This window comes from Manihot esculenta, chromosome 6 (assembly GCF_001659605.2).
Source record: "Manihot esculenta cultivar AM560-2 chromosome 6, M.esculenta_v8, whole genome shotgun sequence".
NCBI classification, from domain to species: domain Eukaryota; kingdom Viridiplantae; phylum Streptophyta; class Magnoliopsida; order Malpighiales; family Euphorbiaceae; genus Manihot; species Manihot esculenta.
This window is the reverse complement of record NC_035166.2, coordinates 28,029,172-28,088,771: the sequence shown is the minus strand read 5'-3', so window position 1 is coordinate 28,088,771 and position 59,600 is coordinate 28,029,172. Positions and strand designations below refer to the sequence as shown.

The window sequence follows — 59,600 nt, the reverse complement described above, 5'->3', positions numbered from 1 at the left end:
TTTTTTAATATAGATAGTGTACTTTATTCTCCTATTGGAACCAATAATTTCACGAAAATTTAATTGATTTGATTTTTTTCCTTTCTTTCTTATTTGGGTAGAATAATTTCACAAAAAATCAATTAATTTGATCACTGGACCATAATTTAAATTTACATCATCACACACTGAATTATATATATATAACCAGTTAAAAAAAAAAAAGAAAGCGTGTGAATGAGATTTGCTTAGCAATAAACATCACCCATGTTTTGAATGCAGATATAGTTTCCACTTGCATTTTATAAAGCCAGAGCATCACTGTCAGTTACCAAGCAAGAATTTCTTGAAAAGCATACAAAATTAGAGCTAATTAAAATATATATTAAGTTGGCATTAAAAGTTTTAAGGGTTTTGGAAACAGAAATGAAAGAGCAAAGACCAATTAAGTCTGCATCAAGTCGCATTTGCTTCATTATAAATTATATTGTACAATTTTAAGATAAGATGGGGCATAACAACTTGCATCACTATTTTAACATCATTAGATTCCCCAACTACCTCATCCATCATGGCCCAATTTTTATTTTTATTTTTTATTTTTTTTTAAAATATCTCATTAAAAATGAAAATGTATTTGACTGACTCTAATATCTTAGAATAAAAAATATTTGACCAGGAAGAGTGATGCCTGGCTTGGCTTCAAGTGTGAACGGACAAAACGAGGATCTTTTGTTTGTCTCGTGATGGAACACTGAACCGGAGTCGGTGTCACTGTTTAGTCTCCACCCTTTCACACGCGGATCAGACAACTTCCTTCATCCAGTTGCCTTACCTATTTCTTATTTATCACAATTATATTTTATTTAAAAATATTAATTTTCATTTTTCAGAATAAGAACCCAAAAATATAATTTTAAAATTAGTATAAATATATCAGTTGAATTAAGTGACATGATATGATGTTAATTAGTATCTGTTTTGACATGACATCCACTAAGTTAATATAATTACATAATAATAAAAACCCAAAAATAATTAAACAAATACGTAATAAATCATGAAATCATGCATTATAATTATTAAAAATAAATTCATATAAAAATTACCAAATAAATTATTCAGAAAGCAAGGTAATAAGAAGATTCCTTTATCCAGGGGTAGATAATTATTAGAGGTGGTTTCATCCTCTCCCAAAATCAAAAGGTCAAAAAAAAGAAAAATCAAATTATAATTAAACTCATCATTTCTATGCGTGCATTACAATCATAGTGTAACCGGGAGTATATATTACCTGTTGGTTGGACTTTTTTTTTTTAAATGTAATGTTAAAATTCTCATTTTTAATTTAATTAATTAATTAATTATATTTATATTTATTAAATATATTAAATAATTTTCAACCGTTTATATTTGTAATTAAATAAATAAAATGGTTAACTAATAATTATATATATTTCCTTTTTTTTTTATTAAAAAGAGCAGTATTTTCTCTTTATCCATATCATATTAGGCAATAAAAACGCGCTTTTGCATAACGTTTCTTTTAATTTATTTTTATGATTATGAAATCTTAATTTTAAAAAAATAAAAATCATATATAATTTTTAAATTTTCTTAATGTGAATAAGTATTTTCAAACGGATTTAACGAGATGTGTAACCTTATTACGTATTTGAGATTATGGACAGCGGAAAATATTTTAAAAAATTTTGCAGTTAAAATATATTATATTTAAATACTTTTATTATTGATATATAAAATATATTTTTTAGAATAACATAAAAAAAAGCAGTAATTGGCATTTGGCTGGTATTAATATCTTTATTTGAAACTTTTTACACATGTTTTTCTTCTGGGAAAAAGAAAATTCAGAGTTCAAATGAAACCAAGCATTTCTAAATGGCGAAAAAACCAAAATACATAAATAAGAAAAAGTGGCAAAGAAAAAAGTTAAAGGGATAAACAGAAGCATAGTTTGGAGAAGGAAAAGATTCGTTTTATCACTTTGTACATGATCTATACCGGTCCAGATTCGACAAACCAAATTTACGCAAAATTCTATAGTTTCTATGATTGTCTGTTGCATTTGTCTGCAAAAATCTCTCTCTGTATATATAAATTAATAATAATGATAGTACTAACAAACGACTGGAGCTGTAAACTTTTTTTTTGTTAAAAATATGAGCTTTCTGAGAGATTTATCAGTCACCGCCACCGCCGGCTGAGCTACCGACGGACCAAGAGAAGAAGTTGTCACCAAAATCCGGAGTTTGACCTAAGCCGCCACTGCTGTTGCTGCCAATACCAAAAGAACCATCGCCAACGGTACCCAGTTCTTGCAAATCTTTAATTAGATCTTCGTTGAAGGTCATATTAGGAATAAGAATATCATCGTCGTCCTCATAATACTCACCGTCGCTGTCCATTCCATGGCTCTCCAAGTCAGCTCCATCCATCTTCGCAGCCTCTGTGTTGATGTTCTCATTCGCTGTCTCGTGGTCCATGGGAGCTGACAGTGGGGTTGTTGGAGAGAGACTTGTCGCCGAAAGCGGAGACGAACACGGAGCCTTTTCTGCACTTGGCTCCTCGGATTCCTTATTGGCAGGCTTTTGTATGGCCGAAAATTTGTTTCTGGTGCTTCCGGCGAGTGAATTTCGGTGGGTGGGACGAGGGTGGGTATGCTCACCTGTGTAGCTCACGATGAACATATTTGGATCTGTATTGCTCCTCTCTACTTGCTTTCTCGCTGCACACCCTTTCGAGCTGCTGCATCTGTAGTAGTTCCTAAATAATCCAAAATTAAAATCCGACTTTTAGTCTTTAGACATACACTCAAAGTTAAAATCATTCGAGAATATGAATGCGCAAAGGCCAAACCTCGGATATGGGGAGCCCTTGATGGGTTTCTGTCCGTACTTTCGCCAAGCCCACACATCGTTGGAGAGATTCTCTGCTGTTACATGCATCACCTGCCTCTTCTGATGACTCTTTCTGTAGAACAATGAAATTCAAAAGACATTATGGGAAATCTTTCCATGAAAAGCCCGAAACCAAAAGTTAACCCACTTACTTCTTCCTTGATCTCGAGGCCGATGATTGAGTGGCTCGTAAAGGAAGAAAAGACGGACTGGTCTCAGGCCTTTGAGAACCCAACTGGTGCAACTGTTGCCGTTGATTTGGCTGTTGCCGTGCATGTTGGGGTTGTGGTTGTCTATGATTGAAACGGAGGCCGAAGGGTATATTGCCGTGTGGTGGAGGATGATGCAGTTGCTGCTGCTGTTGTGCAAGTTGTGACTGATTTTGGCCAATAAATCCTCCAAAATCAGAAATGGAGGAGGTAGGAATATTACCTTGAACAGTGGTGATAGGTAGAAAGGCCTTGTAAGAATCTTGCAATTCTTGCAATCCATCGTTTCTAGGTTTTTCAAGATCAGGAAAAGAAAATGGTTCATCAGCTTCGAAAGTCAAAGAGGCCAGGCAACACAAATGGTTCTCAAAGTTGGCATTTTGACCAGATACTTCGGCGTTTGCGGTGGCTGCAGTGTTGGTGGCAGAGGTCGTGCAACTCCTCACTACAGCGTATAGATCCCAGTCCTCAGCCATAGAGAGCATCCAATCTACCTAGAAATTACAACCAATCAATCTAGTTTCGTGCTGCTCTTTGAGCAAATGGGGCAACGAAAGAGATCAGTAGTGAACACGAAGGACGGCGCTGACTTTTGGGGAATGGGTGGGACAAAAAATATAGAGAGAAGAAGATGCATAGGAAACAGAAAGCGAGTAAGGAGAGAGGAAATGATGGTGGAGCACTGACTTGGGTAATTGTTAATTATTTATACAGAGCTCTCTGTATATGGAGAAGTGTGGTTCTGTTTTAGAGAGAGACAGAGAAAGAAACCACCTTTTGCTTTTTCTTTGACTTTGTAAAAATGTCAAAAGCAGGCCCCGCCAGTGTAAGGAAGGAAAGAGGGTGCCTATGCTTGTAGAATTGCCTACATGCTTCACTATATTCTTCTTCTACTCGATGTTTGATTGGATGCCGTGTAATTGCTGTGAGTGAAACATGAGTTCCCACGCGCTCTCCACATCGTGAGCTCACTCTTTTATTTTCTCTTTTTTTTTTTTTTTGTTTTATAAAAAAAATGGCTTCGTTGCAATGGCGTGTCCTACAACTTGCATTAGAGTGGGGCTATGGCCACTTAATATTTGGAATAAAGTAGAGGAGGAAAAGCCCAGGAGTTGTTCAATGAAATCTTAACCCCACTACACTCTTAGGATGGTGCAAATCTCACCCAACTAAGCCAAATTACCATTAATTGATAAATAACCATAAACGTTTTGGTGTTAAGTTAGATAAGATAATCTATAATTTTTATGATTTAAACAGAAAATATATAGCTTATAGTTTTTATGGTTTAGAAAGTTGAGATATTAATTTGGATATAACCTGATATATTTTATAGTATATGATTTAACAGTTGAAATGTTAGGGCTGCTCATCAATAAAAAACCAACTTATTTCTATAATTCATTAAATATATTCGAAATATCCATGCCCACAGTCAATTACAATAATATCGTTTAATATGTAAGAGAGTAGCTAAAGTAAAAAATTTATTAATTACGTATTTTTATCATTTTCAATATGTAGTTTCATAATTATATTGTCACGCATGTATAGAATTCACTCACAAATCTCCCTTTCAAGAAGTTAAATTCAAATTCAAGCTTGTTAATAGTTTCTTATGAAACGAGATCTATCGAGGTGTCCAATTGTGAATACTTAGCGGCAATTCGATTAAATGAGTCGATTATGGATATTTGGCGGTAATTCAATTAAATAGATTGATTATTGATCCATGTCTAATTTTTAAGATTTCTCCATATTTAATTTTAAAAAAAGAAACTTATGAGATAAAATGTGACAGTTAGGAATCTCGTTAGGAATGTTTTGATAGAGACTCTCCAATGCTCAAGATAAATAATGATTATTTAAAATTTATTAACACAAAGAAAATAAGAAAAAGTAAATGATAAACCTTTTTTGAGGAAATCTTAAGCCAATCTCCATTTTGAGGGTTTTTTTATGAGTATATAAGAGAGAGATTAATTTCTTAGAACCTTAATTCTTGGTAGAATAAGAGTCTCACTTTTGGAGAGCTTTTTTTTTAAGAGGCATGAAAAGTTGATTCTTAGATATTTATATCATGATTTCCTATTTTACATCTCATCAAATTGGATGGTGGCGTGATGCAGCATGTATGTTAAGTGGCTAACAGTTGACTAATTAATACAAAGCCAATTTTTTTATGCCCTTTGTCAGATGTGCTAGACAGCTGGACAGTCTTTTTGCATGCGTATTTAATATTTCAGAAAAGACTAAAAAGGTCGACCATTGCGTGAGGAGTCGATGTCTCGCCTTGATTTCACTAGGTTTATGTCTGACTTATCCGACCTATATAAAGGTAGGTTCCTTAGTATCATTGAGATCAGTTGTTCATGTATTCAAGTATCTTATTGATAATACAAATTTTGAAGGAATTGATCCGATCGATCCGAGCATTAATGAAATCTAAAGAATTGGAGATCTGATCTTTATATTATATTAGTCGGATTTTTTTTTTATCTGATCAAACGGTTTGACTCGTGGAATCTCTTCATATTCCATATCCATTGAATATGATTCAATCGATTTTAATATTATCAATTTCATATGTAATTAATTAAATATTTTAAATTAATCTTATATAAATATAGATCGGTAATTATGTACGTAGGATAATATAATGTAAAGTATTGAAAATTTAAATTCGCTCAATTTTTTTTAATATAATCGGTTTCAACTCAAAATTATATAATTTCAAAGACCATTTTAATACCAGCAAGCAGTATTTCAAACAGGTTGGAGCGTGACCTTTGTTTTTTCCCCTCAATAAAACGAGCAGTATAGCCTCAAAGGAGGACGCCCTTGGGTACAAAATATTTAAAAAAAAAAAAAAAAAATCCTCTGCTCGCTCTAAATTCAGTGCTGGAGAAGCTGTGGGTGACACGCAGCACCAACAGGGCTCAGGGCTTCCCACGTTTGATCGCATGATGTGTTGGATGATTTGAACCGCTGGATTAAAGCCACGTGGACGAATACTCATGTTCTGTTAGGCACCAAAGAGACAAATGATAAAAAAAAAGGAGATGTTCCTACACTGGTTGCCCCCATATAGGCGTCTTTTGGTAAAGAATCTTGGCCGTTAAAAATGGGTTCGTTATTCAATTGATGCTTTTTATGTGGGAATCTTGCATTTTAAACGGTGACTAAATAAAATGAGAAAATATTTAGTTTTAATTTAAATTAATTTATTTTCAAACTATATTGAAAATTAATTAAATCAAATTCCAACCCATTAAAAATTCATCAATTTGATATTGAAAAATTCAATTAAAAAAATAAAATAAAATAAAAATGTAAAGTACTGAGATTGATCAAATTATTTTCGCAAATGTAAAATATACTTTAAGTTAGACCAATTATAATATTATTAAAAAAATCAAAATTTCGATTTCTTTAAAAATCACTTCAAATCAGATCAAATAGGATTATTGGTGCAAATAGCCTAAAGTCAATAACCAACATTAATTAGATTGAAAAAATGATAAAATTGATTAATTTGACATAAATGCATCATAAATGATATAGTAATTTTCATCTAAAAATATATTTTCCTTATTTTATTTGTTTCAAATTACAGATTTTTTTATATTTTATTTTAAAAATAATAGTTTAATTATTTACTTTTTAATACATACTTATATGTAGCATGGATTTCTTGATACGTAATATATATTTTTTTAATTTTAATAATTATTTTTTTCCCTTTTATCTTTTCAAGAATAATATACATTCTTTTAGGCATTCATGCCAAATTAATCAAATTTTCACTTTGGCATCAACCACTAATCTCGTCTACTCATTTTGAAAGTTAAATTTAATTTTAAAAAAGGTCATTTATCCTCCAGCGCAGAAATGCTAATTTAGTCTTGCTGCCACATAGGCGACAACGTGGTGCACTCATTTATTTTCGTGGCCTATAGTTTCTGACAAGGAAATTAGAATTAGTGACGAAGAATTTCGTAGCAAAAGGGTCGTTGCTCTTACATGAACTATTAATACAGAAAAAATTCAATTGCCATCAAATGTTTTAATTAATTGAATCCTATCTTCCTAATTTAAACATGGAGGTAATTCTTTAACAAGTTTGTTAATAATCCAACAAGCTAATTTCTTTTTTTTCTCATTCTTATTATTGAAATGATTCTATTTGAGATTAATTTTTATTTTATCATATTTAACTTCACAGTATAACCATAAATATATTATTAATGTCAAAATTAATTAATGTAAAAGTGAGACAGGTTAAGTTATTAGTCAATAAAACTATAATATAGCAGGAGATTATTCATAAATCTTTCGTTTAGAATAAAAAATTTTATAATAAAATTCTTATTTGAAATAAAAGGATTTAAAATTTTTTAACTTGAAAATTTAGAGATGAAATTAGAAATGATTTTGCAAGAATTTATTTAATTTTTTTTTTATAAAATCATTTATACCAAAAGAAGGAAAACGTTTAAGGTATAATATACTCTAACCAATTGATTAAAGAAAAAAAAAGTTAGATTTATCAATCATTTGGCAATATATATAATATATTTTGTGAAAGAAAAGCAAAGAGGGATCAGCATTACTTTTTTTAGATTTAAAGAGGATTTTTTTTTTTCTTTTAAAAAAGAAATATATGCTTCTAGAAACAAAGGGAAGTATCCGTACAAAAATACTCTTTTTGGGGTTCTTACTTTGAGAGGGAAAAGGAAAGAAACGGAAAGAAAATCTTGAAGGGCAGAGATGGGGAAGGTTTTTGTCTACCCAAAAGTGAACACTGTAATTACAAAGAGAGCTTTAATTATTTTAGGGTTAAAAATGAAGAAATGAATTGGGGAATTTGGGATTGACATTTTGGAAATTGATTACATTGTAAGAGAAAGGTTTCGGTTGAGGCTGCTTATCGGAATAATTTGAAAACATGCATAGATATTCTATGCTGATGATGTTGGAATGAGCAAAGTTTGCTGCTTTATATTTAAAATCATAATAAGGGACCACCACTTCTACCATCTCTGATGCTAACTCCTTTCTTTTTAACAAGTCAAGGGAATTATGAGATCATCCATCCATGCACAGTTGCTCTCTCTCTCTCACGTATGCACAGAGTCTATTTCTCCTTTTGCTCGTGAATCCCATTTGCAATTATTTCAAGTTTAATGCAATAATTTCTTCCTTCAACCACACCAAACTCATCAACTCTATAACCTGCTTTAAGGGTTTTTATATTTTTATGTTGTTCAATCATTTTGAAGTTCTTCTGCTGCAAGAAAAAAACATTTTTATATTTTTTAACCATCTAATATTTTCAGAAAAAAAAAGAGAGTTTTGAGCCATTGTTGTGGTCGTCTTCTTGGGTTAGATAAGATCCTCAAGGCATAGCTTAGTGGCATTTACAGAGGCCTAAAAGATAGATAAGAGGAATGAAGTGATTGTTATGGTGATGGTGGGATTGACCATTCAAGAAATGGATTTGATATCTTTGTTTTCTTTTTTCCTGGAGACATATATATGGGTTAATTGGGTTTGGCATTTATATGAAAGCGGAATGAGAGGAAGAGAAGAGGGGATGTGAAAGGGGGGCGAAGAAGAAAATGTTGATGGATCTGGCTTATAGTGATAATGATAGTGAAATATAGCCATTGTCGTTATCAAAAAATTTAAAGCAAATCCATGAGCAATTTCATTCCACTACCACTTTTTCCTTTTTTAATCTTCAGTTCATAGTTAGAGAGGAAGAGTGTGTCTGAGAGAGAGGGGGGAGGGAGGAGATGAGAGGGTGGGTGGGGGGTTCACCACCCACCACCACTTTGGAGCGTGTGGGGAGAGTAAAGTGCCGCACACTAGGATTAGGAACAACCAACTTCGCAGCTCTTCCTAACAAGCGCCCACCACTCGATGGATAATTAATGACTCCAACGAAACAAATTAACGGTAAACGTTTGAGATGTTTACAATATTCGTTAGCCTATTGAAAAAAATTCCAAACTATTTAGGATGATTCATATTTATATATAATATTTTAAATTTTAAATAATAAAATTGAATTTTTTAAATTTATCACAGTTATAATTAAATTTTAAACAATAATCTCTCAAAAGAAAAAAAAAAAAGGAACATGTACAGTGAAGTCCAAACTTGAGGAGAAAGCCTAAGGCCCATAAGGAATCCTAATCTAAGAATCACCAACAAGAAGGCCCGTCCAGATAGAACCACTGATTTCGATGAGTCAGAGATATGCTTGCTTGCAAAACGAATGCGTCTTACTAACTGCTCTCCCAAACTCAAAGAAGGCCATATGATCAAGGTGGTGGTAAGAACGTCGAGATGATGGAAGTTAGAATCAGATTTTCTAGGAATCAGCAAAGGCCAAAGGCAATATAAGTTCCTCATTGTCTAACTCGCGACTTACAAGTTCATCTTGCTCAGCGAGCTACCACCAGCATATGCTTTCTCCGCCAGTCATCGGATATGGGCAAGAGAAGCTTACATCTAAAGTCTCCTTTTAACTCGCAAAAGGAAAATCCTACAAACAAAGCAAGAATGCATAGAAAAAAGAGAGCAACAACAAATGCTCAACACGTCAAATCCAGCTATGTAAAGTTTCCTTGGCAAATATTCCACTGGATCCATACAAACCCGTGAGGATGGAGAACCCACTCTCCTCATAGAGCGAAGAGAATGTTCCTCCCTGCCTGTCCGGATAGGATAGAGGAAAGCTGCTTAAACTGTAAGGAGAAAGTATACACTCCCAAAAACAAATGACAATAGAGAAGTTCTCCCTATATCTAGCTAGAGAGAGTATATTAGAGAGCATCAGGACATTTTCAATATTTCTTGGGGCTTCAGTCAATAGGATCAATATCCTTACGTTACACTCCAGTCTTCCAACTGCTTCACAAGCTCAAGCTCATTTAACATATAACTTCATTAGCTTACCTGGGTTTCATAGTCTTTATATATGTATGTGCGTGTGTGTATATATATATACACACACATCAGATCATTTGGACTTCCAAGTGAAACTCAAATTGTAAGAAGGGCAGAAGGGTGCAAAATAATAATTCATCAGTTATACAGCGTTATTATTTGATAAAAACTGCAAGCCCTATTGACACCACCGGCTCAACTCACAGACCTCAATAACAAAATAAGTTGCATGTTACAATACTGAGAACGGACAACTTGAATGCACAAATTATGCATCCAAATCAACTGACCTGCAAAAAATTGGTGACATAGCCAAGAACATACGAACCTATTAAACATTACACTATCAACTTTACATTTCCCTCTCTATTGTTAAATGAAATTAGGCAACATATTTCTAAGAAGCTTTCTTTTCTCAAGGAGACTTCATCTACTTCCTCCACGGACCCATCGAGATGAATTTGTCCTTGACATACCAGAATAGTAATCACCCACATTTGCAACAAATAGTGGATCCCGATATTCATTTTCTAACTCATTACTATTACTGCTACTACCAGTGGCATTTTCCCGATCTGTCTGCTCCAACTCTCTAGTTAGATCCTCCATTGTCTTTTTTAAACTAGCTTTGCTCATTTGTCCTGCCTCTCCAGTTGAGATACCAACCATTGTAATCTTTGGAAGAAAAGAATTACGCTCTAACTTTTGCTTTGTGCATTCACTTAATGACTCGTGTGATCTACAAGAAAGGAGAAAGTGAGAAAAGGGAAAGACCATGAGGAACTGTGTGATGGTATGATCAGCAATTTATGGCACCTTATTTCTGGTAGCTTTTCAGGTTTCCATTTTTGCTTCAACCACGGATGCCTAAACCAATCTCCAAATGGAATCCGCAGGTCTGTTTTCTGTTCATGATCGGCTTGAGCATTGTCTTTGAACGTGCAATTCGAAGTACTGTCTGTTTTAGGGTTTGCAAGATAGCTGGTTGACTCGGAGGCTCTTTGAAACGAAGAAGCACTCCTACATCAACAAAGTGAACAAATCACCACATTGCACCGTCATGCACAAACTTAAAAGACAGCCTTCTCCGTACCATAAAAATGGTCATGTGCATAATCAAGTATATCAACTACCAAGGCAGCCTATATCCCAGCTTAACTAAAAATGCTTAATCCAGAAGATATCTGATGCAACTACTCTAAGAAATATTCCATCCCTGATATATAAGAAATTATGCTCATCGGCCCTAGACCTCTAGCAAGGTCTTACAATGTCCGGTTACATGCACTCAAAGATATAATCCACTGCCTATCAGACAGGAAAAAAGGGGTGAAAATAAAAAGTACGATGTTATTAAGTCCCATAAAGTATAAGCAATGCCAGAAAACTCCATTCATATCTAACCATGCTGAATAATTGACACACTAAGGTTCAGCAAATCAGCTTCATATACATGTATAAATGTTCTCTAAAGCAGGGCATATTGACTAGTTGATTCTCTACATTCCCATTGCATCCACTTATAATGGCTATGGTTTTCAAGAGCAGGAAAATGGGATATAATGCACCAGTAAACACACATTTTAAAACAAATAAACAATATCAAAGATGCCATAGGATGTACCTTTTCTCAAATGAGTCGACCATATACGGAAACTTGGGCTGGATGCCAGTTGCTTTTCTCAACCATCTATTACCCAAGAGCACTCTGTCAACAGCATGGAGAAGCTGGATTTCAGCAGCCTTAGAAATGACGCTCAAAGGTATTCCAGGATGACCCATCTCATCCAGCATTTCCTGAACCTATCAGCAAAACACATCCACTGTCAACAAAATTTTCACCAGATATGGGCATTCAACCCATATAATGCCCTCAAACATCTATTACAACCTTTAATACATCATTATCCTTGGTATCATCAGGCCTGGATATAATATAATTTATTAATACCAATCTAAAATTGCATGCGACCCTCTTTGCAAGCCACAAAAAGTAAGAAAACAAGAAGTACACACAATGGCCAATGGGATTCTCAAATTCCCACATGTAAACTGTGTTGTTTTCACTGGCTTTACAACTTCATATACTATGCAAAGATACCATGTCAGACTAACACAAGTTACCTCCGGAGGCTCCAACATGTTATCACCCATTTCTTCAATGACTTCTGCTGCCAAGTTGTCATCTACCACATCACGTCGGCGCTGCATGTGCCGAGTTTGAATTAAAGAGTGGAAATGCTGATCAACAGATTCTTCAAGAATGTTATCTAGCATATTTTTATCGAAGAAGTATGGCGTATACCTAATGAAAGGAAAGCAACAGTGTAAGAAATATATGATGATATACAACTTAGAAATAATGTGTACAAGCCTAGCATATTCAAGTGCAACTGTAAAAGCCTACAAGGGAAACATCTGAAGACTTAGAAATAATGCTGTAACAAGGACGGCTGTCGTCCTCCGATAAAGGACAAGTTTCTTTTTCCTTCTATTTCTTTGTTTCTCTAAAGCAATCTTTCATTAAAATGAAGAAGAGTATCTTCCTGCTTTGCTTCTAATTTTAACAATTAGAAGACGAACAAAAAAGTTATAGATACAAAAACCCCAATTATCAACATTGCAATTCTAAACAACGAGGCACCAATCTATCTTATATTGTCTATTCAATGATAAAAACCCTTAATAAGAAACCTAAATCCACAATTATGCAAACCTCACTGTCCATGGGAAATGAATAGCCTAAATACAGAGAAAAATCATTTCAATTTACACACTCAAAATTTTTCTCATACAGTGGCATTATAACACACCATTTGATCCCATCTGCAGTAGCTATGGCAATATCTAAATTTTGGGCAGTGAATACAGGAACCCCATCAACCTTCCTCCTTCCATTACCCTGAGGAATTTTCTTGAGAAGTTGATTTGCTGCCTTGACCTGTGAGAGTAGAATATAAATTATAAATATATAATCATACAAGTACAAAATTCCATAGCTTCCATAAATATCACACAAACTGGGTATCTGGTACCTGTTTCTCATTTGGAACAAACTGAAATAAGTGAGGTTTCTCCTGCAGAAAATAAAGCAAAAACGATTGGTATTGACCCAGATAGGTAGAAAGAAATTTACAATGACACAAAACAAAATAGAATATATCTTGAAAATAGTAGATACATGCTAAACCGTGTTGACTGTTTTGATATGAAACCTTGATATGCATGCTTTCAAACAGAAATTAAACATATCACAAAACCACAGAACGACGAATTTGTTCAGCTGACGATGATTATATTCCACTATTTCACTCTCTTCAAAGCCATATTATCTATTGCAGGATCTAACCTTCAGCCTGCATCACTCTTCAACCATCCAGTAACATGGTTCATCAACAAAATATTAAAAGTCAAGTTCAATGATATTTATTCAACATATTGAATGGTTGATATTTTTATGGTTAATGTGTTCTACTATTTCTTGAATCTGCCTCAGGAATTCCATGTAGGCAACATGTTTAGATAACAATGGTCTCAGGATGGTTTCAATCTGATCATACAATCAGCCCCCACTCCTTTCTTAATTGCTTTCCTTCCTTTGGTTTGCAATCCGCATGCGCATGCACATGACTGTATTATCTATTCTAATCTTGGCTGCCACTTTTATGTAAGTTATGATGTTTAATGCCAAAAGTTGCTGGAGTAAATTCCATCATCCACATATATACTCTCCCACCCTCCTCCCATTATCAATTGCTTTTGAACACCTAGCTAATCACAGATCTAGTGCCTCTTGCTCCTATAAATGCCAAGCAAACAAAGGGAATAAATTTGTAACTGGTCCAAACTCCACAGCAGTAGGTTTTAGAGTCAGTCTGAAGCCAACCCCAGCAATGGATGGTTTGCACATTCATCAACATTTATCAAGAAATAGCTACAGATGGGCAGTGTTATAGGTTATAGGAAGTAAATATGTTAATATAGGAAATAAATATTGATAGATGGGTCAGTTGCTTAATCTTAGGGATTGTATAATCATACACTTGATTTTTCTTTCTATTTAGATACCGTCTCTCATATATGAATAAGTTGTAATCTCTATTATGAAATAAAACAAATATTATCCTTCTACATGGTATCAAAACCTCACTCATAGAGATTTAAATTTATTTTTTTTAGATTTAGGGCTCTCTTTATTTGGGTTACCCATAAAGGGTAACATTTGGAGACTTAGAGCTCGTTCATTTGGGTTACCCATAAAGGGTAACATTTGGAAACTTAAGACTCTGTTCATCGGATACTGTTCACGGGTACTGTTCACGTATACTGTTCTTCTGATCCTTTGTGTCCTTATGGCTGAAGTTAAACCACTGTAACTGATGTGATTCTTGTAATGACTAAAATCACAGAATACAAATTAAATAGATCTAATTTTTTGGATTGGAATAAGACTATCCATATTTATTTACGAAGTATTGAAATGGATAATCATCTTATCAAGGATCCTCCAACTAATGAAACTCGTAGAGATTGGATGATGGATGGTACTCGTTTGTTTTTGCAGATTCGAAAGTCTATTCATAGTGAGGTGATTAGTCTAGTTAATCACTGTGAATTTGTTAAAGAATTAATGGAGTATTTAGAATTTCTATATTATGGCAAAAGAAATATTTTCCGTATTTATGATATGTGTAAGGCGTTTTACCGAGCTGAGAAAATGTGGTCTCCCGTTCTAGTGTTGAATCTGAACATCGAGATTGATTGTCATTTTATTCGTGAAAAGGTCCAACAAAAGATAATATCAACAGGACATATCCGAACTGGAGAACAATTAGGAGACATCTTCACTAAAACTCTAAATGGGACTCGAGTTGATTATATATGTAACAAGTTGGGCACGATTAACATTTATACTCCAACTTAAGGGGGAGTGTTATGGGTTACAGGAAGTAAATACGTTAATATAAGAAGTAAATATTGATAGATGGGTCAGTTGCTTAATCTTAGGGATTGTATAATCATAGACTTAATTGTTCTTCCTGTTTAGATACCGTCTCTCATATATAAATAGGTTATAATCTCTACTATGAAATACAATAAATATTATCCTTCTACAGGCAGCACATTAACAACAGAAATTCTCTGAGAGCATGTGGGATATAACCATAGTGAAATAAGCACAACACTAGGTTAGCTCCTTTATGACTGAAAGGTCAAAAGCTCAAGTTATAGAAACAGCCTCTCAGAAAAGAAGGAAACAAATTGTCAGTTAGACCAACTCATAAGTTAAACATAGAATTATAAGAAATATAGTGTTTGGTTTGGCTTACAAGTTAATAAAAAAACTAATTAAAATATGTCAAAAGTTATAAGGGATAACACTACCTTCATTTTAATAGTCATTGCACTTAAATCGATATACTTTTTTTTTAATTGTTCTTGCAAATTAAATTACTTTTGAGACATGTTAACTAAAAACTTAACTTAAAACTAACTTTTAACGAGTTTTATCAAACCCTTAGCTACTTATTTTCAAGTTATAAGTTTAAAAAATATATTTAATAAAAAACTAAAAGTAAGTAGCCAAACCGAACACCAAACTCATAGTATACAGTATCCAAACATGCACAGGAGCAGCAACTGCATGCAGACATAAAACCTTTCTCCTCCCTTTTTATTTAAGTCTGAAAGCTCCTTCAAGCAAAAGGATGGTATTTGCTGACATCATGAGCTCATCATGACAGAGAGTAAGAGAAATCGAAGAAAAAAGATAAACTGGTACTAGGATTGAATTCAATATTCTAACCAAGGACCATATGCTACATAACATAAAAAATGAACATGCATTCAAGTCGGTGATACCTTGAAATGTTCATATGCCAAATCAAGACGACAAGCGCCCACCACACCACTTGGAATATTTAGCCGTTTAACATATGCAACTAAGAAAATACATCAAATCAGAATGGAAGTTATTTCCTTTGCAGGAAAGAAACTTGATCAGACTGAATAATTGCAATTAAATGAAGAATGATTAAAAAGGGACGTGGTAACTTAAAACTAAGAGATGATGTCAAAACTGCACCATACCTGCATCACCTAAATCGATGAAGAAACGGAAAACAGGACCATTCCTCTCACTCTTGGTGACTGTTGCAAATATCTTCTTAAGCCATTCAGGTGTTCTATAGATGAAAGGTTCTTATGAGTCAAATATAATCTAGAAATCAAAATGCAAGAACTTTTTTTCTAATAAAAAAAAAAAAGGAGAGAAATTCAAGCTTCCTCTTTGTGATCATGTAATCCAAAGTTTTTATGATTATAGAGACGATTCTCATTTCCATTCCAGGATTAACCAAAAGTCCCTACGCCTTTCAGACCACTTAATGAGAGTATTAATTCCACAAATTTTTATTCAAATTGGAATCTAAAATGTACAATAATCACAAAAAAGCCCAAATTTTAGTGGTGTCAATTTTGTCAACAACCCAAAATTCTTGCCCCATTCTATAACAGAAGGTAGAACCATGTTGAATCCTTGTTTCGAAACAATAAGCTCTCATCCTTATTTGTTGTTTGATAAGATTATCCACAACAACAAAAAAATACAATAATTTGATAGAAACATGCTGTATCCTAGTGAAACTTAAGCGTGAGACCTCTGACTGAATAACTGAAAATTATGTATATGCTTGAATCTCAAGCTAATCAGATTCTCCGTGGAATAGGAAAACTTCTTTTTTGAAAACTCGAATAGAATACTAATTCTGCTAAAATAATAAATACCTTTTGGAAATGAAAGGAATATCAAAATGGGTAGAAACAGCCATGAGCCCAGTCCCTGAAAGGTCGCACATGCTGAAAACCTGACCGACGAAAGCGGGCCCACCACTTTTGCCATTTGATTTGAGACCCGCAATCCTGACTGTCGATGGGAAGCCCGAGTTCGACTCGGCAGAGGACAAGCCCTTGACGGCGGCAGATTTTGGAGAGACCGATTCTGGCTGATTAGAGTCGAAGGGGGAGCGGATGGATTGGATGAGAGGATAAGACGAATCAGCAAACTGGAAAGGAATGCAAATTTTAGGAGGACATAACGGGATTGTTGACAACGGTGACGCTTTAGGAGAGGAGACGAGAGAGATAAGAGCAGTGGTGGCGGAGTGGAAAAGGTTAGAGTGGTGGCGATTAGGCGCTGGCTGGGTTGATGAGGCCATGGAAGGTTGAGGTTGGGTTGTAGATGTAGTCGATAGGGGTTTTATTTTCTGATGGTTTTGAACCTTTTTGATGCTGGAGGCTGCGAGTGCAGAGAACTGAGAAAAGAATTGGATATTCACATCCGGAATCTAATTTTCTGTTATCCGTGTAAAAGGTGAAGTTGCTGAATAGTGATGAATAATTAAATTCATATTTATAAAATTATATTAATTTAATTTATATCTTATAAAATAAATTAATAAAAAATTATTTCTAAATATAAAAAATTAATTAATTAAAATTTTAAAATTTTAAAAATTAAATAGTAAAATATTTAATAATAATTAATTAGTATATTTTTTAGTTGAATATTAGAATGCATTTATCTATTGAATTAAAACATGTTAGAAGTTATTAAATAATTTTTAATCCTTTTAAAAGCTTGGTTTATTACTTGCGGACGACTGATTCAAAATCTATAATAGTCTTCTTCATAAAGAAAGGTTAGAAAAATATCTATAATTTCCTTTGTGTCAACAGCTGCTCTTGAACTATTTTGAGAGCATAACAAATTTAATTTTTCGTGTTAATTTATTATTTTATATTTAAGCAAGTGTAGGCAGAAATGCACTATTATTATATTATTAAAAGAAGCATATTTAAATTTAATTAATTGTCTTTTTTGTGAATAATAAAATAAACAGAAAAAAAATACAGAACCTCTTTTTTCTCTAAGCATATTATTATTATTATTATTATTATTATTATTATTATTATTATTATTACATATTTACACTATAAACACCGTTCAGGTAATTTTTTTTTCTTAAATATAAAATTTGGATATTTGGTGTGATAATCGAATGAAGAATTACCTAACCAGATTTATTATATTCAAGGGTATAATTGTAAAAGCATGAAACACGAATCAAAACCCTGCCGTTCCAATCTTCATCTGGATCTCAATTCTCAAACGCAAAACCCAATAAATCTCCTTTCCTCAACAACTGTGCACTCATCTCACTCCAAATTCGCGCCATTGCTCGGACAACCCTTCCTCAATCTGATCTCGATCTCGATTTTCCATTTCTCCTGGTAGTCAATTTCTATTCATACTTTTAGGATTTTGGCATCTTAATTTGTTATGAGGCTCGAACTATCGAAGTTTAGCTGAACTTTTGTGTTAATTTCACTTTTTTTATTGGAATTTGATATGATTCTATTGCTAATACTTGGATTATTTAGGGAGTTGGATGTGATTGAGTACATGGTTCACTCTATTTTATTTTATTTTTCTCTGGTGGATTCTTAGCTCTTGGCCATATTTTACTAGTGTAATTTATCGGATTGAATTAGGGTTGTTTTGGATTGTAACTCAGTCTATTTAGCTTGGCTCGTCTGATATCTGCGCCTCAGAATTTTTTTTTTCCTTTTGATAAAGGAAGATATTAGGAATTCTTTCTGTAACTTATTTTAGTTAGTTTCTATGTAAAATATTTTTCTAACATCTATCAAGGATTTTGAATGATGAATTCTAATTGAAGTTGTATATGGAAATCTTTTAGCTAGGAGGTCGCTATGGCTGCCTCTGAAGAGAATAGTGCTTTGTTCCCAATTTTCATTTTGACAATAATGGCACTGCCTCTAGTGCCTTACACAATAATGAAGTTATGCCGTGCTGCCTCTAAGAAAAGTAAGAGCATCAACTGCAGGTGCTCTGAATGCTTCTTGTCAGGGAAGTATCGCAAATCAATATTTAAGCGGGTGAGCCTTTTTTATGCAACCTCAATCTAAACTTTTGCCAAAAGCAGTTGCATTACTGGGTAGTATTCTGGTTGCTCTGCAATGATATTGATATCTTTTCTTCTTCTTTTTTTTTTTTTTCCATTTTTGGCAGATTTCAAACTTCTCCACATGTAGTAACTTGACATTGATTCTTCTTTGGATCATCATGATATTCCTGGTTTATTACATAAAAAATATGAGTCGGGAGGTAACTATTCTAAACTTCAATATCTGATTTTTGTATGAATATTCAGTTCCAATTTATTTTTATGATCAACTGGCCATTCTGCAGCTATTATATTTGTTTTAATTTATAAGATATTCCTCTTGTCTGGTTACTCAGGAATTTTATTTTAGTTGATCACATCAAAGCGAACAATTGTGTGTTCAACTTGTGAATAAGTTGCTTTTTGTTTGTTCTCTTGATCAGATTCAAGTTTTTGATCCTTATGCTATACTTGAATTGGAACCTGGAGCTTCAGAGACGGAAATTAAAAAGCGTTACAGGAGACTGTCTATTCTATACCATCCTGATAAAAATCCAGATCCAGGTTGAAGGTGTTTTAGTTTTTAGTTTATTTGTGTTTTCTACCTGAATTTTGAACTGGCAAGAAGGTTGTGCCATATGATCAATGACGTGTGCCTATTGCCTACTAACTCCTGCTTTCCAATTTTTATTTTTTTTCAGAGGCCCACAAGTTTTTTGTGGAGTCAATAACAAAAGCTTATCAAGCTCTAACAGATCCAATTTCCCGTGAGAATTATGAAAAATATGGCCATCCAGACGGTCGACAGGTGATGTGTCATGCTTCTTGGAAAACAAGAAGTAATTTGCTTTTAATGCACTTTGCTTCTCTGCGTCAACTGTGATTAATCTTTATTTTTGAACCTGAAGTTCACATTGCAATCTTGCAGGGGTTTCAAATGGGCATAGCACTTCCTCAGTTTCTGCTAGACATAGATGGGGCATCTGGTGGAATACTTTTACTTTGGATAGTTGGTGTTTGTATTCTACTGCCGTTGGTGGTTGCGGTGATATATCTTTCAAGGTCATCAAAATATACAGGAAATTATGTCATGCATCAGACTCTCTCTGCGTACTATTACTTAATGAAGCCTTCTTTGGCCCCAAGGTTATTGTTTTCTTCCCAGTATCTAGTAATTACTTCTCTTGTTCATAAAGTGAATATACTAGTGATAGAGCATTGTAGATGAATATGTCATCTAGCATCAGTGTGTATATTGTCCTTGCTTCTTAGATGTTTGATTGCTAGGTTAGAAGAGTTTGTACACTGTGATCGTATTCCTAGTGCTGTTGATCATAATGCTTTAACTTGGTCTCAAACTTAGAATTGCTCATTGACTGGTGTATGAAAGTACAACATAACTGTTTCCTCATTGTGGGCCACTTTACCAGTGATGCTTTATAAATTATGGGGTCACATCACAGAGTTTATCCAACTCGGAAGTCTTAAGGTCTCCCCTTAAGTTTGAGATTCTTCGTTTCATGCGTTGTACGCAGGTTTATGCATATGCAATTTGTTTTTATTCTATTTTATTTTTGTTTTAAATTCTGCTGGCTATTCTGGGATCTGTTATTTATATGAAGGGGAGAGGCTGTCAATTGTGTCTGTTTATGGCAATGATAATATTTGGTTGTGTCCACCCTTAGAAAATGTATTCAGTGAGGTTCATTTTTCATGATTTTTTTTTTGCTACATCATCTCTTGTAGTCCACATAAGTGGCTTTTTATGATTGTTTATGCTAATTTGTACCTTGTCCATACAGCAAAGTTATGGAAGTCTTTACTAAGGCTGCTGAATATATGGAAATTCCAGTTCGTAGGACTGATGATGAACCTCTTCAGAAGCTGTTTATGTCAGTTAGAAGTGAGCTGAATCTGGACCTCAAGAATATTAAGCAGGAACAGGCAAAATTTTGGAAGCAGCATCCTGCAGTAGTTAAGGTGGGTTGTCTACCAAAATATTATTATGTAGAAGCGTCAAAACATCCTGTTTAATGCTTGATGAGGTTCATATGCTTACTTATCTGCTATTTTCTCTTCAGACAGAGTTGTTAATTCAGGCTCAGTTAACTCGCGAATCTGCAGCCTTATCACCTACTTTGCATGGTGATTTCAGACGTGTGCTAGAACTTGCACCTCGCCTCCTCGAAGAATTAATGAAGGTAGTTTGACATCTGGTGTTATATTTTTGAAGTATATTTTTTAGGATCCAGGAATAACTTTTTGGCCCCTTGAAAAAATGTCACCTACCCATGTGGCTTTTATCTATGTTTTCTTAAGATCTTGGCATGGTGGAAGCGTAATTTACCGTTGTGTTTTGAACTTTTCTTATTTCCTGCATTCATCTATTTGTTGCTCTTTGAGCTACGCAAGTATTAATAGATTTTACTCTCTATTTACAGATGGCAGTCATACCACGCACAGCTCAGGGCCATGGATGGCTGCGACCTGCAATTGGGGTTGTTGAGCTCTCTCAATGTATTATTCAGGTGCTGTTTTACAGATTCTACTTTTAGTTGTCATTGTGATGTTTCCCTCATCAGCTTTCCAAAAATGGTTATGTTTTCCCCTCTTCTACTAAAATCAATGAATGATATGATTTACATTTCTGTCAATGAACTGTGATGCAGGCTGTTCCTCTTAGTGCAAGGAAAACTACCGGAGGATCTACAGAAGGCATTGCACCCTTTATGCAGCTGCCACATTTCAGTGAATCTATTATCAAGAAGATAGCACGCAAGGTAATTTGTAAAAACCTGTGTTGGAGAATGTCGTGCATGAACTTGCTGATTTTAAATTTAAATGTCTCTTGCTGGCCATGAAGATCCTTAGAAAAACTTTTATACAGAATGAGAAGATCCTATGCTGTGTTTTCAATCTGTTGGTAAATGTCATTTTTAGCTGGAATAAATTTAGAAGTGGAAATTCTGATTTTTTTTTTTTCTAGAAATTAAGAGAATTCAGCATTTGAAGCATTTTGAACTTGAAAGTAATGTTTTTGGAATATGCATATGGTGTCCTGATGTTACTATTAAAGAGCTTTTGTTCCTGAATGCAGAAGGTGAGAACTTTTCAGGATTTTTGTGATATGGCTCTGGAAGATCGTGCTGACCTGCTAGAGCAAGTTGCTGGATTCTCGTCATCTGAAGTACAAGATATTGAGATGGTACTGGAAATGATGCCTTCTGTAACCATTGATGTTAGATGTGAGACTGAAGGTGAAGAGGGTATACAGGAGGGTGACATTGTCACTGTTCAAGCTTGGATAACCCTCAAACGTGCTAATGGCCTGATAGGTGCACTCCCCCATGCTCCTTATTATCCATTTCACAAGGAAGAGAACTTCTGGTTTCTGCTTGCAGACCCCATCTCAAATAATGTCTGGTTTTCCCAGAAGGTAAATTTCATGGATGAAGCTGCAGCTATAACTGCTGCTTCCAAGGCAATTGAGGAGGCTATGGAGGGGTCTGGAGCAAGTGTTAAGGAAACAAGTATGGCAGTCCGAAAAGCAGTTGAGAAGGTGCGAGATGGCTCGAGACTGGTGATGGGCAAGTTTCCAGCACCTGCTGAAGGGAACTACAATTTGACTTGTTATTGCCTGTGTGACTCTTGGATAGGTTGTGACAAAAAGACTAACCTGAAGGTTAAAATTCTGAAAAGAACACGGGCTGGCACTCGGGGTGGTTCTGTCTCTGAAGAGGGACCCATTGCAGAGGACGGGCTTGAAGAGGAAGAGGAGAATGAAGAAGAGGAATATGATGATTATGAAAGTGAGTATAGTGAAGACGAGGAAGATGAAAAAGATGCAAAAAAGAAGGGCCCTGCTGCAAATGGTACTGTGCATAAAAGAGGCTCAAGCTCAGAAGAAGGTTCAGGCAGCGATGAGGAATGAAAACTATTTTATTTATCCATGGAAAAGAATAAGCTTTTAATTTATTTAGTGGATGGATGAACTTAACGATCATCTCAGTGATAGTCATTCATGTCTCCTCCCTGTTTGGGCAAAAGTTTCAATATTTTTTATACCGTTGACTGGGTTCTCTACTAATTTTACCTATCAGAGTATTTTCAGCCCAGATTTTTATCAATGCCTACTATTTTGTACTTGACGAACCGTCGCCACCGACCCACCACCACCCCTTCTCTTCTCGAGAACTCTTTGGGTGAGCATGGTTTGATCTGTAAAAATTATTGCATTCCATACCACCTAAATCACCTTAGCCGGGCCCTAATTCTTTGTCAAAACATTGATCGGACGCTAAACCAAATAGCATTATAGCAAATATAGCACCGAACCTGATCCTCAACAGATGTATTTAAATATGAAAGAAAGGGTTTCAGGATGGAATTAATAAAATTTTAAAAATTGGTAATTCATAAATGTTTCAATAATTAGCGGTGGGAGGAGAGAGGTGGAGTTTCAAGTGGTGTGGATAGAAATAATATTACTGAAGTATATAATTTCTAGATATTAATATGTGAAAAGCATGTATATATATATTAATGACCGTCGGGCTTCTTTTGCCTTGAGCGAGATCGGGCCCAAGAAGAGAATAATGGTTCAAAATCTATCAAGTCCTCCTTAAGCAAGATCGACCCAGCGTTTCAAGTCTCGACCCGGACACGCGGGGTAAGCCAGATCCACTGTGAGCCTGGATCCAATAAGAAGAAGTTCAACCCAGTGAAGTGAAGCGGGAGAGAATAGTAGGCCTAAACACCTTGCAGCCCTATCCGTATGCGCACTAAAGAGAATTAAATGGCCCCCTGGCATGGAGAGGGGGTCTGACACGTCCGTACGTACGAGTCTGAGTGACATAGACTGAGTGTCATAGACAGGTAGCATAATAGTAGGAACGGGGGCAGGTAAAAAGGGGGTCTTCTCTTTCCGAGGATCGGCTTTTTTTCTCAACTCTTACTTAAATATACTACTCTTATTCATAAAATCTGACTTAAACGTCGGAGGGTCTCCACCGGGGTATTCCGATAAATCCCTGACCGTTTTTCTTATTTTGCAAGTCATATGATCAAATAGAACATTGAGAGACCCATTTGATGGATCTATATGATGGATCAGGAAGAAAATCAGATCTATCATGATCGATCATGGAGCGGAAGGAGAAAAAGATTTATCATATATATATATTTTTTTTTTTTTTGAGAAAGTATGTCTAGTTGATTTCACCTTGAAACTTGGATGCATATTTGACAATTTTAAAGCATGGAACTTCCATTGAGAAAGAAATGCAATAGGTTCGTAGCTTGAATCTCAGCAACTAATTAACCCTTCGATTTCTTCCGTCCCCAAATATCAACATCCTTTTCCTCAATCACTGCTCTCGCAAGAGCTCCTACGATTGCCTTGCCTCCACATCACAAATGCTGCCTCACTATACGCAAAAACCCTCTTTATTGTCTCATCATCACATTTCCTTCATTGTCTTGTTTTAGATAAGAAAATTATTCTCTTTCAAATAAAAAATTTGATTAAAAAAATTAAATTCGGTTGAATTCTCATAAATAAGTTATTTTTATGAGAATCTTTGCAAGTTTGGCTAATGAATCTGTGTATTGATAATTGTAAAAAGAAAAAAAGTCAAATAATTGAGTGTAACGATATCTGCTGGATTTTATTTTTTAACGATAACTTTCAATTAAATTTCACTTTATATTTAAAAAAAAAATTGAGAATTATAGCGTTTGAATTTTTTTATTCTCTCAGTGAAACTAAATATCATCTGATCAGAGTTTTTATATGTAATTAGTACTAAACTTTTATCACGTGATTTATGTTGAGTACCAACTCATAGCCTACTTTAAGCGATTGTTGTTGACCGAATATCATTTTATCAATTGTTATAGAATCCAATAGATTTTATAATCTGAATAAGCTCGTAACCTACTTAATTTTAAGTAATTATTGTATTATATCATAAACAAAAGTTAAAAGTGAAGAAAGGGACACTACATGCCCAAACAAAATTTACAAGTTTCCTTCAAAAGATTAACGACAAAGAATAATAAAATCAGTAAACCTCTCAAGCTCAAAGAACAATAAGTTTTTTAGCATACAAAATCAGCGCTGAAGGAAAATTTATGGGAAAAGGAAATGCTCTAAAAACCAAAATTTTTTATCAATGCCTTCGTAGAGTGACCGAGTAGAATACAATTATTGTGATCATTAACGTGTAAAATATATTTACAAAATTACTGAAGGGTTAAAAGAAATAGATGTTTATGAGATAAGGCCTTCAGTAGGATATTTATTAGCACCCACGTTCATGGTATAGATACATAGAAGATTCAGTATTAGGCCAATCTAAAGATTTGCAAAATTAAAGCTGGATGACTCTTCCATGGATTCTCCAAGTGCTGCCCTATTTGAGCTTCTGGTTGTTACAAGTGCATCAGCTCAGCTTGGGAAGCAGTCCTTTCCACAGCTATCCACCAATTGTCATCTTCATCAATGTTGCTCTGGCTTGCAGAAATCAAAGAAATAATCAGCTCATCACAAATCTCAGAACTAGTCAAAGAAAACCTTGCATACATCCAAGTCTGCAGGAGTTTGAACTATCTACCCTATTTGGTATAGAGATGAGAAAAGATAAGTAGACTGAGAACTGCAATTGTGCTGGTAACTACATCTCTTATTAAGGTCTTATATAGCCGCTCTTGGCATTAGAAATGACAATGAGGAAAGATAGTCGGCTGCTAGAGAACTAATATGTGCTTTAGAGCAACTAACCATGGTGCTAAGCTCCATCTTTTTCTGTTTGCTTTCAATATCATCAGCAACTTCCAAAGCTTCTATCCACCAAGAATCCTTAGCAAAGTTGTCAGTATCATGGTCATCATTGTAAAGCAGAACACCTCCACAATCACTTTTAACAGATTGATGCTCAAGGTTATCATTTGATAATCCCATATGATCCACTTGTGCTGAATCGTAGAAAACCGAAGGATCAGGGATCAAATTTATAGGGATTGGCCGTAAAGGAGATCGGTAACCTGGTGCCATAAAAAGATTAGTTTAGAGCAACTCTTCATGGCATCAAAAGAGTGCTACGATAAATAAATAAAAAGTCCAGCACCTTGGCAATCTGGATCATGACATTTCTGATAATAAGCTGCCCTTCTCAGGTCAATAACATATATAACTGAACCAAAAAGAGACAGTGGAAACTAAGTCTGCGTAACTGCAAAAAGAAGTTTGAAGTAAAATCTTCAAAATATTTTAGCTGCTACACCATTTACAGTCGCACAAAAGACAGTTTTCTGAATTGCTAAACTATAATCAACAGCAAAAATTGCAGTGATATATTTTATTTGCAGCTAAAAAGATACAAGTCCACAAAAGACATACCATGATTGCTTTTATGCTGTCTTCCAATTCGTTCACAGTATCTATTCCTTGACATGCTATAGACCATCAATCCATACTCTGAAAACCAATACCAGCTTCGGATTTTCCCTGAGTTGCAGATATTGTCAGCAAGGTAATGAAGGATATAAAATTTGTGAAGCATCTAGATTTCCTAATCCCTACTCAATTAAAATAAGAGAAGGCATAGACTGGTTTCCAGTTAGTGTTCTTTGCTTAAAATAACCAGGTAGCTCCTTGTGATAAAGAATTTGAAGGGATATTGGAGTTTGAACTGCTTACAAATCTTGTTAAATTAAAGTCAAGTTTCTAAGAACTAGAAAGGAGAATGTGTCGGTTAGTGAAATTATGAAAGGCTACAGGGGAACAAAAATTAAGTAATCACAAAAAAAGAAAAAAATCAACAGAAAAATTGAACGGGCTCTGCCATTTGTTCAAGGCAGAATACTTGAAAATTGTACAACCTGATACACTTCCGACAGAGGCAATAGATTCTACAAAATTGTCCAAAGATGGGAATGGCGACTTTCCGATTGTATAAGTAGTCCATGCATCATTTACTTGAGAGGTATTGAACCTTCTAGAATAATAAGTAGTCTGCAATGAGGAAAAAAAAATGAGACTGTAAATTAATCAGAAACCTGAACATCAGGAGAATGACTTCTTAGAACTTAATGCCAGGTCATAAAAATTAATCAGAAACCTGATCATCTGGAGTCTATGAAAAATAGCTTTTTGAAGGGTATAAGTAGAACATGGCAAAAAGAATCTTTAAGGTACAGATGTTCCTAAAAGGTAGCTTAATGTTGGAACTAATGCAGACTCAAAAATACCTCTGTATCAAAATGCAAGGTCTTCACACAATCCAAGTCCATTTTGCAGACTAAAAGCTTCTCACAATCAGCATCCATATTGCAGATCAAGGAGGCCATGAACATGTCTTCTTCACACTGTTATTCACCAACATTGGCATATTACTGAATATTGAGTGAAGAGAATTATATTCTATTATGGAACCACAAATTAGCTTCGTGTTGGTTCTTTATCATTGGCATTCTCTTTACTGAAATGTCAAACTAAATCTATATTCATTGAAAAGCCTCACAGGAGATAAAAGCAGCCAAAAGGAGAAAAAAAAAAAAGATATCTATACTTTACTTACAACTCAGTAACTCATGTAATTGTCCAACAAATCTGAGCCCCTGGTAAGACTCCTATTGATAACTGATAAGGAGCCACAACCAGGACATAGCTAAAAAATTATTTAAAAAAAAAAAATCTAGTTGGGCAATAAACAGAACATGAAAAAAAAAAAGTAAAGCATTTTTTACAAGTCATTGTATTGTTTAATTGTGCCTCCTTGATAATGGATGAGATTGCCAATATAAATAAAGATAAAAGAAAAAATAGCAGAAATTATCCCTGTATGTTGATTGGAGTTCCTTACAAGTTACAAGAAGACCTAAAGAGAGTGCCAAGCCAAATTTGGATCAAATGAAGACCAATGTTACTTGATAGAAAAATTATTGAACTTTAAATTTTTATTCATAGATCAGAAGAACAACATACCATTACCATGTCCTTACATTTGAAGCGCCTAGTTGGTAGTAGAACTGCATTCTTCCCTGCCTTGGATGACAAAGCTAAACGAAAGACACGATTTCTAGAATAGACGGCAGTGTCTACAAAAAGTTGGCTTGGAGATTCAGAAGTTAAATCTTTTCTTACAAATAGTTTTCCATATCCTTCATCTCTCTCCCTTTCACTTGAGATCCGAGAGCATATCTGACAATATATCATTGCACAGAGACAACAGTTGATACTTCTACAAGAAAACGAGAGAGAAGTTGTATCGAAAAAAGCAGATTTAACGAGAGAGAAGTTGTATCAACAAACATAGATTCCTATAAACTATATACAGGGGGCACGACAATCCATAACCCATATTCCGTTAAGACATCAGAAACAGTTAATAGGCCTATTCTCTAAGATTTACCTCTGAAACAAATGCACCAGCATGAGAGTTGTCCTTAAAAGCAGCCTTTGGTATGCGGATGATCAAGTGGCGTGAGAACTTTTCTGCATGTGCAAAATTAGAACTTAGAAGCAATAATTAGTTTGAAAAACCAAGGCTTAGTTAGATTCCAGATGCTAAATATAATAAATCCCACTTAATTTATTCCTAAAAAAAAAGACATTATAAAAGTCATAGACAACATCATACTATTGTAAGGATTCCAGATGTGGCTCACTTTCTATCTCTCTCTGCTTTTCCTAACATTTTTACTTTAAATATCTGCCTGCCTTCTTTTTAATTTAGCAAAGAAAGGCCCAACTAGAAGACCCTCAAAACAGAAATATCGTGTGGTAACACATTGCCACCTCTTTGCAAAAAAAGCATGAAAGGAATGTGATGCCTAAACCTTCTGATATTTCAATATATTATGACATGTCATGAAATAAAAGAAAGCACACAGATGTTACATTTCTGCTGGATGTACATACCTGCAGTGGAGGAATCGAGCTCCACTATCCACTCAAGGTTTCCTTGAATGGTATACTTTTCAAATAATGCTTCTAGAACGACTGATATCAAGAGATCAACCATTTCATCTCCATGTCTTTCTACATTTTCTTTTTTACTGAACTCCAAATCAAAATACAGGTGGCATGGTAAACCCTGAAACAACACATCAGTTAGAAAAAAGAATTATGATGACAAACTACATAAATGACTTTAGTAGTCCAGTTTATAAGAAAATGCTTTAGTTTTTTCACAGACAGATTAAAATGGACCAGTTAGGAAAGAGACATTAGAAGCAAGCAGGGAGAAGACAGAAAAGATGAGATATAAACACAACCTTGAAATTTTATTTGAAATAACACTGGCTCCAATTTTAATACAATCACGGTTTGCAGTTATGGGGTGTACGTGAATGTTTTGATTTATAAAAAGGAAACAAAGAGGTTATCACCTCCTGAATCACTTCATAATGGTGGCGAAATTTGGAATCCATGCTTTTGTACCTGTAGTTCAGAAAATCAGCATGTGAAAACCCTTCAAAGAGTGAAGGGTAACTATGATTTGGTAATCATGCAATAAAAGTTAAACACGAAAACCTCCTCCAGAACTCCTGGTATGTTGAAACAAGGAACCTCCTTTGTCCCTTATAGTGATCTTGATAACTAAAGACACGCATATTCCCATGCTCTTTTGCAAAGTTCATTGCTTCATTCTGCCTTGGAAATGTAGCCCATACTTCCTTCCTGGGAAACCAGTAACTAGAGTGAATTACTATTGATGATATAATAGAAGATGCAGTAAGAGAAGAGTCAAAATGAAATTCTGCCTTAAAGAGAAGTAGGAAAGGGCAGGATAACTACCCCAAGTTTGAATTTTGTTGTTCTGCAAGATCAATACGTATTTCATGCAGCAGTCGCAACAAACTGATTGGTCTTTTTGGAGGCACACCATGTGGAGAGCCATAAAACACAATGGGAGAAATCTGCCTCCCATGGCCAAAGTTGTTTGCTTTTACTGTTGTTGAACCAAACTGAGGAAATAATGATAAAACTATTAAATGATTAAGCTCTGCAGAATGATGAACATCATAGCATAGGCTTCTGAGCTTCAAGTCCAGTGGCGGAGCCGGGAATTTATTCCCTTTCTTTTTTTTGGAGGGGGGGGGGGGGATTATAATACATGAATAAAATGTTCCCACATGCAAATGCACACCCCCAAACATCATATGTAGCAAATAAAGAGCATAACATATATAGTAAATAAAAATAATGAAAATATCAAACTATAAAATTGTATCGATTAAAAACTTATAACATTATAATCTCTATGATAAAAGTAACTATTACAAAATAATCTCTATAATGGATACGGTCACAGCATATAGCATTTTTTTTTAAAAAAAAAAGAGCCAAAACTACTAACTTTCTCCCCAGAGAGTTGTGCATTCGTTGCATTCTTCTTCTTTGGTTGCGCGGTTGATCCCGGTGATGGAGTGCCAGAAGCTGGTGATACTTCCTGTATTCCATTCGCTTGCTTCAATTTGGTCTTGCATCTCTTTTTGATTCTTATGGCAGATTCTAATAAAAAATGCAAAATACATCACCATGTAAGCACAGGGATAAAACAACAACTCACATAATTCATTGGGCCATGAAATATCATATCGAGACGCGTAAAAAAATTCTTGCCAACCAAAATTTAGATACTGGAAAGTGGAAACTACAACCCATTAACGTTTGGTTACTCCAAATTGAAAAGGTGTATCAAACTACCAGAGAAAATTTTTAAAGTAAAGCCACTGAAGCAAATTGCAGAAAGAAAATGAACAGGAAAAAAAATCAGGAGATTGAGAAATAAGAATCAATTTTCAATTTTGCTATATATAGAGAGAATAGAGTTCATAATTGAAGACCTAGAAATCAGCAGTTTTCAGTATCATTTTATTTGAAGAATTCTGCTTTGAAGAAATGAGAAATTGGGAACTTACGAGGAGGAGAGATGCCACACTTGAAACATTCAAACAATCGATCCACGTCGTCCATGGCGTTCAATGACATTTTCCCCCAAATTTGCTAAATTCTCTCTCTTTTACATTTTCCCTTCCTTTTAATATACTGTGGGCAGAAATCAGAATAAGCGGGAACTTTTGTATTTGTGAAATAACAGTAATGGGCCTTTTTATGGCCATGTACTGGGCTCACTAATGGCCGTAGTCAGATTAGAATCGATCTGCTACCGTGATCTTCTGTAAGAGTTTCCGTATTTCTTCTTCATTGAAAGACACCGCAGCCATCTCCGCTTTCTTTATAAACTTGCCCCACCTCCACGAATTCAGCTAACAGTTGAAAGGCCAATATTATATACTTCTCCAGGAAAATCTACGGTAAATTCTCCAGCCAGAATTGCTTGTCTTCATCGTTTGCTTTTGACTTAATCTCTACCTGATGGACATTGATTTTTATACCAATCAACCTCTAGTATTCAGTTATAAAATGGGATACTCTAATTAGTTTCTAAATCATTTCGTTTTCCTCCTGATCAATGCATAAACAAAAACTATCTTGTCTAGTTAATTCTTACACCATGAGGAACGCGAGGGGAAAAAGAAAAGCAGCACTAGAATATACTAATGATTCTTCATTGTTGCTACCTCTCCTCTGGAGTGAGAAGCTAAAGAGCTTCTAGAAGCCATAAGGTTAGCCAAAACAATGGGAATAAGTTCTGTTGTGGGGGAGACTGATTCTTCTGTCTTGTATTCGGCTGTTACTAACTCAGAGGAGAATAGTAGGTGGGAGATTCAAGCTTCTGTCATGGTTGATGTCTGTTTCTTCTTTAGTCAGAAGTTCAGCTAATAGAGCTGCTGCCTGCCGATTGTTCAGTCAAATCACAGTTTAATGGTGATGCCTGCGGGGCCTTGTCATTCATTTCCTTGCAGTTCAAGAAAACTAAAATCCTATGATAATAGATTATTTCTAGTCATAATTAATCCTAGCATTTTCTTTGGTACATTGCAATGAACAGAACCCATTAATTTCTTTAGTTTATTCGTGTAGCTATAGTTTCATTTGGTGACAGAAAGTACTGGTAAATACATTTATTATTAATATAGATGCATTATTTAACGTAGATCTCTATTAAAGTTGTTCAACTACTACTCAATAATTGAGTAATCATAAGTCGCTGACTCGATTTATCTACGTACAGAGAAATGGAATTCAAATAAAATCCTAAGGGTGAGATTTTATAGCTTTTACTTCAGAGCTTCGAAAGAATAGAAGAATATACTCCTAGCCTGATGCTGTTTTTGAGAGGAATGTTGATCTTCATCATTGAGAATTCTCATAAAGTTGCACAAGATTATTTATTTTGAAAAGGTTCTCCACAAATTCTGTCGACTCCAACAGGTTCATTGTTTCTGATCAAATGCTGATTAACAATCTACCGCAAGTGGAGGATGATCATGAAGGTGACATTAATATCGTCTCCGAGTTTTTTGTTGGCCGAGTACAGTCCAGTACACTAGAACTCAGAGTGAAGGTGGCAATTATTGAGTATGAAGTCATTCACCATGTGGGACAGGAGAGTGATATTTACTTGCCGAGAATTATTGGGCTTTAATATTTGGGTTTCATCAGCATCCACAGGCGTGAACTCGCCCAAGAGAATTTTACCTTTATATGTGGTGATATGATTTCATGCGTCTTCATTAATATAATATTCTGAAATCCTTATAAAGTTTAAATTTTTTTCCTTTTATAGATTTGACCGAACCTTACCCAGATTAAGTTCGGTTATTGTCTTCCATCAGAGAGAGTCAATTTCTCGTCAGTGCTTTGCCATTGAGCTTACATATAGGCATAAATTGGTTTTGTCTATCTGTCCTACCCTCCACTTTTCAATTTTATCCCCTTGATAAAGGTCGGCTTTTGTTTCTGTAACCCGACCCTATGAATAAAAATATTTGATTTCGATCATTTGGACCCTAAGGCCGTATGCCCTTCTTCAAAAAAAAAAAAAAAACAAAAAAGGCCATATGCCACTACGTACTCACGCTGCAAAAGTCCAGTCAGAAAACACCAATGAGATATGAGCTTGCTTGTGTACAATTTCAACTGCTTCATTTTTATATGTATGCAGCATCATCTCCAAATTTACATATAGATTTCATAAGACATCATTAGCTTTGTCCTTGTAAATGTCAGAAGAGTTGGACATGAAGAAATGACCATGTCAATATGGTAATTTATTTATTAGTTTCGTATTATATTTCTATTTAATAATTAATATACATTTAAAATAAAATTTATTATTTTAAAAATAATTTAATAACCACTTACATTTGAAATAATATATTTCTATTAGAGAGCCACTTCTAGTTCTGAACTAATTCCCTATATTTTCCATAATCGTAATTGACGAATGCTTTGGCATGATTTTGGACAGTTAGGTCTTGGATGTTTGAGTAATGACACCAAAGTCGGTGTCATTTTCCCCCTTTCTCACTTTTTATCTGAGGCCCTTTTTATTACCTTTTATTTATTTATATATATCCAGACTAATAACCTTATGCTCCACTAATACAATGGTCTTTATTTTTTTTATCATTAGGCACCTGTTTATATACCCAACAGCCTCAGCTCTCACTCATACTTGTTCCTGCATCACACCTCTGCACCCTCTGCTTGAATCCAAGATTTCGACTTTGTTATAAATCTGGTCCGTCAAAGAATGGCAGCAAATGATGTGCCGTGTTGTGAGCCCATGTTCTGGACATATCTAATCATATGTGTGGCGCTAGTGTGTTTTGCTGGCCTCATGTCTGGCCTTACCCTAGGACTCATGTCTCTCAGCCTAGTTGATCTTGAGGTCCTCATCAAGGCTGGTCAGCCTCAGGACCGCAAGAACGCAGGTGGGTATACTCTTAGCATTTGAGTCTAGTATATTGTCATCATCATCAGCTTCCAAAGATTGACGTAGTCTGTCTGACTTCTATGCTTTTAATTCTTGATGGCAGAGAAGATTCTGCCAATTGTGAAGAATCAGCATTTGCTCCTCTGTACGCTCCTCATAGGCAATGCTTTGGCGATGGAGGTATGTTTTGATCGTAACTCTTTCAAACTTTTTGCGCACAAGATATTCTGAATTATATAAAATTTTGAATTCATAAGGCCCTGCCCATCTTCCTTGACGCACTTCTTCCAGCATGGGGAGCTATACTAATATCAGTCACCCTCATACTTGCCTTCGGCGAGGTAACTAAAATCTTCTATTTGCAAGCTATTTTGAAATGTGGGTTTAACATATTTGATAGATTTTTCTATATATTCTCATCCAGATTATACCTCAAGCTGTTTGTTCTCGGTATGGATTGAGAGTTGGAGCAAAAATGTCTGTCATAGTTCGGTTGATTGTTATAGTGTTCTTCCCATTAGCTTATCCGATCAGCAAGGTATAGATGCTTGTGTTCAAATGTGAAAATTTTTCTAGTAATAAAGAAATTAATTACATATCAAAGTACTTATATTTAGCTCTTTCTTCTCTGTAAGCTGTTGGATTTGATCCTTGGGAAAAAGCATTCTGCACTTCTACGAAGGGCAGAGCTGAAGACCTTGGTTGACATGCATGGAAAAGAGGTTAGTGTCCCACAAAGCAAAGATTAACAAGGAGGCCTATTTAATGGTCCCTTAACTATTTTTCAAGAAGTGAAAGCGAGACAAAACCATGATATTCTCTTGTTTTAATTAATTGCTAGGCAGGAAAGGGTGGAGAATTGACACAGGACGAAACCACCATCATTACTGGAGCTTTGGATATGACTCAGAAGACAGCTAAAGATGCCATGACACCCTTACCTAAAATATTTTCACTTGATATAAATTCTAAACTTGATGAGTATGTCCTTATTGCGTTTCTGCAGCGTTTTCCATTAAGAAAAATACTTGCCTCCTATCAACTGATCTATAATTAATTTGTCTTCCTTAGGAAAACAATGGAGCAAATAATGAGCACAGGGCACAGTCGCATTCCCATTTATTCGGGAAAACCAGCAAATATCATTGGCCTGATTTTGGTAAGCACCTCTATAACAATAAATGGTAAATATTTAGGACTGTGAAAATAAAACATGTATTAAGGTGGTATTGACTGATTCTTTGTTTCATAGGTGAAGAATTTAATCAAGTTCCGCCCAGAAGATGAAACCCCTATAAGAGATATAACCATCAGGAAAATTCCAAGGTATAAAATGAAACCCCAATATTGTGTTGGCTGGCTGCAGAATTTACGATTTTTGTTCTTCTTGTTAATTTTAGATAATCCGTTTAATACGCACAACACCAAATTTACAGCTTCTAAGTTTGCAAAGTAACAAATGCATAGTCTTCATTTGTGACAGGGTACATGATCATTTGCCTCTTTATGATATCCTGAATCAATTTCAGATTGGTCACAGCCACATGGCTGTTGTTGTCAAGTGTAAGAATGATGTTGAAGAAATTGCAGAAGAAAAAAAATCCAATGCTAGCATCTTCAAGAAGAATAATAATCCAAATTCAAAACAAAGAAAAGCAGATGTGAAAGGTAGAATCACTTGGAATATAAATTTTTTCATTTTCATTATTCTAAGTTCTATGTATGATTGGCATGTTCAGGTATATGTCATCGTCCTGGCCAGAATGAACAATTGAACATCAGTATACACTCACCATCTCTGTACTCTAGCGACACTGAAATCGAAAGTCCAGCGCCGGATAATGTGAGAGATCTAAGAGATCTTTTGCGCCCACAATTAAAGAAAAGTGAATACCAGAATCAAAATCTTTCAAGCGAGGATTTGGAATCCCTTTCAGCTTTGGATGAAGCGGTCATTGGCATCATAACACTAGAAGATGTTATGGAGGAACTGCTGCAGGAAGAAATCCTGGACGAGACTGATGAGTATGTTGATGTTCACAACAAGTACGTGCAATTGAATTCAAATTTATCTTTTGTGCGTCAAATAAATTAATTCAACTGACCTCTTTCTTTCTCTTTTCCCGTGAAAGGATTAAAATTAACATGCTAGATTGGCGAAGATCTCCAGTAATGAGGTCTCCTGTGGCAGCATCAGCTTCCAATTTCCAGTGGCGAACTCATGTGGCTTCCCCTGTTTCTTCCTATCATCAGAGTCCATTATCATCCTGCAATCATACTCCCATACTGCAATCTCCAATTCCACCATACGTTCGTTCGCCATTGGCTAGACCAACTCTATCAGCTTCCCCTGGAAAATCTGTTCCCAATTCTCCAGTTGCTAATTACTCGCCGTCCTCACACCGGGTATGCCCTAACACAACGACGTTAATATTACGATGATATGTTTTTAATCTCCGGTATACTAAATTTATACTGTTGGCAGGTTTCAAGAAAATCATATGAGAAGCTGAGAAGACCAGAGCATGTATAGTGATTGTAACGTGAAAGGCTTCTTGGTTTTAGTCCCTGACAATAAAATATGCAGTCTCGCTGGATAAATATGTCATTTTGTCTTGTAACAACTTGATGCATTAAAGATGGAAAGGAATTTTTTTTTTTTTTTTTTTAATTCGAATAAGTTTCCACCACGGGATTTATGTACTTAATCAATCCAGAAATACTAAAATAAATTAGGAGGATGTTTATAGTTACTTAGTTTAAAACAAAATAAAATAAATAAAATTCAACAAAAATTATATATTTTTATTATAAATTTATGTAAATTGATTTTTATTATAAATATATATAATTCAATTTTTAACTTTTTAAATATTATATTTATATATTTTTTAAAATATTTTTAAATTTTTTTAATATGATTTGATTACGAAAAATCAATTCACATTGCAAAGTTTTCATAAATTATGGATATTTTATATGATAAAATAATTGTGATGAATAACTGAAAATAAGAGTAAAAGTCATCATAATTAAAATAATAATGAGTACTGCTTATAAATATGTATCAAGCAAGGCCCAGTTGGAAAGGTCCAACACTAACTCTTTGGAAGATTATAGAGTTACATATTTACAATTTTTTCAGTCTCATAATTGCTGTTTTTTTTCCTAAAACAGTAATTTAATTGAACTGTCTGGATATAAAAATTCCCGATCCACAACGTAATTCTTTGTTTTTTTCCGAAAAATGAATACGTGTTATCAATTTATTATCATATATAATCTATCCAAAAAGAAATATCATAGCAAAATAATTAGACCAATAATTTTCTGCTTTCGTAAGAACACTAGTGCCAGTCATCCATCACCGTGACCACTACTCGTTAAGTTGTTTTCTTTTAATTTATTAGTATGTTGCAGTCTATATCAACCCATCACTTCCTTTTCATAGATAAAAACTGCAGAATTCAATTTTGCCGTTTAAGGTATTCTTTTGGTAAGTAATTTTTTATTTATAATTTTTTAATAAAATTATATTTCTTCTTTTTATTTATTTTTATATTTTATAATATATAAATATTAATATTACTATATTTTATAAAAAATTATGAACTGAAATTGCGTTAAACTAAAACGGATGCGAAGTATATTCGATTCTGAGTCAAAATTGTTTCAAATTGAAATTGATTTGAACATTAAAATCATTCAAATTAATGGTTCTTCTTTGAAACTAGACCAGAAGCGACCAAAGCGAATTGAGTTTCTACAGGCTCCTATTAAATGACGTCACACGTAATTCATTACGCATAGGCTTAGTGCGCAGAGTTTGTGCTTTGATGGTTTATGTGTTTATTTATTTATGTTTTTGCAAATTTAGAAGTAATTTATTAGATAAGAGGCTTGAAGCCTATTACAAAAGATACATGACCCAACACAAAAATTCAAACACAACCTTAAAAACCACCGGCTCATAAGAAGAACTCAGCCCACAAACAAATCCTAGCAATGTGATGGGCAAAACTGGAACCCACAATCTTGAAAAACAACAAGTTGTAGCTGCTACATTGCACAGAAAAACCACCATGAACCTTGGGGCGCTCAACCATGGAGGCATTGTGAAAGCACAACTAAGAGTCTGAAAAGTCCTATCAATTGAGATACGTTCGGAAAACAACTTCAATCACAAAACAATTAACATATAGGACAACAGGCAAAATAAAAGAGGAGCAAATCCTAAAAAATCAGTCCTGCAGAAAGAGAAGACTTCATCTAGAAGTGTTGTTTGAGTTGCATGCAGAGCAACCATTACTATCAGAAACAAAGAGAGATACAAAGCTCTCACCTCTTTAATTTCATTTAGATTTGAGGGATCAAGAGTACGGATCGATTTTATGGACGTCCCCAAAATGTCATTCCATCCTCAAAAATCCAATAATAAACTATTGAAGCTTAATTATGAAGCATGCCAACAATAAGGGCCCTCTCCCAATGAGCTCATACTTATAAACCATTCAATTAAAAATAAAAGCTCCACATAAAATTTATGTCACGCGGCATGGATAATTTTTTTTTTATTGTTAAAGAGTAAAAAATTAATTTCGTATCGATAAAAGATAATTAATTTTAAATTTTATCATATACAAAGGGAAAGAGCCTCTTTTTAAAAATTCTAAAAAAAAAAGTAATATCAATATATTTTTTATGATTTTGATTATAATCATATCAGAGAAATTTTATACCCATATAAATTTTCTAAGTGAAATTTCTTTAAATAATTTGCACTGATTTTAAATTATCAGCTTATTATATGATATGGACCACATATAAATAAGAAGTTTATTGGGTTTATTGGGTTTGGATGGTTATGTTGGATTCATTTTCTTACCATTTAATTTAATTCTTTGAAAGGGACCATTTACTTTTTCCTAATCGGTCATTATCATTCGTGAACCAATTAACATATAATAGTGGGGCAAGAGAATGAAGAATTTCGTTTGGTAACTTTAGTCAACAAGCAACCTTCTCTCTCGCCCCAGACAAAAGAGTCAAGAGTGCCGGCTCAGCTCAAGCCTATTTTCATACAAAGCTTCACATCAAACTCCGAACCATTGTTCTCCAAAGTGAGATATTCACAAAGCACATAGAAAAGAGCAGAAACAATAGTCTAACATTTAGCAACCCATAAATAAATATCAAGCAAGAAAGTGGGATTTGAATGTAATAGCCATAACTAAATAGCAAGGCCTCATATGCAGATGGGTAGTGGCAAAATTTTCACTTTATTTGATGGTTTAATGAATCATCAACAACCAATTTGGCAATTTTGCTTCATCTTTTCTTTTATCAAACTGACCAAATCACTATACATTAAACTTATTCGACAGCATTAAAATAATCCCACACCGTCACAAATCCCATGTTTAATTAGCATGGCTTTATCAGATATCTTGTCCTTTTTATCGTAATCATTTTCTTTTTTGCATGGAAAAATTAGCGCAGTCGTGGAAAATTAATATGGGACAAAATTTTGCCACTGAAATTTTAATGCTACAAAAAATTTGATACATCAAAAGCACAAGAAAACCAACAAACTTATAGTCGAAAAACCCACCGTCATCTACTGTACATAAAGTACTGTCATATAGATTCTAATATGATCCAAATATAAGATGATTAATTAACAAAGACATGATTTTCTTTTATTTTTCTTTTCCATTTTTCCTTCCAACTATTTCTCCTGCCAGTTCTTGTAAAGATGTATCTAGCAAATGACACAGGCATTAGGATCTTCTTCTGCACTTCTGACATAGTAGTAGGTCGTCATGTGAGGATTATAGGCCTTGTAGGCCTTAACGAGCTCAGCTACTTGGTCTTTCTCCTTCTCTTTTGGATCTTTTTGGGGCTCTGCCTTCTTTGCCTCCTCTTTCTTGGGCTCTTCCTTCTTCTTTTCTGGCTCTTTTGCTGGTCCTACAGAAACTATTTCTGTGTGGCAGAGCTTTCTCAGCTTCCCCGCTATATGCACTGGATCAACATCCCCTATTACTGTCAATTTCTTGTCCTTCATATCCAGGGAGATTGATTCTACTCCTGCAAGTTTGAAATCAAGAAGAACCGTTCATGTTGGTCAAATTGCCATACCCCTTAAGATCTGGGTTATCATTCTTTTATAAAGACCAAAAAAATAAAAAAATTATAAAAAAATTTCCCCTTGTTCGTCATCTGAGATGACAAATAGAGGCTATATTAAAAGCAGGCGGATGAAATTCCATACCTGAAAGGCCAGATACTTTCTTCATGGCTTTCTTCTTTTCTTTGTCATCGTGTAGCTCCAATTTCAACACCACTTTCTGCAATAAATTCCAAGATTATATATTAGTTAAAAATAATCTTTGAATATTAAACGAGAAGGAAGACATGACACAATGATTTTATCAACAATCCCTAACAAAAGGATAAACAAATCAAATTAAATATGAAAATTCAGTATGAAGATAATCAGCCATGTATTTATATTTCTAGTAGAAAACATAGCAGGATCCATAGAGAAAATTCTAACCTTTTGAGACATGAAAGATCGGCGATTGAACTTGTAAAGAACGGTAAACAGAAGCCAAAGAAGGCTGAAGGCCAGAAGAAGAGAAAAGGGAAAAAGATATAAGAAATTAAATAAGCCCGTGTTGAAGGAAGGAGATGAAAGGGGTAGATTTTATAGGAGGAGAGACGAGAGTGGATGTGGAAAATTAGAGTCAACCCGAAGCACATTGGTCTAAGGTGACCAGCAAACGAAAGAGCATTGGCTTTTCCTCCACACAAAACGACACCGTTCTGTATTATTGCAGTAGTGCTTTAATTTTCATTTGGGTCTTCCAGGAAAGACTCGAAACTTCACGTCTAGGTTCGATCCCTCTTAAAGTCTTAAACCACGTTGTCCGTCAATGCAAGAAATTTAAAATAAGGCTTCCGCTTCCTGGTTGGTACATTTGACACAGTCCAACTATCGATTTTTCAATCTTTGCTCGCCTGTAAAGAGGGAGAGCTGCGGCTTCTCACGTAGCTATGGCTACAGGCCCATTTTTAAACAGCAGAAGAGCAAATCCTCTGTCGGATTGATGGGTCACGTGGCATCTACCTGAGCCAAATAAAAGAGATATTTCAGTTGATATTTACATTTTATTTAATTTAAATGTGTTATTTTATTAAAAAAATCACCATTTAAAAAAGTAATTTAATTAAATTAAATTAAAAAAATTTTTATTTCACAAAAAAAAAATTTTGACTTTCCGCTAAATTAAAAAAATATTAATTAAATAAAAATAAATTTTATATTTTATGAAAACTTCAAATTTTATAATTGAGTTACCCATAGTTAATAAAATTGTAATTGTGGAAGGGCTCTTGAGGCAATTTAGAAAAATTATTAATTACACTTCATGTTTCATTCATTATACCTCCGCAAAATTTGAAAATTCAAACCCGCATAATATTTTACGTGGTTATAATAATAAATAAACGGTAAGTTTTTCATATTTGTATAACAGAGTGCGGTACAAAATAGAGAAAATTGTTGTCCCTTGCTTGTATTACTTTTTCTTTTTTCTGTAAATTAGGGTAAAGTCTTAATTCTTAATTTATCATTTCCAATATTAGTAAAATGTAAAAATATATATATATATATATATATATTTTAAAAAAATACTAGAAATTAAAACTTTATTTGTTTTATATAAAATATTTTTTAAAAAATATTTTTCATATTTTTTGATATTTGAGATATTTAAAAAATTTAATCAATAAAAAATATTTTTATAATCAAAAGAAAAATAAGTTATTTTTTATAATTTAATATTTTTATTAATGTTTTTATACATAAATTTTTTAATAAATTTTATTTTTAAAATTAAAATTAAATAATAAAAAATAAATTACATCATTAAAAAATATTTTCTTCGAAAAATAATTTTTCATAGAAAATATTTTATCCACAATCAAAAATATTTTTTAAATATAAATTATTTTTCATAAAATAAATGAAATCTAAGATGTATTATTTTTGTTATTAAATGTATAAAGTAAATGCTACATGTTTAATTTTAATTTAATTTAGCTGTAACGTAAATATATACATAACAGAGATTCATTTTCCATAAAACATTGAGAATTTGTTTTAAAATTAATATATTTTAAAAACAATAAAAATATATATTTTAAACATCTAATATGGCCTTTAGTCGGCATGATAGAAAATATTATAATTCTTTTTTTTAGAAGGAAAATATTATGATGAAAAAATGCATGAAAATCTCTTGGAATTTTTCATTTTTTAATAAAAAATTCAAATAAAATATGGTAAAGTGATGCATAATTTTAATTCCTTTTAAAATAAATTTTTAATTAAAAAGAATTATACCAAATAAAGAGATTTAATAGAGAGAGAAAAAAATAAAGGGTTTACGTTTTGCATGGGAGGGTGAAACTATCACGCGCTTTTCACAACTTTTTAATCAGTGTTTGGATCGAGCAAGTTGGGGTCACCAAGGGCCCATTTTAGGTCTGAATCAGTGATTTAGATTCAAGTTGTATATGCAATAATTGAACTGTAAGGATCGTTTTATTCTTTGTTTTTTTTTTTCTTTTTTTTGAAACGAAGAATTGGGGGATTGATCCTGAGATTTTTCAGATTTATTCGAATGCACTTATCATCAGATTAAATTTGTTAGTGCAAGAATCGTTTTATTCTATTTTTGATTTTTATCAAACATATTATTTAATTGTAATATTGTATAAAAATTAATCTAAATTAAGTTAGCTAAATATTAATTTTGGTTTATTTATTTTTAATTAAATTCAAAATAAATCTTTCCAATTCCAAGTCCTATATCTAATATTTCATTCTAAAATAGATATACTTAAAATAAAAACTAAATAAAAGAGTTACAATCCATTAAAAAATAAAATATTTTCAACAAATATTTATTTTATTCATGAGTAGGTATTCAATTAAATAATTCGATTTGAAATTATTGAATTAAATCCGATTCACTAATTTTGACATGTCTCTAAATTGATAATAAATTTGGACCTAATCTCGATAGGTTTAGGATTGACTCTAGAAAATAAAAAATTACTAAGCTTAGATTTATCGCAAATATGTAGGATTTCTCGGAATCAAGAAATGCATGATTCTAGTAAATTTTGTATATTCCTCTCTTGTTTTTAAAATTCGGCTTTACACTGCTTCATGTTTAGTTTTAATTTATATATATTAAAATATAAATTAGATAACATTTAATTCCTATTTATTTAACAAAAAAAATACATTTTATAGTGTTTAGAGTATTCAAAAATTTTAATTAACAAAAAATATTTTATTGATTAAAAAAATTATTTTCACACTTTAAATATTTTATTAGAACTTTTAAATATAAATTATTTTGTTGTAAAATATTTTTAAATATAAATTATTTTTCAAATAAATGAAATCTTAATTAAATATTATTTAGTCTTTTTTTAAGCGCCACTAATTAAAAGCTATAATATGAACAAACATTCATGCATTATTTACTAAACGTTAGTTTCAATTTAATATAAAATGTATAAAAAAGTAATCCAGTGTTCTTGGATTTTATTACTTTAATAATTAAATATTTGCTAGAAAAAATAAGAGATTAAAATTTCAAATTTAATTATTTTATTTTATATTTTTGAAAAATTCAATATAATTAAATTAATATATTAATTAATTTTGAAGCTTCAAAGTCAATAATTATTTTGTATTAAAGTTATTTTAAGATTGAGACCAAGTTAAAACTGTAATTGCAATTAATTATATAAAAAAACTCTTAAAAATGTTGAGAGGAATTATTATTATTATTATTATTATTATTATTATTATTATTATTATTATTATTGATGTTGATAAAATTAGGCTGAGTTGTCTCGTGGTTTGACATGACGAAAACTGTTTTGTGACTTTATTTAGTGGGATAAACGCATGAATGGTCTAGCGAAAATTAACTTATGGTCTGCCCCGACAAAAATTGTCTTGTAGTATTACTTAGTGGGACTAACGCTCAAATGGTCTGACTGATACCACATTGGGATCTTGTTTAATGGGACCAACGTCCGAATGGCCTGGCGAAAATTACCTTATAGCTTGACCTGATGAAAATTGCCTTATGGTTTGCTTAGTGGAACCAACACATGAATAGTCTTGCTTAGTGGAACCAACGCTTGAATGGCCTGGCAAAAACTGCCTTATGACCTGACCTAGTGAAAATTGACTTGTGGGCTTGCTTAGTGGAATTAATGCTCGAATGGCTTGACGAAAATTGTCTTATGACATTGTCTTGTGAAAATTGCCTTGTGACCTTACTTAGTGGGACCAATGCCCAAATGGTCTAGCAAAAACTATCTTATGGCCTGACCTGCTGAAAATTACATTATGGCCTTGCTTAGTATGACCAACGCCCAAATAGTCTAGCGAAAACTGCCTCATGGCTCGGCCTAGAAAAAAATTGTCTTGTGACCTTACTTAGTGGGACCAATGCTCGAATGGTCTGGCTAATACTGCCTTGCGACCTTGTTTAGTCTTTTTTCGATGGAGGTAATTCCATCATTCCTTGCTACTGAAGAACACCACATGTGAAAATATTTTGTTAATTTATTATTCATAAAACTTTTTCAAATTATAGATGTTTCAGGAATGGGAAATGACTTAACCATCTAACTTGGCTAGCTTATATGATCCTGGGTGAATAACCTTTGAGACCCTAAACGGTCTTTTCCAATTCTCGCCCAACTTACCAGACCCGGTGCTACTACCTATTACATCTGTTCTTTTAAGGACTAGATCCCCTACATTGAAGGCGTATGGCCTAACCTTACTGTTGAATATTCTAGACATCTTGTTTATGTAAACTGCCATTTTGATTGCGGCCTTTTCTCTTAGAAATTCTACTTTGTCAAAATTTAATTGTATTTCTTCAGGATTCTCTAATATCTCAGGGTATCGTGTCTTGAAACTGCCTGCTTTGATTTTCACGTAAATGACTGCCTCGGTCCGGTATACAAGAAATGGGCATTTCTCCTATAGCTGTCCTGGGAATGGTTCTGTATGCCTATAGTATGTAGGGTAACTCTTTGGGATAGTTGCCCTTAACTTGATCAAGTCTTTTCTTTAGATCCCATAGAATGTTCTTGTTTGTCACCTCAGTCATACCATTAGTCTGGGGGTGATAGGCTGAGTTAAACCTTAAGTCAATTTTCCATTTCTTGCAGAAGCCTTTGAACCTGGAGCTTGCAAACTGAGTTCTATTATTAGTAATTATTATATTTGGTATTTTGAATCGAGTGAATATACTTTTGCTGACAAAGAAAATCACTTATTGGGTGGTGATTGATTGTACTGCCTCCGCCTCTACCCACTTGCTGAAATAATTTACCGCTACGATCTTGAACTTTCTTGATCTGGTTGCCTTAGAAAATGGGCCAATGATGTTTATCCCTCATTGAAATAAAGGCTAGGGACTTCCGATGGTTGCTTGCATTGTTTGTATATACTTGGCATCTTTGACATCTTTGGACAAGCTGCTTAGTGTCTTTCATTATCATCGGCCAGTATTATCCTTGTCTAAATGCTTTCTGATCGATTGTTCGGACTCCTTCGTGGCTTCCGCAATCACCGTTATGGATATACCTTACGATTTCTTGGCCTTCCTCCTCATTAACACACCGCAATCAAGGATATATTGAGGACCTCCTATACAACTAACCATCAATTAGTGCGTATTTAGGATACTTTCTTATTACCTGTTTGGCTGATAATTTATCAGTCGGAAGATCATCTTGTGTCAAGAATTTACATAGTAGCGTCATCCATGATTCTCCTTCTTCTATGGGAAAGAACTCTTCCACTGTAATGACCCGAAAACCGGACCGCTACCGACGCTAGGATTCAGATCGACTTAAGGTCGCCGGAACCCGTAGCAAGCCTACTATACATCCTGTGTACCTGATAAAATCCCATACATGAACATACATTTTCATAAAAATTTAAACTTTTCATAAACCAAACTTGACCTGAGCATACATCATAACCTGTAAACATAAAACCCACACTAGAGCCCTCATCAAATGCTCTTACCTTCTCATCAGTTATTACATGAATGATGGGAGGCTAAACGCCAAGGACCCATTATGACCGCGCTAGAACTTTCCCCCTTAAAACATTTCTCTTTCCTTGTACTGTTTCAAAATTCGAAATTTCTCTACTTTTCCAGAACCCTTGTGCTTCCCTGTTCTTTGTGCGCTTTGCTTGCTCTGTCCTTCTGCTCTAACCACTTTTAAGGTACGCTTCTTATTTCACCGTGGATAGCCCTAAGCTTCCCGATGTCTTTAATCTTGAGTCTAGCATCACCCCTTCTACTTTAAAAAATTTCATTTCTCGGGAGTATTTGGATACTCCCCTTTATCACATTTGAGCTCCTTACCGGAATGAGAGGATCGTTCTTCCCGATCCTCCTCCTCCCGGCTTAATAGACCCCCAGAAAGATTTCAGTCTAGTCTTTTTTGTCAAACAACGAGAATACGGTCTAACCTTCCCCTTTTCTCCTTTCTTCATTGAGGTCTTCCGGTACTTCGAGATAACCCCTCGAATGTTGGCTCCTAATTCCATTCTTTTCATGTGTTCTTTCGAATCTGTCTGTCTGAGCTGGGGGTTCACACCCACGGCGCGTCTCTTTGTTACCTTTTTTAGGCTGGTTAGGGCAAGCCAAAGCTTTTACTATTTTTCCCCTCGTGGTGGGCTGTCCATCTTCTTGGGTCATAAGGACTCGATAAAGGGCTGGTGGAAGGGTTCGCTGTGGTTGAGCTGAAGAAGGACTCCGGGTTATCTTGGGAGGTGGAGCTCTCCTGGGAGGATGTCCATCTAGGCTGCAACGACCTGCCCCAGCTAAGTCTCACTGAACAGATAGGGTTCCTTCGACTGACTTCTGTTGAGAAGAAGTATGATGTCGAAAGGTGTATGTTTGTGTCCAGGATTGCAGGGCTGCTGTTACTTTATTTCATTTAATTGTTTTGCCTTTTCTTTGTGATTTTGACTGAGGGTTGTTCTAATTTGTTTTGATTTTGGATCTTTGCAGCTTCCGACGTTAAGATGGACCAGATCAAGCCCCCAAAGAACTTCACCTTGTCTCCGGAGAGCATGAATGCTGCTTTAGATGCCCTCCGAGCTGGGCTGTCTGTGTCGGAAGCCACTCAGGAGGTGGCCCAGGTCATCTCTTCCAGGTCGGCAGGTCGGTCTGCTCATTCTGTTTCAGCTTCTTCCCGAGCTCCCAAGCCGAGCTCTCGAGGTGTCAGGACCTCTAGGCCCTCCAGCCGTAGCAGGTCGAGCTCGATTCCTCAGTCTTCCCAGGCCCCGAAGTCCCAACAGGTCTCTGTTGCGAGGACGGAGAGGGCTCCCAGGGTTACTGACAGGTCGGTTGAAGATCCTGGGCATGTGAGGACGGATGTTGCCTCATCTTTGGAGGATGTCCATGAAGAGAGAGCCCAAGTCGCTCCGGTTGATGGGAGAGCCTCAGGCGGTGAAATGGAGGTTTTAGGAGCTTCCGTAGAGATTGCCCTCGCTGCTGAGGACGTTCCTATGGAGGGGGTCGAGTCCGAGCTAAAGTATAGCATTCCTCCCCGAGAGGATGTTAGTGTATATGCCCTAGGCCATTATTTTGGACCTTTATGTATGTCGTTTTGGTCATTAATAAAAGAGGTTTTTATCATTATTATTTGTTTGCATGTTACATAATAATGATTATCATCCCTGGTTACTTATTATTATGTTGATAATAATAAAATATAACTGGTATGGTTATTGATTGATAATCATGAGATGATTATGTATATGTTGATATAATTCAATAATCATAAATACTTGTTGGAGAACAAAGTATTGGATGGATTCGCATTGAGATCACTTGTAACGACCCGGAAATCGGACCGCTACCGGCGCTAGGATCCAGATCGGCTTAAGGCCGCCGGGACCCGTAGCAAGCCTAACATACATCCTGTAAACCTGTTTAATCCCATACATGACCAACACATACCTAAAAATTTTGAACTTTCTCATTCAATCACCAAACTCAACCTGTGCATGCACAACTCATAAACATAAACCTCAACCCCACACTGGAGTCCTCATCAAATACTCCAATGGGGTACATAGCATATAGTGAGTTTGGTCTACATAATACATCATTAAACCATTACATTTGAAAGATCATGTAACAAAAGGGATTAACATACATACTAGGGTCAAGCACAACTCTAAACCTCAATAACATCATTATATTACATAATTGTTCAATACTATACTTTACATTACATCCTTCTCATATCCACTTCTAACTATTACATAGACATGACTTTACTCTAGCTGACCTCCTGGTCTATCCCGTACCTGCAAACCTGGGGAAATTAGGGAGTGGGGTGAGCTACTAGAGCCCAGTGAGCAAAATAATAAAACATTGTATTTAAAACATATGATATCATGGAATGCATCACAACACAAACAAATCACATCAAGGATGAACTTGTCACCATTTAGCCCTCTATACAGTCTAATCATGCCAGGGGCATAGTGCAGGCACACCTGGACTTCCATATCATATCATACATATCCAATCGTGCCGGGGGCGTAGTGCAGGCACGCCCGGACTTTCTCTTACATAGTGCCAGGGGCGTAGAGCAGGCACGCCTGGACTTCCATATCCTATCATCATGTCATAACATATGAGGGCTAATGGATCATTCAACATTCATCCACATCAACAACATAATATGCAATGCAACATATTCGTGAATTCTAATGCAAGCACCCTAATATATCTCATGGCATTCATGATGCGTGAATCATGCTAAAACTTTCATTATTTGCTTTGAAACATAAAGGGTTATTCCACTCACCTCTGGCTAGCTCTGACAAGACACTGAAGCAGCTGTCTCACTGCTGGGGTCCTCGGTTCCTCGGGTCCGAACCTACACAGGTGGACTCAAATGAGAGACTAAACATTCATGAACATGACTCTAAAATACTCCCCAAAAACCCCCTAAAACACCTTAAAACAATCATAGAAATCATGCAAAGGAAGACTGGACAGGGCACTTTCGGCGGCAGGTTCGGCGGCTGAAAGTCCCTCCAGAGACGAAAGTCATGCATCTTCGGCGGCACTTTCGGCGGCCGAAGGTTCTTTCCAGAGACGAAACTCATGCATGTTCGGCGGCACCTTCGGCGGCCGAAAGTCCCTTCCAGAGCCGAAAGTTCCTTCCAGAGCCAAAAGTCCACTTTCGGGGGCAGGGTTCGGCAGCCAAAAGGCTTGCCTCCACAGGCAAGTTCGGCGGCCGAAAGTCCCTTCGGCTGCCGAACCTGAGTTCTTCCCAAAGGACAAAAACTTAGCCTCCAACATGTACAAATGCCTCCCAAACTTCACAACTCAACCAAAGCATGCATAAACACTTCCACAACATACATACATTCATACATAAGCTCCTAGGGGCTTCAAATTATCCTAAACCTCAACTACAACACATCAAACGTACACAAACAGTCCACATTGCTCAATAACTCAACATAGACCTATACATGCATTTCTACCCCATGAATCAACTTAAAACTTGTTTAAACATATAATAAGTTCAAGATCGACTCTTACCTCTTGAAGATCGAGAGAGAGTGTGACCTAACTTGGAGATTTGGGGAAGATGGGTTCCTGAGGTCTCCAAGCTTCACAACTTCGATCTAAGCTCGAAATCTTCAAAAACTAAGTTAAAATCCATAAGAAATCATGAAAACTCGAAGGAAGAAGCTCAAAATCAACAAGGGACGGCGGAGAGCTCACCTTGGCCGAAAATGGGGAGAAAAGCTTGCCCGTTTCGGACAAGGGACCCCTTTATAGGTGGCTGGCCAGGCCACTTTCGGGGGCCTAACGTGCCTCCGCATGCATGTCATGTTCGGCGGCCGAACCTGGACTTCCCTCACTTATGCCTTCGGGGGCCTAAAGCGCTCCCGAAGCGCATGCATATTCGGCAGCCGAACTTGAGGTTCGGCGGCCGAACTTGAGGTTCGACGGCCGAACCTGAGTCTTCCTCCAAGGTTATTTTCATTCAAAACTTAATTTCTTTCTTGCTTACAACCATAAAATACATTAAAACATTTTATGAAAACATGATTTTACCCTTCTAGAGATTTCCGACATCCGAGATTCCACCGGACTGTAGGAATTCTGATACCGGAGTCTAGCCGGGTATTACATCACTACATGGGTCATTGTCATAAGTGAATCTCAAAGTAGTTATGTCTTAATCCTTTGACTTGAGATTGTCATAGTTTCCAACATAAGGACTATTATGTTTTGACATAACCAAACGTTGTCTTTAATCAGACAATTATAAAGGTTATGATTGAGCATAATAGAAATTATGTAGAGGATAATGAACAATCAAGATAAGATTTGTCCTTCTCTATGAGAGAGATATCTTCTAGGCCCCTCGATAAGTGAGACTGAGAAATGCATGGCCGTGCTCAAATGAATTGATAGTGTGATCAATATCATTTGAATTTATCAGTCTACTTAGAGATCGAGAAATCATAAGTTTGAATATTATAAGTTTGACATTGACCATGACTTATGTTCAAACTAGATATTGTGTGACAAAAGGATTAATACATGTTCTATTTAATAGGCTATATCGGACTATTGATCCTCATATTAGTTGGGTAGTCATAATGTCTTGCTAGAGGCCACTTATGACTTATAGGCCTTGTTGGACTGGGCCTATTGCCAATTAATGTGAGCCTATTGGGTCACACACAAGAACGTTATTGATGTGCTATATTAATGGGCTAAAAGCCCATTAGTATAATTAATAATAATAAAGTGTTATTATTATTAATATTAATTAATAATAATAAAGTGTTATTATTATTAATTATTCATTATTATAAGATAATAATAAATAATTAATAATAATAAAGTAAAAGATCTGCAGTCTATCTGTAACTGTTACAGATAAAGAACTCTATCACATAAAGATATTTGAGTATCTGCGAGATTGTAATAGTGGGTTCTAAATACAATTCTTTTGGGAAAAGAGTAGTACAACTCTTTTAGGAAAAGAGTTGTGGGAAAACAAAAGACTGAAACATATAAATACTCTTTCTACGAAGAGAGTGTTGACGACAGTTTTTAGAAAATTCAGTCTAACCGCTGCAGATTGTGGAGCACATAATCTATCCATCCTTGAGAGCTAGCACTCTAGAAGGATAGAAGACGTTCATGTGGATACCATTGAGAGTGTTCGTTTGAAAAGACAGCACCATCAGTTCGGCATTGTATCTTCTTGACGAGATTAACAGGTTAGTCTCATATCCTTCTTATGATTTAAACGAAGCACTCGGATTCTAGGAAAGGAAATCAACAGAGATTTTATTTTTTCGCTGCTCAACTGGGTTGCAATAATCTCGGGATTTCCCAACAGAAGAGTCCTCAGTTGTCCCTGAGAGTGTTGTCGAGGGGGCCACGAACAAGCGTCCTCCCCCTTCTGAAGTGCCTGCCCCGGCTCCTGTCCCCAAGAGGTTTCGGGCCTTTAGAAGACTAGCTCTTGCCCTGCCTCCTCTAGAAAAAGAAAAAACTCATGTGGTGCCTCTGCTCTCTGCTGCTGACAACGAGATTTTGAACGCAGAGGACATCACTCACCAATCTCCAGCAAGCGTTGTTGCGGAGATTCTAGAGGAGCGGATGTTTGGCGGGGCTACAGAGGCTTCGGACCCTCGTCTGCTTGCTCTTACTAGCCTTTTGGCTAGCTCTACTCAAGAGCAAGCAACATTCCGGTCTCGGACTCGAAGGGAGCTTGGAGACACAATCAGGGAGATGCTTCTGATAGGGAGATGCTTCTGATGGTAAGTTATCCCTTCTGATTTTTGCTTTTATTTTGGTTCTCTTTGTTTCCTTGTCCTAACAGTTTTCTCTTTGTGCTAGCTATTATATACAATTCAATTTTTTTAAAATCTTCCGATGTGGGAGGGAACAGCTGCCGTAAATCCACAAGCAGGCAGCTGACCGTTATACTCGGTCCAGCTAAATTTGCGACATTCTCGTCGCAACTGGATCCAATACAATTGCTAACCAGGACCGGACCCTCGGGTATTGTGGTTCACTAGTGCCTCGGGCGGCTCCACCTCGTTTCTCATGGGTAGCCCTTTCCTCGCGGGTCCACTAGCTCCGCACAATTTGTCTGACCCAGGGTGGCTCTGATATCAATTGAAACAGTCGGGCCCAAACACTTTAAGACTTTTTGCAAGATATCCGTAATCTAACTTTGGCTTATCTTAGACTGTCTCGGATCACTGCTATTCCCTCTGGAGCTAGAAGCTTAAGACATATAACACCTATGTTAATAACGATACCGTGGCAGTTCAGGACTAAATGGCTGAGTATCACGTTGTATGCAAATGGGATGTCTATCACCGCAAACTTTGCATACAACTATCGTCTATACTTTTTGTCACTGAGTACAATGAGAAGGTTGATGGTATTCAGCACTGTCACGATCTTATCTCATAACCCTACTAGAGGGTAGGAAACTCTGACAATGCTGTTTTTTCCAAGCCTAATTTGTTAAAAATATTTAGGATAAAAAGGTTAACAGAACTACCTGTATCTATCAGTACCTTCCTTACTTCATATCGGTTTAGGAGGATCTTAACAATCAGCGGGTCGTTTTGAAAAAATCCGGTCTCTTTATTTGCAGGGCCAAACATTATCTCTTACTTAGTTCGTGGTTCTTGATGGACAGATAGGACATCCTATGCTACTTGCTTATTTTTTCTTTTACTCTTGTCAGGTTCTCCGGTGATGACATGTACAATTCTGGCCATTTTCAAGAACAGAAAAAAAAGTTCCTTTTTTAGAGAGAAAAAGAGAACAAGAGTCTAGCGTAAACTCAAATGATCAAAGAGAATCTAATGGGTCTCCCAGCAACGAGACCAAATGATATTGATGAGATTAGGTTGATGATATGACCAGAATGATACTGTGCTATGGTCGGTAGAAACCTGCAAGAAAGAAAATGTGAGGTGATGGTGGGTGTCCACGGCAGCCACTCCGACGCTCAAGTCAGTACTTTTAAAAATCGAAAGAATACAATAAATGACTAAGAGTTTTAGTAGTATTAGAGATAACATTCATTTATCTATGTGATCGTTTCCCTTTTATACTGTAAGAAGATGAAGATAAATATAGAGTTTTATGAAAATTCGGCGATGATGTGACCGGCTTCTTAATAAAGAATATCGCCGGCTAATAGGTTAGTGATTTCGTGATTACAGGCGAAATGAGAATGTGCCTGATAACGGTAATTCTTTACCAATACTCGACCTATAAAAAAATAGTGAGTCTTGACGATAAACCGAGTGTTAAAGTGTTTGGGTCTCTTTTATTAGGTGGAATCACATTTTTCACGTATCAAATTCTTACTGCATGATCAATTTTTTATGATGACAACTCATAATAATAATAATAATAATAATAATAATTATTATTATTATTATTATTGTTATTATTATTATAATTATTATATAATTATAATAATAATTAATTATTATAATTATTATATAATTATAATAATAATTATTATTATATTAATATAATATATATTTTCTTTGAAATGGATGAAAAGAATTTAATTTTGTTATTATTTTTTATTTAAAAGAAAGAATTTATAAATTTTTATTTTTAAATTATATGTAATTTTATAAAATTTATCTAAATATTTTTCTTACAAAATTAAACATATAAAATAGAATAATTCTATCATTTAAATAAAACAAAGAATTGAAAGTTTAACCAACCCTCCATTGGCATCTTTGAAAAAAAAATATTAAGCAATAAGTTTTAATTTTGTAAAACAAAATTAGTTAAACTTATATTAATTCATCCCTAATTCCCAGTTTAAAAAACTTATATTAATTCATTTTTTGGTACAATTTACTTAAGAACCGTGATTTTTATTTTAAGTATAAAACGTAATAAAAATTTGTTCGATATTATGATAAAAATATTTTTTAAAGGAATTAATTGACTAATTTTAAAATTTATATAACTATATTCAATATTTGTAACTATAAGAATTAGAATATATTAAATAATGTTTTCAGTAATATTAAAAATCTGGTCGTGATAACGTGGCATATTCTTATACGCCTCTCCCTCATATTCACTGAAGGCCCGAAGGCATCCGATTGTAGATTGATGATTGCTACAAGAACCCCTCGTGTCCCTGCAAAAGCCGCATTTCTCAGTTGTTTCAAAGCTATAACCTAAAATTTCATTATCTCAAATGGTCTCAAAAAATCCGAACCAGCCAGACGGATTCTACTTGGATCCGAACGGAATGGCCCTACCAGGACTGGGACCCTTCGTCACAGCATCGGCCACTCCATCGGAGGATCCGAGTAAGAAGATCCGAAAACCTTACACCATCACCAAATCCAGAGAGAGCTGGTCTGAACCTGAACACGATAAGTTCCTCGAAGCTCTTCAACTGTAAGTTCCTCCTCATTTCCTTTAATTTGTTGAAACTGTTCTCCTTCTATGTCAATTAGGGTTTAATTCACTTTATGTGAATTTAATTTGTGTTAATTGAGGCTGCGTAGCTAATTTAGTTTGACATCTCTTGTAATGTACTTGAATTCTTACTTGGAGGACAAGACAATTGAATTTAAGAAATGCAGTTGGTTATCTCTTGGAGCTAAAAAGTTTTATATGGAGTACAGAGGTATAGTGGGATCGTATTTCTTTTGCCAACTAAATGTCAATATTCTTTGTTTGGATTGAGTCTGTCGCAGTAAATAAATTCTGTTGTGCTTTTTAATAACCACTCTACTATCATAACTATAAGTTCTGTTTTTGTGGTTCTGCAATTTTTTTCTTCTATATTTTGCTTAAAATTAAGAGATGTCCGACTCGTAAGCTGAAGAGTGAATGGAAGACTGCTTTACAGAAGGTGGATCAGCTAGCCTTCAGAATCATTAATAAATATTTTATAAATGATAAAGTATACTTCGTAGTGAAAATTTATTTTAACAAAACATCAGTAAAAGAGGGGGGGGGATAGTCATTCTTAATTTAGCGATTCTGCAATTTAGTGATGTGGTGCTCATGTTTCTTTCATTTTGGGTATATATATATATGGAAAATGACAAGAAAATAAGCAGACAGATTTAGATGATTCAATTTCTATAATGTTGTGCAGTTATTTTAGACAAAGCATCTCATTATTGCAATAACATTATTATATATATATATATTTGGCTCAATTCCTTGGGAGCTTTATCTACAAATGAACTAATACTCCCACAATGGCGATCTTATGTTTTAAGCCTTATTATCCTCTTTTTTTTTTGTGTGTGTGTGTGTGTGTGTGTGTGTGTGTGTTTACACTTTACATCAATCCTTTTCAGCTTTGATCGTGACTGGAAAAAAATTGAGGCATTTGTTGGGTCAAAAACAGTAATTCAGGTATCAAACATAATCTTGTAGTTTACTTTATCCCTAAGAAAATGTCAATTCTTATTAGTTGTTCTCTTGTATTTTAATTATCATTGTTGAAGAACCAATATTGTTGGTGCTCTCTCTCACTCATTTACTCTCTCATGTTTAGTCAGTGTCTGTTGCATGATTGTACATTACATTGTACTTATTACAGTTGCATGTTTCTGTAACTATGAATGTCACTCCAGTTGCTTGATTCATTTGGTGATGCAAGAATTTTCTCTTGCTAATTTACATGAATTGAACTCAAGTAGTGTACATGTCCACTGTAGTTATTGCAGCCTTTTCTTTAATGGATAGGAATTGTATTTTAGATTGACATAATTGGTATGATTTCATGCATCCCCCCACCCTTCTTCTTCTTCTTCTTCTTTTCTTCCTTTTTCTTAAAATAAAAAATTGAAAAGCACCAATGCCAGAAAGAGACATTGAAAGTAATATTTTGCAGATACGCAGTCATGCACAGAAGTATTTTCTGAAGGTTCAGAAGAGTGGAACCAATGAACACCTGCCTCCTCCTAGGCCCAAAAGGAAGGCTGCTCATCCATATCCTCAGAAAGCCACAAAGAATTGTGAGAATCATGCATTTTTATTATGTTTCAATACTGAAGTGGAATCATTCAAGTAATTTAACTTTTTGTACTTCCTATTGACAGCCCCAATGCTCTCACAACCTCCTGGATCCTTCCACCTCCTTGAACCTGGACTTGATGGAAGGCCTGATTCAGCATCAATTCCTATGAACCCAATGAATAATGCTTCTACAGCTTCCCAGACAAATAATTTGCCAGCTGTCAGTTTATCAAATCAAGCAAAAGGTTTATAACACTCATCTTTTATTTCCAACTCCATTGCCTCTTTGAAAAATATTGTCTTTGGTCTCATTTGCTTCCATTTGTTTGTGCTTTGGATGGCTACTAGGTGCAAATAATTGTTGCAGTAGCACTGAGAATGTTTCTACAATGAAACCAATTGGGGAAACAGCTGGGCTAGGGAATCATGGGCATCGATTGAGAGGTGAGGTTTCCTTTCATTCCTTTACAATTGTCTCTGTAATCCAGATAACATTGCAAGTAGATTTGTTTCATGGCAAGTTTTACGGAGTTAAAATTAGAATAACTTGTGACAAATCTCTAAAGCCTACACATGCCACTTATCTTTGCATGTGGGTGTACACGTATGCATGTGCTTCTGATGTCCTTAACTGGACACACATAGTTATCTGTCTTTGCAGTGTTGCCACTAGCAGCATTACGTGCAACTCACATAAATAATTGATAAGGCTGTCTTTCCCTTTAGTAGTATTTGATGGTTACCAGCATTTTCCTTTTTCCCTTTATAATTAAGTTTGAGGAATCAAGAGTCATAATAGCTGGATGGCAGCACCTACTTGCTACTAGATGATTTCAAAGCTTATCCTGATATTTTGTTTTATGCATTCATGAAAAATCAACTTCTTTCCTATGTCCAATTTGCGGCACATGTTACTTTGTTCTGTACATGTTGCTTACTATAGAATGCAATTACCTAGACTTTAATCAATTGTGACTTGTGAGTGTTATATTGTGCAATCATAATTTCAAGTAAGCCATCATAAAATTCAGACCTTTATGTGTATGACAAAATTTGATATTTTTTATCTTTTCTTTGCTCTTCTAAGCTTACCTTGGTGTTTTTCTGCCTGGACATCGAGAGGTTAAAATACTGTTGCTTGCATAGATAATTTTATTTTGTACTCAAGCACTTGTAGCACTCATACTGTCTCTTTATTTGCAGTTCTGCCCGACTTTGCTCAAGTATACAACTTTATTGGCAGTGTCTTTGACCCAAATGCTACCAGTCATCTGCAGAGACTGAAAAAAATGGACCCTATAGATGTTGAGACGGTGTGTTTTCTTTAAAACCTGTATATTGCTCTTGTAAACAAGTTTTTCATATAAATTTATTAGTAAAGTCAGTGCATGGTCTAAGTTAAGCATTAGTTGTGCACATTGCACAACCTTCAATATAAGTAGTTGATATATATATTTTTCCTGTTCAGGTGCTGTTGTTGATGAGAAACCTCTCTATCAATCTGACCAGTCCTGACTTTGAGGATCATGTAAGTGCCATTTCTATGAAGGACACTTTCTTTATTGCTGTTTTATCAGCTTATGTTTTTCACGTGGTGCATGCTATTTATGTTCATGTGTACTTGCATGACCCATCCACAGTTTCTTCTAAGCTACATAACTAGCTCCAGATGGACATCGTTTTTTCATTTAATAAGATAAATGGATCTCTTTCTGTTACATATCAGATATACATTAGTTGTTCCACGCTTGTCTTTTGGCTTACATTTACATATCAAAACTGATTAGACTTTTCTCTGCGTCATATCTGTTGAATCTAGTGGAAACTGGTCGAATAAGTGAAGCATGTCCAAAAATTGAAAATACTTTTAAGTTAGCATTTTAATGGGCCTCAACTATATGCCGCAGGTGCGGCCAACTTTTGCAAGTGCCTGAGATGTGTTGTTGTCACTTTTATATCTCATCCAAGGGCGTCATTTATTTTCTTCAAAAATGTTGCATAGCCAGTAAAGCATTCATTTTATGCACTTTTGAAATTTTGAGATGTCTTCTGATATTTGATACAGAGGAGGTTGCTTTCTTCTTATGAGATAGACACACCGGCAATTGGTGCATGCAAAATCCTCAAGGACAGTTTATCAAAGAATGTTGCTCAATTTGGATAAATTAGACCCAATTATGCTTCATCATTGCTGGATGTGGCTGAACTTGCATGCAGTTTTGCTATGCACCAGTGTGGAGGGCTACAGGTAGAAGCAGCTGCCAGCTATTAAAGGCATCTGCTACCTTCTTTTTTCTTTAAAAAAAAAAAAAATTATTTTTATTATTTGTTGTCGTCTGTTGATTACACCCTCAATTGTAGCTTTTATCATTCTATTGTCATGTACATATTGGAAAAGACCGAAAAGGTGGGGGAGGGGGGTTCAGGAGTGTATATAGTGATTCATGGTAGAAAGGAATTCTTGTATAGCTGAATCACTCTGTATTTAAATTTTGACTATAATATTCCTAGCATAGGTTATGCGAGATATTTGATCATGTGAGATTATTCTATCCTTGTATTTTCATTCGGTTGCAAGACATTGAATAATGTCATTTCACAAATTGACATTGAATCAAGTTTTGCAAAAATAGCATTTCCTGTAATTTTGTCGAATTCCTAATGTGGCATTTCTAGAACTGCTTGAAGGTGTTTCATCACCTAAGCTGGCGCTGAAAGCAGCCGACTTTTAAACATTATCAGCAGATGTTTCACTTGAGGGCTGGTGTTATTTAGGTGGGGTAATTCAATTAGATAATTTTAAATTTTCAGGAAGTGTTAGAATTATGTGTTTGATTGGTATTTGTTTTGGGAAGTTTAAAGCATTCTTTTATTAACTTAAATAGATTCAATTAAATTTTTTATTCTAAATAAATTAATAATAAATTTAAATTGATTTAATTTTTTCATCATTTTTATTATTTTTATATTATATATAAATATTTATTTTTATAAATAATAATTATTTTTATCACATTAATTTTTTTTTAAAAATATTATTAATATTTTTCACAATATTTAAAATTTAAATTTTATATAATCTTTTAATATTAAAAAGTATAAATTAAGATGGACTTTCTTTTTTAAAATATTAATAAAATAACATAATAAATTTTTAATATTAATTATAAATATATTAAATATTAATACTAATATTAAATTAAATTAAAAGTCTAAAAAAAGGAAAATAGTAACTAATTATATTTGATGTTAAAATAAACAAAAAGGAATAAAGGATAAAGAAAAAAAAATTGAATTCTCATAGTAAATTAAGTTATTTGATATAGATAGCGATACATGATATCATTTTTTTTTTTTAAATCTTGACGGTTTTAATAAAATATATTTTTAATTTAAAATTAATTCTCATAATAATTCTATTAAAATTTTATATTATTAATTATATCAAATCAAAATTGAGAAAAAGGAATACCCAGAGTGAATCATGTTCCCTTTACGAATCCAATCCTATTTTGTTGCTGGGCACAGACAAAGGGCAGAACAA

General features: G+C 34.7%; 7 protein-coding genes across 17 annotated transcripts; 3 read left to right on the top strand and 4 right to left on the bottom strand.

The window, feature by feature from the left end:
* Positions 1-1,797: 1,797 nt before the first annotated feature.
* LOC110617016 (probable WRKY transcription factor 27) lies at positions 1,798-3,796 on the bottom strand. Its single transcript, XM_021759593.2, has 3 exons — positions 3,053-3,796; positions 2,860-2,973; positions 1,798-2,766 (listed from the first exon to the last, which is right to left on the bottom strand). Exons 1-3 carry the CDS (start codon positions 3,592-3,594, stop codon positions 2,184-2,186), a joined length of 1,239 nt encoding a protein of 412 aa, XP_021615285.1. The 5' UTR covers positions 3,595-3,796; the 3' UTR covers positions 1,798-2,183.
* Positions 3,797-10,167: 6,371 nt separating this feature from the next.
* On the bottom strand, positions 10,168-17,432 carry LOC110617603. 2 transcript variants are annotated; one of them, XM_021760510.2, is made up of 9 exons: positions 16,853-17,432; positions 16,157-16,251; positions 15,929-16,008; positions 13,102-13,143; positions 12,880-13,007; positions 12,191-12,371; positions 11,691-11,869; positions 10,883-11,086; positions 10,168-10,805 (listed from the first exon to the last, which is right to left on the bottom strand). In XM_021760510.2, exons 1-9 carry the CDS (start codon positions 17,281-17,283, stop codon positions 10,493-10,495), a joined length of 1,653 nt encoding a protein of 550 aa, XP_021616202.1. In that variant the 5' UTR covers positions 17,284-17,432; the 3' UTR covers positions 10,168-10,492. The 2 variants fall into 2 exon arrangements, with proteins under 2 accessions (XP_021616202.1, XP_043813569.1); XM_043957634.1 differs by having other exon boundaries at positions 11,691-11,863.
* A 767-nt stretch (positions 17,433-18,199) lies between these two features.
* LOC110617433 (dnaJ protein ERDJ2A) lies at positions 18,200-23,150 on the top strand. Of its 2 annotated transcripts, none has more exons than XM_021760192.2 (11): positions 18,200-18,358; positions 18,829-19,027; positions 19,161-19,256; positions 19,479-19,599; positions 19,737-19,843; positions 19,964-20,181; positions 20,838-21,015; positions 21,117-21,236; positions 21,477-21,563; positions 21,705-21,815; positions 22,133-23,150. In XM_021760192.2, exons 2-11 carry the CDS (start codon positions 18,842-18,844, stop codon positions 22,964-22,966), a joined length of 2,058 nt encoding a protein of 685 aa, XP_021615884.1. In that variant the 5' UTR covers positions 18,200-18,358; positions 18,829-18,841; the 3' UTR covers positions 22,967-23,150. The 2 variants fall into 2 exon arrangements, with proteins under 2 accessions (XP_021615884.1, XP_043813584.1); XM_043957649.1 differs by having other exon boundaries at positions 18,206-18,358; positions 18,833-19,027.
* A 2,034-nt stretch (positions 23,151-25,184) lies between these two features.
* LOC110616962 (DNA-directed primase/polymerase protein) lies at positions 25,185-31,976 on the bottom strand. 8 transcript variants are annotated; one of them, XM_021759504.2, is made up of 14 exons: positions 30,964-31,970; positions 30,399-30,553; positions 29,837-30,006; positions 29,573-29,719; positions 29,428-29,479; positions 28,958-29,132; positions 28,449-28,531; positions 28,022-28,237; positions 27,286-27,402; positions 26,917-27,049; positions 26,435-26,542; positions 26,163-26,228; positions 25,817-26,079; positions 25,185-25,549 (listed from the first exon to the last, which is right to left on the bottom strand). In XM_021759504.2, the coding sequence occupies exons 1-14, from the start codon at positions 31,031-31,033 to the stop codon at positions 25,535-25,537; spliced, it is 1,770 nt and encodes a 589-aa protein (XP_021615196.1). In that variant the 5' UTR covers positions 31,034-31,970; the 3' UTR covers positions 25,185-25,534. The 8 variants fall into 8 exon arrangements, 7 of the variants coding, with proteins under 7 accessions (XP_021615196.1, XP_021615194.1, XP_043813148.1 ...); XM_021759502.2 differs by having other exon boundaries at positions 25,185-25,545; positions 30,964-31,963; XM_043957213.1 differs by having other exon boundaries at positions 25,185-25,545; positions 28,028-28,237; positions 30,964-31,039.
* A 1,349-nt stretch (positions 31,977-33,325) lies between these two features.
* On the top strand, positions 33,326-36,488 carry LOC110618060 (DUF21 domain-containing protein At5g52790). Its single transcript, XM_021761085.2, has 12 exons — positions 33,326-33,885; positions 33,991-34,067; positions 34,145-34,228; positions 34,312-34,425; positions 34,523-34,609; positions 34,729-34,868; positions 34,959-35,046; positions 35,140-35,213; positions 35,371-35,555; positions 35,627-35,933; positions 36,020-36,293; positions 36,373-36,488. The coding sequence occupies exons 1-12, from the start codon at positions 33,705-33,707 to the stop codon at positions 36,418-36,420; spliced, it is 1,659 nt and encodes a 552-aa protein (XP_021616777.1). The 5' UTR covers positions 33,326-33,704; the 3' UTR covers positions 36,421-36,488.
* Positions 36,489-39,402: 2,914 nt separating this feature from the next.
* Positions 39,403-40,603, bottom strand: LOC110616768 (heavy metal-associated isoprenylated plant protein 39). 2 transcript variants are annotated; one of them, XM_021759250.2, is made up of 3 exons: positions 40,444-40,603; positions 40,159-40,234; positions 39,403-39,974 (listed from the first exon to the last, which is right to left on the bottom strand). In XM_021759250.2, the coding sequence occupies exons 1-3, from the start codon at positions 40,453-40,455 to the stop codon at positions 39,649-39,651; spliced, it is 414 nt and encodes a 137-aa protein (XP_021614942.1). In that variant the 5' UTR covers positions 40,456-40,603; the 3' UTR covers positions 39,403-39,648. The 2 variants fall into 2 exon arrangements, with proteins under 2 accessions (XP_021614942.1, XP_043813216.1); XM_043957281.1 differs by having other exon boundaries at positions 40,159-40,328; positions 40,444-40,574.
* A 13,551-nt stretch (positions 40,604-54,154) lies between these two features.
* LOC110618120 (protein REVEILLE 6) lies at positions 54,155-58,593 on the top strand. Its single transcript, XM_021761174.2, has 8 exons — positions 54,155-54,475; positions 55,393-55,450; positions 55,932-56,055; positions 56,140-56,301; positions 56,405-56,500; positions 57,260-57,369; positions 57,525-57,584; positions 58,122-58,593. Exons 1-8 carry the CDS (start codon positions 54,270-54,272, stop codon positions 58,218-58,220), a joined length of 915 nt encoding a protein of 304 aa, XP_021616866.1. The 5' UTR covers positions 54,155-54,269; the 3' UTR covers positions 58,221-58,593.
* Positions 58,594-59,600: the final 1,007 nt, after the last annotated feature.

Excerpts from the sequence above, each read along its gene's own strand:
- LOC110617016 (XM_021759593.2), bottom strand. The coding sequence starts at position 3,594 with ATGCTCTCTATGGCTGAGGACTGGGATCTATACGCTGTAGTGAGGAGT. Across the intron at positions 2,974-3,052 it reads GCCTCGAGATCAAGGAAGAA|AAAGAGTCATCAGAAGAGGC; the intron begins GTAAGTGGGTTA and ends ATTGTTCTACAG. Across the intron at positions 2,767-2,859 it reads AAGGGCTCCCCATATCCGAG|GAACTACTACAGATGCAGCA; the intron begins GTTTGGCCTTTG and ends TGGATTATTTAG.
- LOC110617603 (XM_021760510.2), bottom strand. The coding sequence starts at position 17,283 with ATGGCCTCATCAACCCAGCCAGCGCCTAATCGCCACCACTCTAACCTT. Across the intron at positions 16,009-16,156 it reads CATCGATTTAGGTGATGCAG|TTGCATATGTTAAACGGCTA; the intron begins GTATGGTGCAGT and ends GTATTTTCTTAG. Across the intron at positions 12,372-12,879 it reads ACTGCAGATGGGATCAAATG|GTATACGCCATACTTCTTCG; the intron begins GTGTGTTATAAT and ends TCCTTTCATTAG.
- LOC110617433 (XM_021760192.2), top strand. The coding sequence starts at position 18,842 with ATGGCTGCCTCTGAAGAGAATAGTGCTTTGTTCCCAATTTTCATTTTG. Across the intron at positions 21,016-21,116 it reads AGCATCCTGCAGTAGTTAAG|ACAGAGTTGTTAATTCAGGC; the intron begins GTGGGTTGTCTA and ends TTTTCTCTTCAG. Across the intron at positions 21,237-21,476 it reads TCCTCGAAGAATTAATGAAG|ATGGCAGTCATACCACGCAC; the intron begins GTAGTTTGACAT and ends CTCTATTTACAG.
- LOC110616962 (XM_043957209.1), bottom strand. The coding sequence starts at position 31,033 with ATGTCATTGAACGCCATGGACGACGTGGATCGATTGTTTGAATGTTTC. Across the intron at positions 30,554-30,963 it reads GTGTGGCATCTCTCCTCCTC|AATCTGCCATAAGAATCAAA; the intron begins GTAAGTTCCCAA and ends ATTTTTTATTAG. Across the intron at positions 28,532-28,957 it reads GCTCGATTCCTCCACTGCAG|AAAAGTTCTCACGCCACTTG; the intron begins GTATGTACATCC and ends TTGCACATGCAG.
- LOC110618060 (XM_021761085.2), top strand. The coding sequence starts at position 33,705 with ATGGCAGCAAATGATGTGCCGTGTTGTGAGCCCATGTTCTGGACATAT. Across the intron at positions 34,426-34,522 it reads TAGCTTATCCGATCAGCAAG|CTGTTGGATTTGATCCTTGG; the intron begins GTATAGATGCTT and ends CTTCTCTGTAAG. Across the intron at positions 35,047-35,139 it reads ATATCATTGGCCTGATTTTG|GTGAAGAATTTAATCAAGTT; the intron begins GTAAGCACCTCT and ends TTTGTTTCATAG.
- LOC110616768 (XM_021759250.2), bottom strand. Across the intron at positions 39,975-40,158 it reads GAAAGTATCTGGCCTTTCAG|GAGTAGAATCAATCTCCCTG; the intron begins GTATGGAATTTC and ends TCAAACTTGCAG.
- LOC110618120 (XM_021761174.2), top strand. The coding sequence starts at position 54,270 with ATGGTCTCAAAAAATCCGAACCAGCCAGACGGATTCTACTTGGATCCG. Across the intron at positions 54,476-55,392 it reads TTCCTCGAAGCTCTTCAACT|CTTTGATCGTGACTGGAAAA; the intron begins GTAAGTTCCTCC and ends AATCCTTTTCAG. Across the intron at positions 56,302-56,404 it reads TTTATCAAATCAAGCAAAAG|GTGCAAATAATTGTTGCAGT; the intron begins GTTTATAACACT and ends GATGGCTACTAG.